At 46.2% G+C, this 71,710-nt stretch overlaps 15 pseudogenes; all 15 read left to right on the forward strand.

Annotated features, from left to right (window-relative positions):
* The first annotated feature begins 8,749 nt into the window (after positions 1-8,749).
* LOC141270210 (5S ribosomal RNA) lies at positions 8,750-8,869 on the forward strand (annotated as a pseudogene).
* A 943-nt stretch (positions 8,870-9,812) lies between these two features.
* LOC141268321 (5S ribosomal RNA) lies at positions 9,813-9,931 on the forward strand (annotated as a pseudogene).
* A 621-nt stretch (positions 9,932-10,552) lies between these two features.
* LOC141268900 (5S ribosomal RNA) lies at positions 10,553-10,672 on the forward strand (annotated as a pseudogene).
* A 949-nt stretch (positions 10,673-11,621) lies between these two features.
* Positions 11,622-11,740, forward strand: LOC141268548 (5S ribosomal RNA; annotated as a pseudogene).
* Positions 11,741-12,361: 621 nt separating this feature from the next.
* On the forward strand, positions 12,362-12,481 carry LOC141267297 (5S ribosomal RNA; annotated as a pseudogene).
* An 8,947-nt stretch (positions 12,482-21,428) lies between these two features.
* LOC141267356 (5S ribosomal RNA) lies at positions 21,429-21,547 on the forward strand (annotated as a pseudogene).
* Positions 21,548-22,550: 1,003 nt separating this feature from the next.
* Positions 22,551-22,670, forward strand: LOC141268657 (5S ribosomal RNA; annotated as a pseudogene).
* A 922-nt stretch (positions 22,671-23,592) lies between these two features.
* Positions 23,593-23,711, forward strand: LOC141267420 (5S ribosomal RNA; annotated as a pseudogene).
* Positions 23,712-29,331: 5,620 nt separating this feature from the next.
* On the forward strand, positions 29,332-29,451 carry LOC141269265 (5S ribosomal RNA; annotated as a pseudogene).
* Positions 29,452-30,383: 932 nt separating this feature from the next.
* LOC141267888 (5S ribosomal RNA) lies at positions 30,384-30,502 on the forward strand (annotated as a pseudogene).
* Positions 30,503-31,123: 621 nt separating this feature from the next.
* Positions 31,124-31,243, forward strand: LOC141267598 (5S ribosomal RNA; annotated as a pseudogene).
* A 1,674-nt stretch (positions 31,244-32,917) lies between these two features.
* LOC141269054 (5S ribosomal RNA) lies at positions 32,918-33,037 on the forward strand (annotated as a pseudogene).
* Positions 33,038-46,081: 13,044 nt separating this feature from the next.
* LOC141268770 (5S ribosomal RNA) lies at positions 46,082-46,201 on the forward strand (annotated as a pseudogene).
* Positions 46,202-47,134: 933 nt separating this feature from the next.
* Positions 47,135-47,253, forward strand: LOC141269178 (5S ribosomal RNA; annotated as a pseudogene).
* A 621-nt stretch (positions 47,254-47,874) lies between these two features.
* Positions 47,875-47,994, forward strand: LOC141267308 (5S ribosomal RNA; annotated as a pseudogene).
* Positions 47,995-71,710: the final 23,716 nt, after the last annotated feature.

Consider the following 71,710-nt stretch of genomic DNA (forward strand, 5'->3'; position numbering starts at 1 on the left):
AAGAATTGTGTGTTTTTTTCAATTAAAGGACTTTTTTCTGGGTGTTGTGTTTTTTTTAAATTCTTTACTAGAAATTCATGGTGGTCATGTCTAATATTGGCGTGACCCCATGAATTTCGGGCTTAGGGCCAGCTGATAATGCCAAGCTGGCCCTAACCCCTTTATTACCCAGTGAGCCACCGCATCAGGGCCCTGGATGAGTTGGGTACAGCGCCAGAAGATGGCGCTTCTATGAACGCGCCATTTTCCGGGGTGGCTGCGGACTGCAATTTGCAGCGGGGGTGGCCCAGAAAGCTTGGGCCTCCCTGCGCTGTGGATTCCAGCCCCCAGCTGCCTAGTTGTACCTGGCTGGACACAAAAACAGCGCGAAGCCCCACGTCAATTTTCTTTAAATTATTTCATGAAATAATTAAGAAAAAAGGGCTTCCCTATATTGTTGTGTCCGGCCAGGTACAAATAGGCAGCTGGTGGTTGGGGGCAGCCCGTTCCTGCCTGCTGTACCTGGCTGGACACAAATATAGTGCGAAGCCCCACGTCAATTTTTTTAAAATTATTTCATGAATTTCCTGAAATAATTTAAAAAAATTTAAGTGGGGCTTCGCACTATATTTGTGTCCAGCCAGGTACAGCAGGCAGGAACGGGCTGCCCCCATCCACCAGCTGCCTATTTGTACCTGGCCGGACACAACAATATAGGGAAGCCCTTTTTTTCTTAATTATTTCATGAATTTCATGAAATAATTAAAAAAAATTGAAGTGGGGCTTCGCACAATATTTGTGTCCAGCCAGGTACAGCAGGCAGGAACGGGCTGCCCCCAACCACCAGCTGCCTATTTGTACCTGGCCGGACACAACAATATAGGGAAGCCCTTTTTTCTTAATTATTTCATGAAATAATTAAAAAAAAAGTACGTGGGGCTTCGCCCTATTTTTGTGTCCAGCCAGGTACAACTAGGCAGCTGGGGGCTGGAATCCGCAGCGCAGGGAGGCCCAAGCTTTCTGGGCCCCCCCCCGCTACAAATTGCAGTCCGCAGCCACCCCGGAAAATGGCGCGTTCATAGAAGCGCCATCTTCTGGCGCTGTACCCAACTCATCCAGGGCCCTGGTGCGGTGGCTCACTGGGTAATAAAGGGGTTAGGGCCAGCTTGGTATTATCAGCTGGCCCCAAGCCCAAAATTCATGGGGTCACGCCAGTATTAGACATGACCGCCATGAATTTCTAGTAAAGTATTTAAAAAAAACACAACACCCAGAATAAAGTCCTTTAATTGAAATAAAGACACAATTCTTTATTGTTCTAAATTAAACCATACTTACCATCACACCCATTCCAGCTGAAGCCAACGATCTCCTGCAATAAAAGAAAAATAATAAACCAACCTCATCCTTACCTTTCCATGGTTCCCACGACAGCTTCAGCTCTGCTACATCGAGATGACTGGCTGGACCGCAGCAGAACGCTGCCATCCAGTCTGTCATCCCGCAGACACTGAGAAGCGCAGGCATGCTTGCGCTCCTCACTGTCTCGCTGTGACGGCATCCAGATGAGCCGAGGTCATCTCCAATGAACTCGGCTCACCTCATGCACGTCACTGACAGCGTGGGAAAATTCTCACGCTGAAGTGCTGAGTGCAGGAGAATTCTCCCACGCTGTCAGTGATGTGCATGAGGTGAGCTCATGTCCAATGAACTCAGCTCACCTCCTGCACGTCACTGACAGCGTGGGAAAATTCTCCTGCAATCAGCGCTTCAGCGTGAGAATTTTCCCACGCTGTCAGTGACGTGAATGAGGTGAGCCGAGTTCATTGGACATGAACTCGGCTCATCTGGATGTCGTCACAGAGAGACGCTGAGCAGCGCAAGCAAGCCTGCGCTTCTCAGTGTCTGCGGGATGACAGGCTGGATGGCAGCGTTCTGCTGCGGTCCAGCCTGTCATCTCGATGTAGCAGAGCTGAAGCTGTCGTGGGAACCATGGAAAGGTAAGGATGAGGTTGCTTTATTATTTTTCTTTTATTGCAGGAGATCGTTGGCTTCAGCTGGAATGGGCGTGACGGTAAGTATGGTTTAATTTAGAACAATAAAGGACTGTGTCTTTATTTCAATTAAAGGACTTTATTCTGGGTGTTTGTGTTTTTTTTAACTTTGACTATGGGGTTAGTAATGGGGGTGTCTTATAGACGCCTCTCCATTACTAACCTGGGCTTGATGTCAGCTGGCATTATAAGCTGACATCAACCCCAACCCTATTACCCCCTGCCACCGCACCAGGGCAGCGTGGAAGAGCGAGGCTAAGTGCCAGAATTGGCGCATCCTATGAATGCGCCATTTCTGGGGCGGCTGACGGCTGGTGTTTCTAGCCTGGGAGGGGGCCAATATTCATGGCTCCCTTCCTGGGCTATTAATATCAGCCCCCAGCTGTCTGCCTAGCCTTTGCTAGCTATTAAATTAGGGGGGACCCCACGTCATTTTTTTGGGGGGTTCCCCATTTTAATAGCTAGTAAAGGCTATGTATTCAGCTGGGGGCTGATATTAGTAGCCTGGGAAGCTCCGTGGGTATTACCCCCTTCCCAGGCTTCAAACATCTGCCCCAGCCGTCTGCTTAACCTCCGCTAGAGCCTAAAATTAAGGGGAACCCCACGCCAATTTTTTTAATAATATATCCTTTATTTTAATACTAAATGACAAGTACAGTAACCAACACTATCACTGTACTTCATATATATGTGACTGACATGTTTCTATCTATCTAATCTATGTGTGATGCTCTATCTTTCTGTTCTAAATTGTCGGGTACCGCTGCTGAATTGCCGGCCGGCTTTTTTAAAGAGACAGTGCATGAAAACACTATTATTTTTTTAAATAAATCCTTTACACTAAATGACAAGTACAGTAAGCAACACTGTCACTGTACTTATTATATATGTGACTGACATGTTTCTATCTATCTAATCTATGTGTGAAGCTCTATTCTTTCTGTTCTAAATTGTCGGGTACAGATGCTGAATTGCCGGCCGGCTTTTTTAAAGAGACGGTGCATGAAAACACTAATATTTTTTTTAATAAATCCTTTACACTAAATGACAAGTGCAGTAACCAACACTGTCACTGTGCTTCTTATATGTGTGACTGACATGTTTCTATCTATCTAATCTATGTGTGATGCTCTATTCCTTCTTGTCTAAATTGTCGGGTACCGGTGTATGCCGCTGCTGAATTTGCCGGCCGGCTTTTTTAAAGAGAGTGTCTTCTGAGCAGTTTGTCAGCTTTTGGACACCTTTGCAGGTGTTTTCTATGTGTTTCTATGTGTTTTTGTTTGCCTGCCATTGGTTTTAACGGTGTTCGACGGTGTTCTAAGGTGTTCGACGAACAGTTCGACGAACAGTTCCTCGAACATCCCGGTGTTCGACGAACCGAACCGAACCCGAACACTACGGGGTGGCTCAACACTAATTGTATGTAATGGACACAGTCTATTATAACACTCAGCATTCACACCTGTTACCTTCTGAGACGTCCAGATATCAGTTGCTTCTTCTTGTAACTTTTGAGAATCTCTTTGATTTATAAAAATTAAAAGTCTTTATTAAGATAGAATTCATAATTGCGATGTCTTGATTGAAGTCTTCATTCCCTAATCTGATGCCAAATCTGGCAGTTTTTCCTAACCTATAATATCACAGCGTACCATAGCAATCAGTAATATCCATCTAATTATTATCAAAATATTAAAATAAATTATGTTTGGAATAATAAACAATAATAGATAATAATTCATTATCAATCAAGTTCTCCATATGATAGAACATTTTTATGTCATAGGTGTAATTACCTTTTTCAACCCATAGGTGTCAGTGTATTTTGAAAAAACAAGTTTTTATATCTTTATTAAACCAATAATATCAAAGAATGTATACTCCTGAACCAAAATGAATAAATATATGAATGTATGAATGAATGAATGAATGAATAAATGAATGAATGAATTGTTGTGTTTACTCAGAAAATGTAAACATTTTTTTTCCTTAGCAATATATATTTAATGAAGCAATACTCTTGTATTAGACATTACTTTATTAAATATTAATGTGTTTTCTCAATTGAGATATTGAACTCAAATAAAATCAAATGAGAATTAAAAAATTAAAAAATAGAAAAATAAGAAGTATAAAGTAAGAATAAAATTTTAAAAATGAAAAATAAAATTAAGAGTAAAAATAAGAATAAAAATAAGGCCTTTAAATTTTAATGACAAATGCAGAGTAATTATATTCTCCATAAAAAATACCCTTATATCTCCATTATCTGGATGATTTCATATTTGTCATAACCTTGTACCACCAAAAAATATTAAATTATGCAACTTTGCATGTAATACCCTTCTTAATTATACCATAGTACCTTATTATTATTTCTTCTTTATTAAAATGTGTGGAAAATAAGTATTGATCAAAAGTGATTATGTAATCAGGATCAAAAACACATTTTCCCCCTTAATACCAAAAATATTATTTTATAAAATTTATGTATATATCAGAACCAAATTAAAAATAATTATTCTTCTAGAAATATTGTGCATAAATTTCATATCGATGAGTAGCATAGATTTGACTAAAGAGAGGTGTGTACCTATTTAGGTAACCATTAAAAATAATATTATAGTTATTCAAGAATATTATCATGTGGAAAATTATTCTAAATATAAATTTGCTTTGTAAACCATTTTGATGTGTGGTTGCCCTTATCCACTATTAGTTAAATCAAGAAATAATAATTATTAAAGAAATATAGAAATATATATATGTAGATAATACCTAATTATGTATTATAATTTCCTCAGAATTAAATATATTTTTGTACCTTCACATAAAGAAACATTTTTATTTTTTCAAACATACAAACATACGAGGCCTCTGTCACATCAATCACACTTAGCAGCTGCTGATTTACTCATCTGTCACCTTCACTCTGACATTCACAGATCTGTTCAACTCAAACATTCCACATATGAAGTTTTAGATATATATATATATATATTTAACCCAAAATTGTTGTATCCCAATTTATTAATGCGCATTGCCATATCAATTGAATATCTTTATATTTCTTTGAATATTCCCCAAGTACATATTATATAATATGAGAGTAAGTCACTGGAATTTCAGACACTTGAAAAAACTCTTGTCTTAGATTCTTTTTTCACTGGCTGTCCGGTCTTAAGTTACATCAGTTGAAAATAGAATGAGTGGGATCCTATACTATTAGCTCAAAGTTCAAAGGTCGCAGCTGTCACACGTCATGCTGTAAAGCTACTTTAATTTGCACGAACACTTCATGCACAGAAAATATTAGCAACACAAAAGAATTAATAAGTATTACATATATATTATAGTTCAACTAGATATATTGTTATTATTTTAAAATGTTATACACATAAAATCATGCAATTTTTTCACTTCCTGTGTGAATAAAGAAATAAATCCATTTTAGAGTTCTTTGATCAAATCGTGCTTTGGAATGAAAACTCTAAGGAAATATAAGAAAATAAAATTAAATATCAAATTCATACAGAAACAGAATTATTTAAATATCTTATACATATATTGGTTGGTTCTAATGTAATTCAAAATATTGCTACTTAAATTTATATATATGAAGTTCTAATTTATTAATTAATATATATATATATATATATTATAAACGTATATATAAATACAATTATACGCAATCTCTACTTAGACAAGTGTATATATATATATATATATATATATATATATATATATACATATATGAACTATTAGAAACTATGTAACTACAATTTTACTGTATAAGATTATAAATAAATATTGAGACATTGTATTACATTTTGATACAACATTGTAATTACAGTTTTTCCTTAGCCACTCCCTAAACCAAATCTTCTGTCTCTCTCAAATATCTCCAGGAACGCCCTATTTAGGAAAGACATTTTTCTATCCTTCAAAACCTCAGAGAACTGCCTGTTCTTCTGTCCACATTCCATGACGTCACTGTGAGTTGGTCGTCTCACCTGTCTCTGTCCATCAGTTTCAGCCATTTTCCTTTTTAGAGAATCACAGTTCTGACTGAGAATTAACTCATTCTGTGGAGAGATGGATCTTTGCACTGGCTGATATGGCTTATAACATATATGAAATCTTCTGCGTATTTGATAGAGTTCACTATGGGGATGACTCAGTCTAGGAGAGTTTGATATTGGCTTTTGGTAAGATTTTACCTTTCCTGGTTTTATAAATTTAGCTTGATTTATTTTCTTTTCACGATTCTCATGTTTTCTAACAAAATCCAGCATCTGCGCACATTCAAATAATGAATTTTTTTGTGATGCCATAACTTGGGAAACTGAATTTAGGAATTTGAATTTTTGTACAAAAGTTGTTATCATATGTTGTACTTTTCCATTTTTGATGAGAGCTTTGTACAACCGTTCAAATATGGACATGAATGTATATGTACATTCCTTCCTACCAATCCTTAGTTTCTGCAGATCTTCTATGTTGGGAAAATCCTTTGTGACACAATAAATCAAATATCTTAATCTGTCCGAATCATTTTCCCATCCATTAGGAGAGTCATTTTCTCAGGGCATTAAATGTAAACGTCTGGACAATGTCACAGGAATCCATATTTTAAATAATTGATTCCTCTCCTCATTGGATAAATCAAACTTATCAGAGAAGCTCTCAAATGTCTCTGAATTACTACAGGCATGGATTTTGACATCATATTTTGGCATGATTTTGTATAATTTCAGCTAATTTTTCATCATTTTAATTTGGAGTTGAGCCTGGGTAATTCCAGAATTCTCTGATATTTTTAGTGGCTCTTGTACGTCCGTTCCTCCTACGTCACTCACGTCTCCTCCCACATCACCTAGTATGTCGGTTTCTCGTATATCAGTCATGTCTCCTCCCATGTCAGGTTTCTGTATGTCCGTCTCTTGGTCAGACCCAAGGTCACCTTCAGTTACAGACACGTGTCTTACTTCTTGTTCATTTTCCACATTACAGTCAGAATCAGTATCACCGTCTGACACTTCTACACTATTTTCCTGCTTAGAAATCTCTAACACAAGACTATGAAAAAAATCTACCAAATGTAGAATATTTCTCAATTTCTGTTTGTCTCTATTTACCAATTTAGAAGTTAACTGTAAATTCTGCAATTCACATTTTTTGTATAAACTGAGCCACAAAACTTCTATGTCATCTCCTACATTAACTTTGAAATTAATATTACTTTGTTTAGCAAAAGAAGAAATTATATCCATATTTTGGTTACCTTAAGATTCCTTGGCTTCTCTTTATCAGCACGTCCTGTCTTCAGTTCGTCTGATTCTTTTCCTGTGTGATTCTGTTCCTTGTTAGTACCTCTGCTTCCTGTCTTTCTTCAGTCTGTAGGTCCTTTCTGCTTCTCGTGACAAACTAGTGAATTTACTGACACGTGAACAACAGCTGTTCAGCTCGTCAGGACTTCCCCCTTGTTCACGGAAGAAATTCACTTACTTAATTTAAAAAACAAAAAAACAGGACTGGCTGGCTCACCATTGTAAAATAATACTCTTCCTGTATTATTTTTTTCTACTGAGGACTTCTCAAAGTATCAATATCACGATATTCTTATAAAGAAATGTATCTATTTACTCTTGGATTGTCCATTAAAAAGAATCAGATTGCAGCAGGTACATACAATAATTAGTTATAAAGTAATTGTCCATTTGTCCATAATTAGCTTAATTGTTGAGATTCACCCATCTTTCCTTGGATCCTGGCTGGTAAATCATGTCTTTGTCCAGCATGTGTCCAGGCCTACATGTCATCTGCTTCTCAGCATGAAGATTCTGTGTCTTGTGGGGTGGGCAGAGCAAGAGAGCTCCCCCTTTCTGTACCATGGTCTTTTATAGCCAGTCGTATGGACACCTGTTCTACATATGGTAGTGAACCAAAAATACACACACAAATAGCGCATGTCAACTAGACACGATGGCTGAGGCATAGAACTCAGAAAAATGATTATCGATTAACATTCCAAATGAATTTCCATAATTAACCATTTAACAGAGACCGCCTGGGAATGCCAGAAGCTGTAGGCTTTTGCTTTTTCCTTCCTTCCACCAGCAGGGGGCACTCTCTTCTATGCCTTTTTTCCATTCCCTTTCACAAGTGCACACATTCATTCTCTTTTCTTTTTTTCATTTGCTTTCTCTCTTGCGCTATTTCATCTCTGCAAAATACCAGCATCCTTCTGATCACCGTGGGCCTCCAGCATTGTTGCTTCTTTACTTTTAATACTAGGCTCCTTTTCACCAGGACCAGCGTCTACCGCGTGGCTGGAGGCAACCACCGGTAACCCCAAGCAGAAGACCTCTGCAGGCAACACGACCCTCCCCCCTGAAGAGCAGCTCAAAGTCACTGGCAACCATCTCACCCTCTTCCTTCATTCACCCCTGGATGTCTCGCTCAGTCCCCAAATTACGGGTCCAGCTTGCTCTTTCTGTCACATTACCGCGATGAAGGGTTTAGCCTGCAGGAGACCCTGCGCCGAGCAATTTTTGAAGACACCTGATGCGGCGGGTGAATCACTGCTAAACAAACCACACCTGTAGGGACGGCACAGCCTTTGCATGGACCCTTCGGAGCCCGCCCCGTCACGGCCAGATTGCTCGCCACCAAGCGATCCTGAGAAAAGCTGGCCGGGCGATGGATCGAGCAACTTCTACTGGCCATACCACCTTGGATACGCCCGATATCATCTGATCTCGGAAACAAAGCAGGGCTGGGCTTGGACAGTACTTGCATGGGAGACCTCCTGGCAACACTGGGTGCTGTAGACCATTTTGATGACATTTTGCCCTACTGCCCAGCTCGGCTAGCATGGAAAGGCGCCTTGCAGGACACCGACCTTAAGTAACTTAGATGCTGGAAGCCCCAAGGTCTCTGAGCCAGTTGGCAGCTAAGTACGCTACCCCGCCGCCCTTCACGCAGGCCTGACACCGAGCTCCTTGCCACGGATAGGAGTGCTTATTGACTCCGCAGCTCGCCGTGTGGAAATGATGGCGTTAAAAGCACCCGGGGCCGTGAAGGGGCCAGGCTTTCAGCAGGTGCCCAGGGAAGGTTTTGGATGCCGGCCGCCTAGCGAGGACCAGCAGAAGTAACATGTTTCTCTGCAAAGAAGCTTGTGTAACCAAGCCAGACGGCTGACAAAGAGCTAACCTCAGTGCAAGGAAGGCAAGGAAGGTGCGGAAGGAATTGGGGAGGGGGGGGGTGATTCCTGCTAGGGCCCTGAAATCATAAAACAGGCAGGAGAGTCTGACGCATGGTGACGGAGAGGTTGTAGGGGCAGATAGGGGGTGTTGTCTCGTGCGAGCACGTGTGCATGCTGGCTTGTGTGTGAGAGTGCACTTCCTAGGTGTGGCGCGCTGCAGACAGTCAAAGGGATTGTTCCCTTTCATTAAAAGTTAATCCCCGGCTGCAGGCTATTAGAAAGCAACTAACCGCGCTCTACTCACCCTACCCGGGTCTACCGGTGAGTCTCGCCTCTGCTCCCGGCCTGTGGCATTGGCCGTGAAGCTGACGTTCCGTCGACAGCGCTGCAGCCGATCAGTGAGCTCAGCGGCTCTGAGTGGGGCCTTCTGTCTACAAGACCTTTTAAGGAAGCCAGCAAAAAAATTGAAGAGAAGGGAAAGCACAAAAGGACCTGGTCTTGCTGAGCACTGGAAAGGGCAGCCGGCAGCCAGACTTCAAAGTAGAAAAGCAGCAAGTGAGAAGCTTGTCTCTGCCTACGGCCACACCACCCTGAACACGCCCAATCTTGTCTTATTTCAGAAGCTAAGCAGGGTTGGGCCTGGTTAGTACTTGGATGGGAGACCGCCTGGGAATACCAGGTGCTGTAGGCTTTTGCTTTTTCCTTCCTTCCACCAGCAGGGGGCACTCTCTTCTATGCCTTTTTTCCATTCCCTTTCACAAGTGCACACATTCATTCTCTTTTCTTTTTTTCATTTGCTTTCTCTCTTGCGCTATTTCATCTCTGCAAAATACCAGCATCCTTCTGATCACCCTGGGCCTCCAGCATTGTTGCTTCTTTACTTTTAATACTAGGCTCCTTTTCACCAGGACCAGAGTCTCCCGCGTGGCTGGAGGCAACCACCGGTAACCCCAAGCAGAAGACCTTTGCAGGCAACACGACCCTCCCCCCTGAAGAACAGCTCAAAGTCACTAGCAACCATCTCACCCTCTTCCTTCATTCACCCCTGGACGTCTCGCTCCGCCCCCAAGTTACGGGTCCAGCTTGCTCTTTCTGTCACATTACCGCCATGAAGGGTTTAGCCTGCAGGAGACCCTGCGCCGAGACATTTTTGAAGACACCTGATGCGGTGGGTGAATCACTGCTAAACAAACCACACCTGTAGGGACGGCACAGCCTTTGCATGCACCCTTCGGAGCCCGCCCCCTCACGGCCAGATTGCTCGCCACCAAGCGATCCTGAGAAAGGATGGGCGGGCGATGGATCGAGCAGCGTTTACTGGCCATACCACCTTGGATACGCCCGATCTCGTCTGATCTCGGAAGCAAAGCAGGGCTTGGCTCGGACAGTACTTGGACAGGAGACCTCCTGGGAACACCAGGTGCTGTAGACCATTTTGATGACATTTTGCCCTACTGCCCAGCTTGGCTAGCATGGAACGGCGCCTTGCCGGACACCGACCTTAAGTAACTTAGATGATGGAAGCCCCAAGGCCTCTGAGCCAGTTGGCAGCTAAGTGCGCTACCCCGCCGCCTTCACGCAGGCCTGACACCGAGCTCCTTGCCACGGCTAGGAGTGCTTATTGACTCCGCGGCTCGCCGTGTGGAAATGATGGCGTTAAAAGCACCCGGGGCCGTGAAGGGGCCAGGCTTTCAGCAGGTGCCCAGGGAAGGTTTTGGATGCCGGCCGCCTAACGAAGGCCAGCTGAAGTAACATGTTTCTCTGCAAAGAAGCTTGTGTAACCAAGCCAGACGGCTGCCAAAGAGCTAACCTCAGTGCAAGGAAGGCAAGGAAGGCAAGGAAGGCAAGGAAGGAATTGGGGAGGGGGGGTTGATTCCTGCTAGGGCCCTGAAATCATAAAACAGGCAGGAGAGTCTGACGCAGGTGACGGAGAGGTTGTAGGGGAAGATAGGGGGTGTTGTCACGTGCGAGCACGTGTGCATGCTGGCTTGTGTGTGAGAGTGCGCTTCCTAGGTGTGGCGTGCTGCAGACAGTCAAAGGGATTGTTCCATTTCATTAAAAGTTAATCCCCGGTTGCAGGCTATTAGAAAGCAACTAAGCGCGCTCTACTCACCCTACCCTGGTCTACCGGTGAGTCTCGCCTCTGCTCCCGGCCTGTGGCATTGGCCGTGAAGCTGACGTTCCGTCGACAGCGCTGCAGCCAATCAGTGAGCTCAGCGGCTCTGAGTGGGGCGTTGAGTCTACAAGACCTTTTAAGGAAGCCAGCAAAAAAATTGAAGAAAAGGGAAAGCACAAAAGGACCTGGTCTTGCTGAGCACTGGAAAGGGCAGCCGGCAGCCAGACGTCAAAGTAGAAAAGCAGCAAGTGAGAGGCTTGTTTCTGCCTACGGCCACACCACCCTGAACACGCCCGATCTTGTCTGATCTTGGAAGCTACGCATGGTTGGGCCTGGTTAGTACTTGGATGGGAGATAACCTGGGAATACCAGGTGCTGTAGGCTTTTGCTTTTTCCTTCCTTCCACCAGCAGGGGGCACTCTCTTCTATGCCTTTTTTCCATTCCCTTTCACAAGTGCACACATTCATTCTCTTTTCTTTTTTTCATTTGCTTTCTCTCTTGTGCTATTTCATCTCTGTAAAATACCAGCATCCTTCTGATCACCGTGGGCCTCCAGCATTGTTGCTTCTTTACTTTTAATAGTAGGCTCCTTTTCACCAGGACAAGCATCTCCCGCGTGGCTGGAGGCAACCACCGGTAACCCCAAGCAGAAGACCTTTGCAGGCAACACGACCCTCCCCCCTGAAGAGCAGCTCAAAGTCACTGGCAACCATCTCACCCTCTTCCTTCATTCACCCATGGACGTCTCGCTCCGCCCCCAAGTTACGGGTCCAGCTTGCTCTTTCTGTCACATTACCGTGATGAAGGGTTTAGCCTGCAGGAGACCCTGCGCCGAGACATTTTTGAAGACACCTGATGCGGCGGGTGAATCACTGCTAAACCAACCACACCTGTAGGGACGGCACAGACTTTGCATGGAGCCTTCGGAGCCCGCCCCGTTACGGCCAGATTGCTCGCCACCAAGCGATCCTGAGAAAGGCTGGCCGGGCGATGGATCGAGCAGCGTCTACTGGCCATACCACCTTGGATACGCCCGATCTCGTCTGATCTCGGGAGCAAAGCAGGGCTGGGCTCAGACAGTACTTGGATGGGAGACCTCCTGGGAACACTGGGTGCTGTAGACCATTTTGATGACGCTTTGCCCTACTGCCCAGCTCGGCTAGCATGGAACGGCGCCTTGCCGGACACCGACCCCAAGTAACTTAGATGATGGAAGCCCCAAGGCCTCTGAGCCAGTTGGCAGCTAAGTACGCTACCCCGCCGCCTTCACGCAGGCTTGACACCGAGCTCCTTGCCACGGCTAGGAGTGCTTATTGACTCCGCAGCTCGCCGTGTGGAAATGATGGCGTTAAAAGCACCCGGGGCCATGAAGGGGCCAGGCTTTCAGCAGGTGCCCAGGGAAGGTTTCGGATGCCGGCCGCCTAGCGAGGGCCAGCAGAAGTAACATGTATCTCTGCAAAGAAGCTTGTGTAACCAAGCCAGACGGCTGCCAAAGAGCTAACCTCAGTGCAAGGAAGGCAAGGAAGGTGCGGAAGGAATTGGGGAGGGGGAGGGGTGATTCCTGATAGGGCCCTGAAATCATAAAACAGGCAGGAGAGTCTGATGCATGTGACTCGCCCCCTGGGCCGTGGGGCACTCGGATCCGGGCAATAGGGAGACGATGGGGGTAGTAGTGGCGACCCGGCTCCGTGGCTCAGGGTGGTCAGGCCAATGGTAGTCTGCTACGTTCTGCTAATAATGTCCGACTACGCCACCCGTGGATTGCGGTTATTAGGTACCGCTCCTGCATGCAGACCGCTGGGGCTGATGAGGTGTGCAGCTAGGGTAGTGTGACTCCCCACGGGAAGAGTGCGGCCCCAGGGCAGTATAATGGATGGTGGGAGTGATGGTAGTGAGAATCCCAGTGCTGATAGTGCGGGAGGAGCAAGGAGCACACAGACAACAAGTTGCAGTCCAGGGTCTTTACTACAACAGGTAAACTGACCCATAAACAGTCCCGGCTAGGAGGGGACCTGGACGTCTGAGACCAACGGGGAAATTGGCCCTAGTCAGGGTGAGGGTGTAGGCCTACCGTGCTTTCTGCGCTCCTTCTGGCTATCTCCTCCTGATAGGGTAGGAGCCCACGTTTCCGAGCTTTCCGTGTATTCTCGCCTGTATGGCCTGCGACGTGGGTTCCTTTCTGCTCCCAGCCTTGTACGGCTTTACTGGTCCCTTCAGTTGTGGCAGGGCCTCCAGGCTTCTTAGGCCAAGGAATGTACAGTCCCTTGCGGACTGGTTCTCTGCTGGGGGATGTGGAATCCTTCCAGCCTCAGACACCAAAGTCTGGTAAAATTAAGTCTTTTCTCTGCCAAGACAGGCTCTCTTCGCCTCTTGTCTCTGGCTTGTGGCTCTCCTCCTGCCACACTTCCTCTTAGGTGCAATCAACTTTCTGTCCCTGCTCCACTCTGGGACACGTCTCAGAGCTGAGACAGGCAATCCAGTTCTCTCTAACCCTGCCCCCAGCACCAGCTTTTATAGGGGCAGCCTGCTCCCCCTACTGGTCTGAGACAGGAGGCATTGCATGCTAATGTTCCCCTGACCAGAGAACCCCCCCCCTTGCTCTCAGACACAGCTTTAATACATTTTGTGGCATCCGGGCCAGGGTGACACATTCCCCCCTAGTGAAATTTAGTACTCCGGGACTAAACAATAAACAAAGACAATATGCATAACAATAAAACATTAATAGACAGACGACGCACAAATTGAGTTCTTAAGGTCAGTGTGGCCTGTGACCGGGTGTCCATATCACCAATACAACGGGAGCCTTAACCAGGTGGGGGTCTGTCCTACCCCAAGTCCTTCACAGTCTTAGTTCATTCCTGGGTTAGGCTCAGAATGCAGTCCATACAAGGTCCCGGTTATAAAAAGTCCATAACCTGTGAGTCCTTACGGTAGCTCCAAGAAACTGAAACACACTATTAATAAACATGCATTTAACTTGGCAAACATTTCAACATTTGGCAACAGGGTTATTTACAATCTTAGTACACTCTATATTCTCCAGCGAGTGGGTATCTGCCCCTTTGTGCTCCTGGTTGACCTCCTTAACCCACTGTCTGGTGGTGGACCAACCTGGCTTTCCCCACTAGCGTTAGGGGTACAGCTACCAGCTGGGTGTACAGGTAGGGCAGGCAGCTGTCTGCGGGTTCTTTGGCTTACCGCAGGCATGGCAGGCTCACTGTCAGCAGAGGGTTGACTCTCCTGGGCTGCTGGTACAGGCTCTTCTGCCTCTGGAACTGCTGGCTCCTCTTCACCTTCCAGCTCTGGTGTTGGTTGTTGCTGGGCCGGTTGCAGGAAATGCAGGACGGGTACCACTATGGCATCATTTATGCGAGTCCAGGACTGAGGGAACTCTCCGAGAATGGTGCTGATCATTTCTTCCTTGTCCTCTGCGGGTTCAAGGTCACTCTGATCCTCTTCTGCACTACGGAGTTGCTCGGGGCACCTTTTGAGGTGGTCTCTGGAGACGACACTAGTGGTTTCTCCTCCGTCCTTGGTGATTACGCACACCTTTGGGTTGTCGTGGTCAGACTGCAGTACGGTGTAGGGTTCCCTTTCCCACTGGTCGTCCAACTTATGTAGCCTTCTTTTTCGCTTTAGGACTTGCTCACCAGGTTCTAGGGGACCAGCAGGGGCGTGTTGATTGAAGAGTCTTTCTTGCTTCTCTCTCACCTGGGCCAGGCTCTTCTCCACACTCTCCTGTACCTTCTTGTACTGCAGTTGCCTTTCCGTATCCCAGTCCGCATCCGGGGAGGTGTCCTCAGGTATTAGGACTCCCATCTCCAGGTCTACGGGCAGCTTACCCAGTCTGGCTCGCATCAGGTAAGCCGGGGTGCAGTTGGTAGCATTCACCGGGATATTGTTGTATAGGTCTATCAGGTCCGGCAGTTTTTCTGGCCACAGGCTGCGTTCCTCCAGGGGCAACGTCTTCAGGAGATCAATGACTATATTGTTCATCTTCTCACACATCCCGTTGGTTTGTGGATGGTAAGGCGTTGTCCGAATTTTCTTACAGCCATAGAGGTTGCAGAACTCCTGGAAGATTTCAGCCTCGAATGCTGGACCCTGGTCAGTCAGGACCTGTTCCGGATACCCGTGTGCACGGCAGAAGTATTGCTGGAAGGCTCTGGCCGCTGTTTGGGCTGTCAAGTCCTTTACCGGGACCACCACTAGAAAACGGGAATAGTGGTCCACGATTGTCAGGGCATAGATGTATCCTGACCGGCTGGGAGCCAATTTGACATGGTCCAGAGCTACCAGCTCAAGAGGCTGCGTGGTGACGATGGGCCTCAAGGGTGTCTTCTGGCTGGTGCGGTCCTTCCTCCTCAGGTGACAAGGGCCACAGTCTCTGCACCATTTTTCTACAGCTCCTCTCATGCCGACCCAAAAGAACCTTCCTCTTAGTAGGAACTCCAGTTTCTTCCAACCGAAGTGTCCCGCTCTGTCATGGAAAGCCCCCATGACCATAGCTGCATCTCGCCTTGGGACCACGACTTGCCAGGTCAGCTCGTGTGTCCGGTGGTTGACAATCCTTTTGCACAACTTGCCTTCGTAGAGGAACAGCTTGCTCTTCTCCTTCCATAGCTGCTTAGCTTCCTCTGGGGCATCTGGATCTAGGCGAGCGTCTTCCCGGGTCAGCAGATCTTTCACCAGGCGGACTGCAGGGTCACTATCTTGGGTCTCGGCCCAGCTGTGGTGAGGTAGGGGATTCATCATCACAGTTGTTAGATCCTCCTCCTTCACGCGGTGAGAGTGTTGAGCGGCTCCATACCGGTGAAACGCGGGGAGTTCTACCTCCTCCAGCTCTTCTGGGTCTTCGTCACCTTCAGGTAAGTGAGGCATTCTTGATAGGGCGTCCGCGTTGGCGTTGGTTTTGCCTGGCCGGTACTTGATCACGAAGTCATAGTTGGAGAGACGGGCCATCCACCGCTGTTCCAGGGCACCCAGTCTTGCATTGTCCAGGTGTGTCAACGGGTTGTTGTCCGTGTACACGGTGAACTTTGCAGAGGCCAGGTAATGCTTGAAGCATTCCGTCATGGCCCACACCACCGCCAAGAATTCTAGCTTGAAGGAGCTGTAATTCTCCGGGTTCCTCTCGGTGGGCCTCAGCTTCCGACTGGCGTATGCGATCACCCGTTCTCTGCCCTGTTGGTTTTGGGACAGTACGGCTCCCAGTCCCACATTACTGGCATCTGTGTGGAGAATGAAAGGCTGGCCGTAATCAGGGTAAGCCAGGATCTCATCCCCCGTGAGGGCCATCTTTAGCTGGCGGAAGGACTCCTCTTCCGGTTTATCCCACTTGAAGGGTGGCTTTTGACTTCGGGACTTAGACTGTCCGATCAGGAGGTCCTGCATAGGAGCTGCCATCTTAGTGAACCCGGGGATGAACCTTCGGTAGTAGCCTACCAACCCGAGAAACTGTCTCACCTCTTTGATGTTCGAGGGGCTTGGCCAGCTCTTGATTGCCGTGACTTTGTCAGGGTCGGGGGCCACTCCTTCCGCTCTTACCACGTGCCCTAGGTACTGGACCTTTGGTTTCAGCAGGTGACACTTCCATGGTTTCACCTTCAGGCCATAGCCTGCCAGGGCTTCGAACACCTCGGCCAGGTGCTTTAGATGGTCCTCGTAGGTCTTCGAATAGACGATCACGTCGTCCAGGTAAAGGAGGACCGTCTCGAAGTTTCGGTGCCCTAGACAGCATTCCATCAGCCGCTGGAAGGTCCCTGGTGCGTTGCAGAGCCCGAAAGGCATACAGTTGAACTCGCTCAGTCCCATCGGGGTGGTGAAGGCGGTCTTCTCCTTGTCAGCCTCTGCCACAGGAACCTGCCAGTACCCGCTAGTAAGGTCCAAAGTAGAAAAGAAGTTAGCAGATTTTAGTGCGGCTAAAGACTCCTCTATTCTAGGCAGCGGGTATGCGTCTTTGTGGGTGATACGGTTGATTTGTCTATAGTCCACGCACATTCTCATGGTGCCGTCTTTCTTTTTCACCAGAACCAAGGGGGCTGCCCAGGGGCTACAGCTATCTCTAATGACCCCAGCTTCCTTCATCTCTCTTAGCATGCCCTTGGCGTTCTGATAATGTGCATGGGGTACAGGCCTGTGTCTCTCTTTTATTGGTGGGTGGCTCCCTGTCGGGATGTGGTGTTCTATCCCCTTTACTCTGCCGAAGTCCAGCGGGTGCTTACTAAAGACTCTCTCGTACTCCTGTACCACCCGGTAGACTCCTTGTTTTTGGTGCAGGGGAGTAGAGCCAGCACCCACATGGAGTTTCTGGCACCAGTCCTCCTTTTGTTTCTGGGAGCCATTACCCTCCGCCTGAGGAGATGGAGGCAAGGGTTCCACGGCCCTGATAGCTTGGTGTTCGACAACAAACAGTTTGGCGAGTGTAGCGTACCTGGGTAAGTGTACTTCCCTCTCCCCAATGTTGAGGATGCGGACGGGCACCCTCCCATGACGGACATCAACCACCCCCCGGGCTGTCAAAATGGTGGGCCTGCTGTCTGAGTACACGGGTTCTACCATGGCTTGGTAGTCTCTACCTCTCAACCCGATTGCAGTCCGACACCAGATCATCATTTCACTTTTGGGAGGCATGGAAATGGGGAATGGGTCACTCAGTCTTACGCTACCGATCTCACCACCAGACAGTTCTACCTGCTGCCGTCTCATCAGGGCTTTTATCTCCTTGTTAAGGACCCTCTGTTGGCTGGAACTAGCATTCACCGCCACCTGTTGTAGAATTACAATTACCTCTGAAAGACAATTTTCAATTATGTTAGTACCCACAGTTATTTTAGGGTGACTTTCATGACGGTCAATGTCCACAATAATCACTCCCTGTGCCGGCAGTTCAACTTTACCAATTTTAATGGTCATCTCCTTGAACCCCATCTGCGGCACGGGTAAGCCATTACTGGCGATGATGCTCAAGTTACTGTCTGGATACCGTGTGATATCAGCATCAGTCCAATACTGCTTAAAAAGTACATAAGGGATTGTGGTTACTTGCGACCCAGTATCCAGCAAGGCGCTCATGGGGATACCGTCCAGCACCACGGGTAAAACCGGGTGCCCCCCAACGTACTTATCACGCCAATTATAAGGGCCTGGTGATCTTATGCCTGGGGGTCGGCCCTCTGCCCCAGGTTGGACCCGTTTAAATTACAGTACCTGGAAATGTGTCCGGGCTGGTTGCATCGACGGCAAATGGGCTGTCCATCCTCTGCGTAGCGGTCTGTGGGCCTCCCTCGGAACGACGGGATCCTCCTCTGTCGACGCCACGGGACATCCTCCGGACTTGAAGCCAGCTCGATGGGTCTTGACGGGTCCACTTGCAACGCCTGGACGGTTCTGGTCAACGCCGCGACGCTCCTGGTTAGATACTGGACTTGGTGGTGCAGGCCTTTCGACGGGGCTTGGTTCAGGGCCTGTGCATCAGCCTCCACGGAGTCCATAGAGGAGGGCGCCGCCTCCTGGTGGTAGGTGATAGCAGGGCGCCGGGGGTTTATAGCGCCACTGGTTGCAGATTCACGGAGCACCCTTATGGCCCTGTCCATAAATTGGGCAAAGGTCAGGTCGGGGTTCTGAAAGAACATGAGGCGCAGTTGGGCCCTGTGGGCGCTAGACAGCAGACCTTCTATGAATTGTTCTGTTAGCAGCTTATCGGTTTCCTGCACACTGCCAGGGTCAGTTTGTTGAATAGCCCTCAAGGCTTCCTGCAGATTTAGGGCATAGTATCTGATGCTGTCCTGTGCCCGCTGCCTACATCCATAGAACCTCATTTTAATCTCAGCGGAGGTACGTGTATCAAAGCTACCCCGCAGCCGGGCCAGGATACCCTTCACAGTCCTTTTCTCCTCAGTGGGCCATGATTTTACCTCCCTTTGGGCTGCGCCTGTTAACTGCCCTGTCAATATGCTGACCTTCTGCTCCTCTGTCAGGGGGTAAACCTGGAACAAACTGTATAGCCTTTCCTTAAAGTCAGTTAGGGCATGGGGCTCCCCTGAGTATTTGAGCAGCCAGGCCGCTCCAGGGATGTAGGGCAGGGAAAAGGGCATCACTGCTGCTTCAGCTGCGTTGGTGGTAGTGGGCGCCTCTGTGTCTGACATCTTCCTCCCCCCTAGTTAAGCGTGGCCTACCTTCCGGCGATCCTCTTCTGTAGGCCGCGGCTCCGCTGCTGCTGCTATGGACGAGGACCTGGCGTCGCGTCCTGATGACGTCAGCGTCGCTCTCTCTCCCTTCCAGGACCTTGCGCAGCGTCGGAGCGTGGGGCGGAGCTTCGGATCTCGCGCGGTTTTGACGTCCACGCCCCTCTTCTTCCCGCGCGGCGTCCTGAAGATGGCGTCCGATGGCGGGAAGCAGCTGCGGATGGCGGGAAGAAGGCAGAAGACGGCGGGAAACGGTCCAAGATGGCGTCCGATGGCGGGAATCGGCTCCGGATGGCGGGAAACTTCGCCACAGGTAAGTTTACAAAAGTCTTTTTCAGGCACGCAGTACCCGGTGGTTGCGGGCACGAAATCCTGCCGACTACGCCAAAGCTGACTCGCCCCCTGGGCCGTGGGGCACTCGGATCCGGGCAATAGGGAGACGATGGGGGTAGTAGTGGCGACCCGGTTCCGTGGCCCAGGGTGGTCAGGCCAATGGTAGTCTGCTACGTTCTGCTGATAATGTCCGACTACGCCACCCGTGGATTGCGGTTATTAGGAACCGCCGCTGCATGCAGACCGCTGGGGCTGATGAGGTGTGCAGCTAGGGTAGTGTGACTCCCCACGGGAAGAGTGCGGCCCCAGGGATGGTGGGAGTGATGGTAGTGAGAATCCCAGTGCTGATAATGCGGGAAGAGCAAGGAGCACACAGACAACAAGTTGCAGTCCAGGGTCTTTACTACAACAGGTAAACTGACCCATAAACAGTCCCGGCTAGGAGGGGACCTGGACGTCTGAGAGCAACGGGGAAATTGGCCCTGGTCAGGGTGAGGGTGCAGGCCTACTGTGCTTTCTGCGCTCCTTCTGGCTATCTCCTCCTGATAGGGTAACAGCCCACGTTTCCAAGCTTTCCGTGTATTCTCGCATGTATGGCCTGCGACGTGGGTTCCTTTCTGCTCCCAGCCTTGTACGGCTTTACTGGTCCCTTCGGTTGTGGCAGGGCCTCCAGGCTTCTTAGGCCAAGGAATGTACAGTCCCTTGCGGACTGGTTCTCTGCTGGGGGATGTGGAATCCTTCCAGCCTCAGACACCAAAGTCTGGTAAAATTAAGTCTTTTCTCTGCCAAGACAGGCTCTCTTCGCCTCTTGTCTCTGGCTTGTGGCTCTCCTCCTGCCACACTTCCTCTTAGGTGCAATCAACTTTCTGTCCCTGCTCCACTCTGGGACACGTCTCAGAGCTGAGACAGGCAATCCAGTTCTCTCTAACCCTGCCCCCAGCACCAACTTTTATAGGGGCAGCCTGCTCCCCCTACTGGCCTGAGACAGGAGGCATTGCATGCTAATGTTCCCCTGACAAGAGAACCTCCCCCTTGCTCTCAGACACAGCTTTAATACATTTTGTGGCATCCAGGCCAGGGTGACACACATGGTGACGGAGAGGTTGTAGGGGCAGATAGGGGGTGTTGTCACGTGCGAGCACGTGTGCATGCTGGCTTGTGTGTGAGAGTGCGCTTCCTGGGTGTGGCGCGCTGCAGACAGTCAAAGGGATTGTTCCCTTTCATTAAAAGTTAATCCCCGGCTGCAGCCTATTAGAAAGCAACTAACCGCGCTCTACTCACCCGACCCGGGTCTACCGGTGAGTCTCACCTCTGCTCCCGGCCTATGGCATTGGCCGTGAAGCTGACGTTCCGTCGACAGCGCTGCAGCCGATCAGTGAGCTCAGCGGCTCTGAGTGGGGCGTTGTGTCTACAAGACCTTTTAAGGAAGCCAGCAAAAAATTTGAAGAGAAGGGAAAGCACAAAAGGACCTGGTCTTGCTGAGAACTGGAAAGGGCAGCCGGCAGCCAGACGTCAAAGTAGAAAAGCAGCAAGTGAGAGGCTAGTCTCTGCCTATGGCCACACCACCCTGAACAAGCTCCATCTCGTCTGATCTCAAAAGCTAAGCAGGGTTGGGCCTGGTTAGTACTTGGATGGGAGACCACCTGGGAATACCAGGTGCTGTAGGCTTTTGCTTTGCTTTTTCCTTCCTTCCACCAGCAGGGGGCACTCTCTTCTATGCCTTTTTTCCATTCCCTTTCACAAGTGCACACATTCATTCTCTTTTCTTTTTTTCATTTGCTTTCACTCTTGCGCTATTTCATCTCTGCAAAATTCTAGCATCCTTCTGATCACCGTGGGCCTCCAGCATTGTTGCTTATTTACTTTTAATACTAGGCTCCTTTTCACCAGGACCAGCGTCTCCCAGGTGGCTGGAGGCAACCACCGGTAACCCCAAGCAGAAGACCTTTGCAGGCAACACGACCCTCCCCTGATCTCTGAAGCTAAGCAGGGTTGGGCCTGGTTAGTACTTGGATGGGAGACTACCTGGGAATACCAGGTGCTGTAGGCTTTTGCTTTTTCCTTCCTTCCACCAGCAGGGGGCACTCTCTTCTATGCCTTTTTTCCATTCCCTTTCACAAGTGCACACATTCATTCTCTTTTCTTTTTTTCATTTGCTTTCTCTCTTACGCTATTTCATCTCTGCAAAATACCAGCATCCTTCTGATCACCGTGGGCCTCCAGCATTGTTGCTTCTTTACTTTTAATACTAGGCTGCTTTTCACAAGGACCAGCGTCTCCCGCGTGGCTGGAGGCAACCACCGGTAACCCCAAGCAGAAGACCTTTGCAGGCAACACGACCCTCCCCCCTGAAGAGCAGCTCAAAGTCACTGGCAACCATCTCACCCTCTTCCTTCATTCACCCCTGGACGACTCGCTCCGCCCCCAAGTTATGGATCCAGCTTGCTCTTTCTGTCACATTACCGCGATGAAGGGTTTAGCCTGCAGGAGACCCTGCGCCGAGACATTTTTGAAGACACCTGATGCGGCGGGTGAATCACTGCTAAACAAACCACACCTGTAGGGACAGCACAGCCTTTGCATGGACCCTTCGGAGCAAGCCCCGTCACGGCCAGATTGCTCGCCACCAAGCGATCCTGAGAAAGGCTGGCAGGGCGATGGATCGAGCAGCGTCTACTGGCCATACCACCTAGGATACGCCCGATCTCGTCTAATCTCGGAAGCAAAGCAGGGCTGGGCTCGGACAGTACTTTGATGGGAGACCTACTGGGAACACCGGGTGCTGTAGACCATTTTGATGACGTTTTGCCCTACTGCCCAGCTCGGCTAGCATGGAACGGCGCCTTGCCGGACACCGACCTTAAGTAACTTAGATGATGGAAGCCCCAAGGCCTCTGAGCCAGTTGGCAGCTAAGTACGCTACCACGCACGCCTGAAACCGAGCTCCTTGCCACGGCTAGGAGTGCCTATTGAATCCGCAGCTCGCCGTGTGGAAATGATGGCTTTAAAAGCACCCGGGGCCGTGAAGGGGCCAGGTTTTCAGCAGGTGCCCAGGGAAGGTTTTGGATGCCGGCCGCCTAGCGAGGGCCAGCAGAAGTAACATGTTTCTCTGCAAAGAAGCTTGTGTAACCATGCCAGACGGCTGACAAAGAGCTAACCTCAGTGCAAGGAAGGCAAGGAAGGAATTGGGGAGGGGGGGGGTGATTCCTGCTAGGGCCCTGAAATCATAAAACAGGCAGGAGAGTCTGACGCATGGTGACGGAGAGGTTGTAGGGGCAGATAGGGGGTGTTGTCACGTGTGAGCACGTGTGCATGCTGGCTTTTGTGTGAGAGTGCGCTTCCTAGGTGTGGCGCGCTGCAGACAGTCAAAGGGATTGTTCCCTTTCATTAAAAGTTAATCCCCGGCTGCAGGCTATTAGAAAGCAACTAACCGCGCTCTACTCACCCTACCCGGGTCTACCGGTGAGTCTCGCCTCTGCTTCCGGCCTGTTGCATTGGCCGTGAAGCTGACGTTCCGTCGACAGCGCTGCAGACGATCAGTGAGCTCAGCGGCTCTGAGTGGGGCGTTGTATCTACAAGACCTTTTAAGGAAGCCAGCAAAAAAATTGAAGAGAAGGGAAAGCACAAAAGGACCTGGTCTTGCTGAGCACTGGAAAGGGCAGCCGGCAGCCAGACTTCAAAGTAGAAAAGCAGCAAGTGAGAGGCTTGTCTCTGCCTACGGCCACACCAACCTGAACAAGCCTGATCTTGTCTGATCTCTGAAGCTAAGCAGGGTTGGGCCTGGTTAGTACTTGGATGGGAGACTACCTGGGAATACCAGGTGCTGTAGGCTTTTGCTTTTTCCTTCCTTCCACCAGCAGGGGGCACTCTCTTCTATGCCTTTTTTCCATTCCCTTTCACAAGTGCACACATTCATTCTCTTTTCTTTTTTTCATTTGCTTTCACTCTTGCGCTATTTCATCTCTGCAAAATACCAGCATCCTTCTGATCACCGTGGGCCTCCAGCATTGTTGCTTCTTTACTTTTAATACTAGGCTCCTTTTCACCAGGACCAGCGTCTTCCGCGTGGCTGGAGGCAACCACCGGTAACCCCAAGCAGAAGACCTTTGCAGGCAACACGACCCTCCCCCCTGAAGAGCAGCTCAAAGTCACTGGAAACCATCTCACCCTCTTCCTTCATTCACCCCTGGAAGTCTCGCTCCGCCCCCAAGTTACGGGTCCAGCTTGCTCTTTCTGTCACATTACCGCAATGAAGGGTTTAGCCTGCAGGAGACCCTGCGCCGAGACATTTTTGAAGACACCTGATGCGGCGGGTGAATCACTGCTAAACAAACCACACCTGTAGGGACGGCACAGCCTTTGCATGGACCCTTCGGAGCCCGCCCCGTCACGGCCAGATTGCTCGCCACCAAGCGTGTTACAACTCTCCTGTTAGGTTTTTTTTAGTTTGCTGGTCACATGACCATTTTGCCTATTTAATCCGGCTCCGCCCTCCTGGCTTTGCTGAACTTCATTTGTATTTACTACTGTTGAGCTAGCTTGTTGCTCTGTTGCCGTTCTCTGTTAGTTTTGCTAGGTCTTCTGACCCCTATGCCTTTTTGTTGTGTGTATGTCTTTGACTGCTAGTATTTCTGCTAGGAGGTGTCCAACTTTTACCAGTCCCTAGATCTTGTAGGGATCCCTCCCTCACATTTATAGGTCTGCGTTCAAACTAGCCGAGGACTTTAGTGGGTCTGATCGCAGGATCAGGTTCCCCGTTACATCGTAGGGATCTAGTTTAGTTCTATTGTAGGGATAGATCTCCTTTCTTTCCTTAGTCTCTGTAGCAGATCATAACAGTAATTCCAGCCATAAAAAAAAAAAAAAAATTCTCTAAGGAAAGACCTCCAGTTTTCCATCATGGTCTCGGTGCAAGATTTGGCTCAACGCTTGCAGGGACTCTCTCTGGAGGTGACCAAGCTCCAACAACACGTGAGTAGCTGTTCTGGACCGCATTTTGTGGAACCTAAGGTACGTCTGCCTGATCTATTTTTTGGCAAACAACAATATTTTTTTTCTTTTAAAAATGCTTGTCTATTATATTTTCGTTTGAGACCCGGATCCTCTGGTGATGAATCACAGCGCATAGGGATCATAATGTCACTTTTGCGCAAAGATCCTCAGGGATGGGCCTTCTCTCTCCAACCTAGTGATCCGTGCTTTAGATCAGTGGATAGTTTTTTTTCTGCTTTGGGTTTGTTGTACGATGATCCTGATCGTGTCTCATCTGCTGAGTCTGAATTAAGACATTTGAGGCAGGGATCAGGTAATGTGGAAAAATATTGTTCTCACTTCCGTCGGTGGTCTGCCCAGGTGGGGTGGAACGATTCTGCTTTGAAAAGCTTGTTTCATGCAGGGCTATGTGAAAGGGTAAAGGATTTACTGATTGCTTATCCCACACCTGGAAACTTGCAGGAGGCAATGCAATTAGCTATACGGGTGGACAGGAGACTGCGTGAAAGGGTTAATGAGAGCAAATCCTCTGCTATGTCAGCTTCGAGTCCTGAGAGGTTCTGTGCTGACAATGGAGAGCCGATGGAGATTGGGGCGATGGCACCCCGCTCTCAGGAAAAAGACCGCCGACTTTCTGAAGGCTTGTGTTTCTATTGCGGAAATTCTGGTCATTTTATTAAGAGCTGTGTGCTTCGTAAGAAGAAAGAAAAAAAAATGGTCAGTCATGCTCATATTGCCTGTTTAAATTCTAAGGGAGTATTCCTATCTGCCACTACTGCTGCTCAGGATGAATTAATTGAATTTCGGGTATTTGTGGATTATGGATCTACTCTGAATGTGATTGATGGGGGATTCTTGGAAAAACTTAGATTAGAACATAAAACTTTGTCATCCCCTATTGCTGTGGTTTCTGTCGATGGCTCTCCCTTGAAGAGTGTTACTCACAAGGTCTGTGAACTTCCCCTCACTATTAATGGTATTCATCAAGAGAATTTGGATTTGGTGGTATTGGATAATTTGCCTTCTCCAGTAATATTGGGGTTACCCTGGTTAAAATTGCACAATCCTGTACTGGATTGGTCTACCAATGAAATTAAGTCCTGGAGCCCTAAGTGTTATGACAAGTGTTGTAACGGGCTCATTGCTGCTGTGGATAGAGGGGAATTGCCTGTACCTATTCAGGATTTTTGGAGAGTTTTTTCTGAGGAGGAGTCGCAGGTTTTGCCTCCCCATAGAGACTATGATTGTACCATTGAATTTGTCCCTGGCGCGACTCTTCCTAAGAGTCGTTTATTTAATCTTACTATTCCTGAAAGAAAGGCTTTGGAAGAATACATACAGACAAGCTTGGCCGCCGGTCACATTAGGCCTTCCAAGTCTCCTGTGGCTGTTGGATTTTTTTTTGTAAAAAAAAAAGATGGCGGTTTACGTCCTTGTCTGGACTTTCGTGAGATTAATAAAATTACTGTACGCAATCCTTACCCACTGCCATTGATTCCTGATTTATTTAACCAGTTAGTGGGGGCCAAGTGGTTCTCTAAAATTGATCTCCGGGGGGCATACAATTTGTTGCGCATGAAGGAGGGTGATGAATGGAAGACTGCTTTTAACACTCCTGTGGGTCATTTTGAGAATCTGGTTATGCCTTTTGGTCTCACCAATGCTCCAGCATTTTTTTAGAATCTTATTAATGATATCCTTAGACCTTTAATCGGCAAAAATGTGGTTGTGTATTTGGATGACATTTTGATTTATTCGCCGGATCTGGAGTCTCATTGGCGGAGCGTACGTGAGGTATTACAGTTATTAATGGACAATTCGCTTTTTGCTAAGCTGGAGAAATGTGAGTTCGCTGTACAGAGAATTCGTTTTTTGGGCTACATTATCTCCAGTGAAGGTTTTGAGATGGACCCGGTTAAAGTTCAAGCTGTGCAGGAATGGCCTAGGCCTATTGGTTTGAAATCGATACAGAGGTTTTTGGGTTTCGCCAATTATTACAGAAAATTCATAAAAAAATTTTCTATTATTGTCAAACCGCTGACTGATCTCACCAGGAAAGGTGCTAATGCGGTTCAGTGGACTTCTGAGGCCATTGAAGCTTTTGTGTTTCTAAAGGAGAGGTTCACCTCTGCTCCCATCCTTATGCAGCCTGATGTGACTAAGCCGTTTTTGGTTGAGGTTGATGCTTCTTCGGTGGGGGTTGGTGCGGTGTTGTCTCAGGAAAACAAGGATGGAGTACATCCCTGTGCCTTTTTTTCAAAAAAATTTTCCGAGACTGAACTTAATTACGATATTGGTAATCGGGAATTGCTGGCGATTAAACTCGCATTTGAACACTGGCGTCATCTCTTGGAAGGTGCTGAATTTCCCATTCAGGTTTTCACTGATCATAAAAATCTGATCTATCTTGATGCTGCCAAGCGCTTGAATGCCCGTCAGGCTAGGTGGGCACTTTTTTTCTCGCGGTTTAATTTTTCCTTTACTTACATCCTGGGTACCAAGAATGTTAAAGCGGATGCTTTGTCTCGCAGCTTTTCTCCCATGGTCGGTGTTGAGGAGGAAGAGGAGACCATTTTACAAGAAGGTGTTGTGATTGCTGCTTTGGACTCCGTTTTGGAGGATGAGATTCTTAAAGCACAGGAGAATGCCCCATCTAACACTCCCCATGGGAGGTTGTTTGTGCCTAGGACCTTTAGGAGAGATTTGGTTGTTGAGTGTCATGAGTCTCGGTTGGCAGGTCATCCAGGAATTTCTGAGACCAAGAGACTTGTGGGTCGCAGTTTTTGGTGGCCTGGATGGCAGAAGGAAGTCATTAAGTGGGTGCGCCAATGTACTGTGTGTGCAAGATCCAAGTCTTCGCATGCTCCTGCTGCGGGGTTGCTTTGCCCTCTGGAGGTTCCTAGTGCACCTTGGACACATCTGGCTATGGACTTTATTACTGACCTTCCTCCCTCTGAAGGTTTCACGGTCATCTGGGTGGTCGTGGACCGTTTTAGCAAGATGTGTCACTTGGTTCCCTTCATCAAACTGCCTTGCGCTAAGACACTCGCTAAGGCCTTTGTCAAGGAGATTGTCAGACTACATGGTGTTCCTACTGACATTGTTTCTGATAGGGGACCTCAGTTTGTGGCTTGTTTTTGGCGTGCCTTTTGTGACAGGTTGGGAGTTCATTTGTCGTTTTCATCCGGATATCATCCTGAGTCTAATGGCCAGACAGAAAGGAAGAACCAGGATGTTGAGCAGTTCTTGCGTTGTTTTGTGGCAGACAATCAAGAGGGGTGGTCTGAGTTTCTGCCACTTGCTGAATTTGCTCTTAACAACCATACATCCTCTTCTGCTGGGTGTTCGCCTTTTTTTTGTTGTTCTGGGAGACATCCGTCTTTTGGGTCATTTTCCAAATTGGTTTCGGCTGTGCCTGAGGAGGAGAGTTTTTCCGGTGATTTGGAGAGAGTTTGGACGGATGTGCGTGGTAATCTTCAGGAGGCTAACAAAAAATCTAAGAGGTACTTTGATAGGAAACGGCAAGAGGTTTTGTTTGCGGTTGGTGACATGGTTTGGTTGTCCTCTAAGAATCTGCGATTGAGGATTCCTTCTAAAAAATTGGGTCCCAAGTTCGTAGGGCCCTTTAAGGTACTTCAGATAGTTAACCAATCTGCTGTTAGGCTGGAGGTTCCTACGTCCTGGAGGATTAATCCGGTGTTTCATGTTTCTCTGTTGAAAAAAGCTGATGTGTCGGATGGTGACGCCTCTGCCACTGTTCCTCCGGTGGTGGAGGACGGGGAATATGAAATTTCCCGCATCCTAAATTCTAGACGGTATAGAGGGAGTTTGCAGTATCTCGTCGCTTGGAAGGGTTTCGGACCTGAGGATAACTCATGGGTGAGAGCGGATTATGTTTCTGCCCCCAGACTTGTCCGAGCGTTTCACAGGAGGTTTGCTGGTAAGCCTGGGCCTAGTGGATTTGGAGGATCCTCTTAGAAGAGGGGGTACTGTTACAACTCTCCTGTTAGTTTTTTTTTAGTTTGCTGGTCACATGACCATTTTGCCTATTTAATCCGGCTCCGCCCTCCTGGCTTTGCTGGACTTCATTTGTATTTACTACTGTTGAGCTAGCTTGTTGCTCTGTTGCCGTTCTCTGTTAGTTTTGCTAGGTCTTCTGACCCCTATGCCTTTTTGTTGTGTGTTTGTCTTTGACTGCTACTATTTCTGCTAGGAGGTGTCCAACTTTTCCCAGTCCCTAGATCTTGTAGGGATCCCTCCCTCACATCTATAGGTCTGCGTTCAGAGTAGCCGAGGACTTTAGCGGGTCTGATCGCAGGATCAGGTTCCCCGTTACATCGTAGGGATCTAGTTTAGTTCTATTGTAGGGATAGATCTCCTTTCTTTCCATACTCTCTGTAGCAGATCATAACAAAGTGATCCTGAGAAAGGCTGGCCGGGCGGGCGATGGATCAAGCAGCGTCTACTGGCCATACCACCTTGGATATGCCCGATCTCGTCTGATCTCAAAAGCAAAGCAGGGCTGGGCTCAGACAGTACTTGTATGGGAGACCTCCTGGGAACACCAGGTGCTGTAGACCATTTTGATGACATTTTGCCCTACTGCCCAGCTCGGCTAGCATGGAACGGCGCCTTGCCGGACACCGACCTTAAGTAACTTAGATGATGGAAGCCCCAAGGCCTCTGAGCCAGTTGGCAGCTAAGTACGCTGCCCCGTCGCCTTCACGCAGGCCTGACACCGAGCTCCTTGCCACGGCTAGGAGTGCTTATTGACTCCGCAGCTCGCCGTGTGGAAATGATGGCGTTAAAAGCACCCGGGGCCGTGAAGGGGCCAGGCTTTCAGCAGGTGCCCAGGGAAGGTTTTGGATGCCGGCCGCCTAGCGAGGGCCAGCAGAGGTAACATGTTTCTCTGCAAAGAAGCTTGTGTAACCAAGCCAGACGGCTGACAAAGAGCTAAACTCAGTGCAAGGAAGGCAAGGAAGGAATTGGGGAGGGGGGGGGTGATTCCTGCTAGGGCCCTGAAATCATAAAACAGGCAGGAGAGTCTGACGCATGGTGACGGAGAGGTTGTAGGGGCAGATAGGGGTTGTTGTCACGTGCAAGCACGTGTCCATGCTGGCTTGTGTGTGAGAGTGCGCTTCCTAGGTGTGGCGCGCTGCAGACAGTCAAAGGGATTGTTCCCTTTCATTAAAAGTTAATCCCCGGCTGCAGGCTATTAGAAAGCAACTAACCGCGCTCTGCTCACCCTACCCGGGTCTACCGGTGAGTCTCGCCTCTGCTCCCGGCCTGTGGTATTGGCCGTGAAGCTGACGTTCCGTCGACAGCGCTGCAGCCGATCAGTGAGCTCAGCGGCTCTGAGTGGGACGTTGTGTCTACAAGACCTTTTAAGGAAGCCAGCAAAAAATTGAAGAGAAGGGAAAACACAAAAGGACCTGGTCTTGCTGAGCACTGGAAAGGGCAGCCGGCAGCCAGACGTCACAGTAGAAAAGCAGCAAGTGAGAGGCTTGTCTCTGCTTACGGCTACACCACCCTGAACACGCCTGATCTCCTCTGATCTTGGAAGATAAGCAGGGTCATGCCTGGTTAGTACTTGGATGGGAGACCGCCTGGGAATACCAGGTGCTGTAAGCTTTTGCTTTTTATTTCCTTCCACCAGCAGGGGGTACTCTCTTCTATGCCTTTTTTCCATTCCCTTTCACAAGTGCACACATTCATTCTCTTTTCTTTTTTTCATTTGCTTTATCTCTTGCGCTATTTCATCTCTGCAAAATACCAGCATCCTTCTGATCACCGTGGGCCTCCAGCATTGTTGCTTCCTTACTTTTAATACTTGGCTCCTTTTCACCAGGACCAGCGTCTCCCGCGTGGCTGGAGGCAACCACCTTTAACCCCAAGCAGAAGACCTTTGCAGGCTACACGACCCTCCCCCCTGAAGAGCAGCTCAAAGTCACTGGCAACCATCTCACCCTCTTCCTTCATTCACCCCTGGACGTTTCACTCCGCCCCCAAGTTACGGGTCCAGCTTGCTCTTTCTGTCACATTACCGCGATGAAGGGTTTAGCCTGCAGGAGACCCTGAGCTGAGACATTTTTGAAGACACCTGATGCGGCGGGTGAATCACTGCTAAACAAACCACACCTGTAGGGACGGCACAGCCTTTGCATGGACCCTTCGGAGCCCGCCCCGTCACGGCCAGATTGCTCGCCACCAAGCGATCCTGAGAAAGGCTGGCCGGGCGATGGATCGAGCAGCGTCTACTGGCCATACCACCTTGGATACGCCCGATCTCGTCTGATCTCGGAAGCAAAGCAGGGCTGGGCTTGGACAGTACTTGGATGCGAGACCTCCTGGGAACACCGGGTGCTGTAGACCATTTTGATGACGTTTTGCCCTACTGCCCAGCTCAGCTAGCATGGAACGGCGCCTTGCCGGACACCGACCTTAAGTAACTTAGATGATGGAAGCCCCAAGGCCTCTGAGCCAGTTGGCAGCTAAGTACGCTACTCCGCCGCCTTCACGCAGGCCTGACACCGAGCTCCTTGCCACGGCTAGGAGTGCTTATTGACTCCGCAGCTCGCCGTGTGGAAATGATGGCGTTAAAAGCACCCAGGGCCGTGAAGGGGCCAGGCTTTCAGTAGGTGCCCAGGGAAGGTTTTGGATGCCCGCCGCCTAGCGAGGGCCAGCAGAAGTAACATGTTTCTCTGCAAAGAAGCTTGTGTAACCAAGCCAGATGGCTGAAAAAGAGCTAACCTCAGTGCAAGGAAGGCAAGGAAGGAATTGGGGAGGGTGAGGGGGTGATTCCTGATAGGGCCCTGAAATCATAAAACAGGCAGGAGAGTCTGACGCATGGTTACGGAGAGGTTGTAGGGGCAGATAGGGGGTGTTGTCACGTGCGAGCACGTGTGTATGCTGGCTTGTGTGTGAGAGTGCGCTTCCTAGGTGTGGAGCGCTGCAGACAGTCAAAGGGATTGTTCCCTTTCATTAAAAGTTAATCCCCGGCTGCAGGCTATTAGAAAGCAACTAACCGCGCTCTACTCACCCTACCCGGGTCTACCGGTGAGTCTCGCCTCTGCTCCCGGCCTGTGGCATTGGCCGTGAAGCTGACGTTCCGTCGACAGCGCTGCAGCCGATCAGTGAGGTCAGCGGCTCTGAGTAGGGTGTTGTGTCTACAAGACCTTTTAAGGAAGCGAGCAAAAAAATTGAAGAGAACGGAAAGCACAAAAGGACCTGGTCTTGCTGAGCACTGGAAAGGGCAGCCGGCAGCCAGCCTTCAAAGTAGAAAAGCAGCAAGTGAGAGACTTGTCTCTGCATACGGCCACACAACCCTGAACACGCCCGATCTCGTCTGATCTCGGAAGCTAAGCAGTGTCAGGCCTGGTTAGTTCTTGGATAAAAGACCGCCTGGCACTACCAGGTGCTGTAGGCTTTTGCTTTTTCTTTCCTTCCCCCAGCAGGGGGCACTCTCTTCTATGCCTTTTTTCATTCCCTTTCACAAGTGCACACATTCATTCTCTTTTCTTTTTTTCATTTGCTTTCTCTCTTGCGCTATTTCATCTCTGCAAAATACCAGCATCCTTCTGATCACCGTGGGTCTCCAGCATTGTTGCTTATTTACTTTTAATACTAGGCTCCTTTTCACCAGGACCAGCGTCTCCCGGGTGGCTGGAGGCAACAACCGGTAACCCCAAGCAGAAGACCTTTGCAGGCAACACGACCCTCCCCCCTGAAGAGCAGCTCAAAGTCACTGGCAAACATCTCACCCTCTTCCTTCATTCACCCCTGGACGTCTCGCTCCGCCCTCAAGTTACGGGTCCAGCTTGCTCTTTCTGTCACATTACCGCGATGAAGGGTTTAGCCTGCAGGAGACCCTGCGCCGAGCCATTTTTGAAGACACCTGATGCGGCGGGTGAATCACTGCTAAACAAACCACACCTGTAGGGATGGCACAGCCTTTGCATGGACCCTTCGGAGCCCGCCCCGTCACGGCCAGATTGCTCGCCACCAAGCGATCCTGAGAAAGGCTGGCCGGGCGATGGATCGAGCAGCGTCTACTGGCCATACCACCTTGGATGTGCCTGATCTCGTCTGATCTCGGAAGCAAAGCAGGGCTGGGCTCGGACCGTACTTGGATGGGATACCTCCTGGGAACACGGGGTGCTGTAGACCATTTTGATGACGTTTTGCCCTACTGCCCAGCTCGGCTAGCATGGAACGGCGCCTTGCCGGACACCGACCTTAAGTAACTTAGATGATGGAAGGCCCAAGGCCTCTGAGCCAGTTGGCAGCTAAGCACGCTACCCCGCCGCCTTCACGCAGGCCTGACACCGAGCTCCTTGCTACGGTTAGGAGTGCTTATTGACTCCGCAGCTCGCCGTGTGGAAATGATGGCGTTAAAAGCACCCGGGGCCGTGAAGGGGCCAGGCTTTCAGCAGGTGCCCAGGGAAGGCTTTGGATGCCGGCCGCCTAGCGAGGGCCAGCAGAAGTAACATGTTTCTCTGCAAAGAAGCTTGTGTGACCAAGCCAGACGGCTGACAAAGAGCTAACCTCAGTGCAAGGAAGGCATGGAAGGTGCGGAAGGAATTGGGGAGGGGGGGGTGATTCCTGCTAGGGCCCTGAAATCATAAAACAGGCAGGAGAGTATGACGCATGGTGACGTAGAGGTTGTAGGGGCAGATAGGGGGTGTTGTCACGTGCGAGCACGTGTGCATGCTGGCTTGTGTGTGAGAGTGCGCTTCCTAGGTGTGGAGCGCTGCAGACAGTCAAAGATATTGTTCCCTTTCATTAAAAGTTAATCCCTGGCTGCAGCCTATTAGAAAGCAACTAACCGCGCTCTACTCACCCTACCCGGGTCTACCGGTGAGTCTCGCCTCTGCTCCCGGCCTGTGGCATTGGCCGTGAAGCTGACGTTCCGTCTACAGCGCTGCAGCCGATCAGTGAGCTCAGCGGCTCTGAGTGGGGCGTTGTGTCTACAAGACCTTTTAAGGAAGCCAGCAAAAAAATTGAAGAGAAGGGAAAGCACAAAAGGACCTGGTCTTGCTGAGCACTGGAAAGGGCAGCCGGCAGCCAGACATCAAAGTAGAAAAGCAGCAAGTGAGAGACTTGTCTCTGCCTACGGCCACACCACCCTGAACACGCCCGATCTCATCTTATCTCAGAAGCTAAGCATGGTCTGGCATGGTTAGTACTAGGATGGGAGACTGTAAAATAATACTCTTCCTGTATTGTTTTTTTCTACTGAGGACTTCTCAAAGTATCAATATCACGATATTCTTATAAAAAAATGTATCTATTTATTCTTGGATTGTCCATTAAAAAGAATCAGATTGCAGCAGGTACATACAATAATTAGTTATAAAGTAATTGTCCATTTGTCCATAATTAGCTTAATTGTTGAGATTCACCCATGTTTCCTTGGATCCTGGCTTTTAAATCATATCTTTGTCCAGCATGTGTCCAGGCCTACATGTCATCTGCTCCTCAGCATGAAGATTCTGTGTCTTGTGGGGTGGGCACAGCAAGAGAGCCCCCACTTTCTGTACCATGGGCTTTTATAGCCAGTCGTATGGACACCTGTTCTACATATGGTAGTGAACCAAAAATACACAAACAAATAGCGCATGTCAACTAGACACGATGGCTGAGGCATAGAACTCAGAAAAATGATTATCGATTAACATTCCAAATGAATTTCCATAATTAACCATTTAACATTTCCCCCTTTTTTGAGAATAAAAGGACTTTAACTGAAAATTATCAAAAGAAGATACATTCATCAATCATTCTTTCTTTCCTTCTTCCTTGGCAATATCATTAAATTTCCATAATAATAATAATAGTAATAATAGTATCAATATCGGTTTATTGTTATATAATGATGTGAATTCATGTTATGGTAAGCCGTGACTAATATTCATTTAATATGTATAATTATACTTCCCTATATCTAAATTGAAGCAATCGTGGGTTCAATCGTTATCATCTGATGTCATCGGGTCGTCGTCTCGTCTTCTTCTTAGTTCTTTTATAACACAGTCTTTGGATGAAAACTCCTTTGAAATAAATTACAGCATGTAGATATTGTACAGTCCATAATTGTGTTCATTATTGTTCAGTCCATAAACTGTACTCTTTATTAGAAAGATCATGTGTGTCAGTTGATAAGGAAACAAAGTCCATGGATGAAATGTAGCTTTAATATCTGTGCAGTGTCACCTGGACTTACGTTGGATCGTCTTTGGAATCTTCCGTGTGTCCGCACTGGTCTCGTGTCACTTTTGGAACAGATGTGACGTCTTTGGTCAGTAAAGCAAGGGTTAACTTGACACTTTCCTGCTTTATATAGCACCATAACCAGTACTCAGTCCTTTATATACAGGACACATATGCCAGGTATTACCTGTTCACCAGCTTTCATTGAAGCGTTGCAGGTGATAAGAAACCACTGGAACGTGATGAAACTTGAACACAACACAGTACATATAGGATCATCGTCCTCTGCCGTCCTGGTGATCAGTGGTGTGAATTGTATTGTATGTAATGGACACAGTCTATTATAACACTCAGTATTCACACCTGTTACCTTCTGAGACGTCCGGATATCAGTTGCTTCTTCTTGTAACTTTTGAGAATCTCTTTGATTTATAAAAATTAAAAGTCTTTAGTAAGATAGAATTCATAATTGCGATGTCTTGATTGAAGTCTTCATTCCCTAATCTGATACCAAATCTGGCAGTTTTTCCTAACCTATAATATCACAGCGTACCATAGCAATCAGTAATATCCATCTAATTATTATCAAAATATTAAAATAAATTATGTTTGGAATAATAAACAATAATAGATAATAATTCATTGTCAATCAAGTTCTCCATATGATAGAACATTTTTATGTCATAGGTGTAATTACCTTTTCCAACCCATAGGTGTCAGTGTATTTTGAAAAAACAAGTTTTTATATCTTTATTAAACCAATAATATCAAAGAATGTATACTCCTGAACCAAAATGAATAAATATATGAATGTATGAATGAATGAATGAATGAATAAATGAATGAGTGAATTGTTGTGTTTACTCAGAAAATGTAAACATTTTTTTCCTTAGCAATATATATTTAATGAAGCAATACTCTTGTATTAGACATTACTTTATTAAATATTAATGTGTTTTCTCAATTGAGATATTGAACTCAAATAAAATCAAATGAGAATTAAAAAATGAAAAAATAGAAAAATAAGAAGTATAAAGTAAGAATAAAATTTTAAAAATGAAAAATAAAATTAAGAGTAAAAATAAGAATAAAAATAAAAATAAGGCCTTTAAATTTTAATGACAAATGCAGAGTAATTATATTCTCCACAAAAAATACCCTTATATCTCCATTATCTGGATGATTTCATATTTGTCATAACCTTGTACCACCAAAAAATATTAAATTATGCAACTTTGCCTGTAATATCCTTCTTAATTATACCATAGTACCTTATTATTATTTCTTCTTTATTAAAATGTGTGGAAAATAAGTATTGATCAAAAGTGATTACGTAATCAGGATCAAAAACACATTTTCCCCCTTAATACCAAAAATATTATTTTATAAAATTTATGTATATATCTGAACCAAATTATAAATTTCATATCGATGAGTAGCATAGATTTGACTAAAGAGAGGTGTGTACCTATTTAGGTAACCATTAAAAATAATATTATAGTTATTCAAGAATATTATCATGTGGAAAATTATTCTAAATATAAATTTGCTTTGTAAACCATTTTGATGTGTGGTTGCCCTTATCCACTATTAGTTAAATCAAGAAATAATAATTATTAAAGAAATATAGAAATATATATATGTAGATAATACCTAATTATGTATTATAATTTCCTCAGAATTAAATATATTTTTGTACCTTCACATAAAGAAACATTTTTATTTTTTCAAACATACAAACATACGAGGCCTCTGTCACATCAATCACACTTAGCAGCTGCTGATTTACTCATCTGTCACCTTCACTCTGACATTCACAGATCTGTTCAACTCAAACATTCCACATATGAAGTTTTAGATATATATATATATATTTAACCCAAAATTGTTGTATCCCAATTTATTAATGCGCATTGCCATATCAATTGAATATCTTTATATTTCTTTGAATATTCCCCAAGTACATATTATATAATATGAGAGTAAGTCACTGGAATTTCAGACACTTGAAAAAACTCTTGTCTTAGATTCTTTTTTCACTGGCTGTCCGGTCTTAAGTTACATCAGTTGAAAATAGAATGAATGGGATCCTATACTATTAGCTCAAAGTTCAAAGGCCGCAGCTGTCACACGTCATGCTGTAAAGCTACTTTAATTTGCACGAACACTTCATGCACAGAAAATATTAGCAACACAAAAGAATTAATAAGTATTACATATATATTATAGTTCAACTAGATATATTGTTATTATTTTAAAATGTTATACACATAAAATCATGCAATTTTTTCACTTCCTGTGTGAATAAAGAAATAAATCCATTTTAGAGTTCTTTGATCAAATCCTGCTTTGGAATGAAAACTCTAAGGAAATATAAGAAAATAAAATTAAATATCAAATTCATACAGAAACAGAATTATTTAAATATCTTATACATATATTGGTTGGTTCTAATGTAATTCAAAATATTGCTACTTAAATTTATATATATGCAGTTCTAATTTATTAATTAATATATATATATTTTATAACCGTATATATAAATACAATTATACGCAATCTCTACTTAGACAAGTGTATATATATATATATATATATATATATATATATATATATGAACTATTAGAAACTATGTAACTACAATTTTACTGTATAAGATTATAAATAAATATTGAGACATTGTATTACATTTTGATACAACATTGTAATTACAGTTTTTCCTTAGCCACTCCCTAAACCAAATCTTCTGTCTCTCTCAAATATCTCCAGGAACGCCCTATTTAGGAAAGACATTTTTCTATCCTTCAAAACCTCAGAGAACTGCCTGTTCTTCTGTCCACATTCCATGACGTCACTGTGAGTTGGTCGTCTCACCTGTCTCTGTCCATCAGTTTCAGCAATTTTCCCTTTTAGAGAATCACAGTTCTGACTGAGAATTAACTCATTCTGTGGAGAGATGGATCTTTGCACTGGCTGATATGGCTTATAACATATATGAAATCTTCTGCGTATTTGATAGAGTTCACTATGGGGATGACTCAGTCTAGGAGAGTTTGATATTGGCTTTTGGTAAGATTTTACCTTTCCTGGTTTTATAAATTTAGCTTGATTTATTTTCTTTTCACGATTCTCATGTTTTCTAACAAAATCCAGCATCTGCGCACATTCAAATAATGAATTTTTTTGTGATGCCATAACTTGGGAAACTGAATTTAGGAATTTGAATTTTTGTACAAAAGTTGTTATCATATTTTGTACTTTTCCATTTTTGATGAGAGCTTTGTACAACCGTTCAAATATGGACATGAATGTATATGTACATTCCTTCCTACCAATCCTTAGTTTCTGCAGATCTTCTATGTTGGGAAAATCCTTTGTGACACAATAAATCAAATATCTTAATCTGTCCGAATCATTTTCCCATCCATTAGGAGAGTCATTTTCACAGGGCATTAAATGTAAACGTCTGGACAATGTCACAGGAATCCATATTTTAAATAATTGATTCCTCTCCTCATTGGATAAATCAAACTTATCAGAGAAGCTCTCAAATGTCTCTGAATTTCTACAGGCATGGATTTTGACATCATATTTTGGCATGATTTTGTATAATTTCAGCAAATTTTTCCTCATTTTAATTTGAAGTTGAGCCTGGGTAATTCCAGAATTCTCTGATATTTTTAGTGGCTCTTGTACGTCCGTTCCTCCTACGTCACTCACGTCTCCTCCCACATCACCTAGTATATCGGTTTCTCGTATGTCAGTCATGTCTCCTCCCATGTCAGGTTTCTGTATGTCCGTCTCTTGGTCAGACCCAAGGTCACCTTCAGTTACAGACACGTGTCTTACTTCTTGTTCATTTTCCACATTACAGTCAGAATCAGTATCACCGTCTGACACTTCTACATTATTTTCCTGCTTAGAAATCTCTAACACAAGACTATGAAAAAAATCTACCAAATGTAGAATATTTCTCAATTTCTGTTTGTCTCTATTTACCAATTTAAAAGTTAACTGTAAATTCTGCAATTCACATTCTTTGTATTAACTGAGCCACAAAACTTCTATGTCATCTCCTACATTAACTTTGAAATTAATATTACTTTGTTTAGCAAAAGAAGAAATTATATCCATATTTTGCTTACCTTAAGATTCCTTGGCTTCTCTTTATCAGCACGTCCTGTCTTCAGTTCGTCTGATTCTTTTCCTGTGTGATTCTGTTCCTTGTTAGTACCTCTGCTTCCTGTCTTTCCTCAGTCTGTAGGTCCTTTCTGCTTCTCGGGACAAACTAGTGAATTTACTGACACGTGAACAACAGCTGTTCAGCTCGTCAGGACTTCCCCCTTGTTCACGGAAGAAATTCACTTACTTAATTTAAAAAACAAAAAAACAGGACTGGCTGGCTCACCATTGTAAAATAATACTCTTCCTGTATTATTTTTTTCTACTGAGGACTTCTCAAAGTATCAATATCACGATATTCTTATAAAAAAATGTATCTATTTATTCTTGGATTGTCCATTAAAAAGAATCAGATTGCAGCAGGTATATACAATAATTAGTTATAAAGTAATTGTCCATTTGTCCATAATTAGCTTAATTGTTGAGATTCACCCATCTTTCCTTGGATCCTGGCTGGTAAATCATGTCTTTGTCCAGCATGTGTCCAGGCCTACATGTCATCTGCTTCTCAGCATGAAGATTCTGTGTCTTGTGGGGTGGGCACAGCAAGAGAGCCCCCACTTTCTGTACCATGGGCTTTTATAGCCAGTCGTATGGACACCTGTTCTACATATGGTAGTGAACCAAAAATACACAAACAAATAGCGCATGTCAACTAGACACGATGGCTGAGGCATAGAACTCAGAAAAATGATTATCGATTAACATTCCAAATGAATTTCCATAATTAACCATTTAACATTTCCCCCTTTTTTGAGAATAAAAGGACTTTAACTGAAAATTATCAAAAGAAGATACATTCATCAATCATTCTTTCTTTCCTTCTTCCTTGGCAATATCATTAAATTTCCATAATAATAATAATAGTAATAATAGTATCAATATCGGTTTATTGTTATATAATGATGTGAATTCATGTTATGGTAAGCCGTGACTAATATTCATTTAATATGTATAATTATACTTCCCTATATCTAAATTGAAGCAATCGCGGGTTCAATCGTCATCATCTGATGTCATCGGGTCGTCGTCTCGTCTTCTTCTTAGTTCTTTTATAACACAGTCTTTGGATGAAAACTCCTTTGAAATAAATTACAGCATGTAGATATTGTACAGTCCATAATTGTGTTCATTATTGTTCAGTCCATAAACTGTACTCTTTATTAGAAAGATCATGTGTGTCAGTTGATAAGGAAACAAAGTCCATGGATGAAATGTAGCTTTAATATCTGTGCAGTGTCACCTGGACTTACGTTGGATCGTCTTTGGAATCTTCCGTGTGTCCGCACTGGTCTCGTGTCACTTTTGGAACAGATGTGACGTCTTTGGTCAGTAAAGCAAGGGTTAACTTGACACTTTCCTGCTTTATATAGCACCATAACCAGTACTCAGTCCTTTATATACAGGACACATATGCCAGGTATTACCTGTTCACCAGCTTTCATTGAAGCGTTGCAGGTGATAAGAACCCACTGGAACGTGATGAAACTTGAACACAACACAGTACATATAGGATCATCGTCCTCTGCCGTCCTGGTGATCAGTGGTGTGAATTGTATTGTATGTAATGGACACAGTCTATTATAACACTCAGCATTCACACCTGTTACCTTCTGAGACGTCCGGATATCAGTTGCTTCTTCTTGTAACTTTTGAGAATCTCTTTGATTTATAAAAATTAAAAGTCTTTAGTAAGATAGAATTCATAATTGCGATGTCTTGATTGAAGTCTTCATTCCCTAATCTGATACCAAATCTGGCAGTTTTTCCTAACCTATAATATCACAGCGTACCATAGCAATCAGTAATATCCATCTAATTATTATCAAAATATTAAAATAAATTATGTTTGGAATAATAAACAATAATAGATAATAATTCATTGTCAATCAAGTTCTCCATATGATAGAACATTTTTATGTCATAGGTGTAATTACCTTTTCCAACCCATAGGTGTCAGTGTATTTTGAAAAAACAAGTTTTTATATCTTTATTAAACCAATAATATCAAAGAATGTATACTCCTGAACCAAAATGAATAAATATATGAATGTATGAATGAATGAATGAATGAATAAATGAATGAGTGAATTGTTGTGTTTACTCAGAAAATGTAAACATTTTTTTCCTTAGCAATATATATTTAATGAAGCAATACTCTTGTATTAGACATTACTTTATTAAATATTAATGTGTTTTCTCAATTGAGATATTGAACTCAAATAAAATCAAATGAGAATTAAAAAATGAAAAAATAGAAAAATAAGAAGTATAAAGTAAGAATAAAATTTTAAAAATGAAAAATAAAATTAAGAGTAAAAATAAGAATAAAAATAAAAATAAGGCCTTTAAATTTTAATGACAAATGCAGAGTAATTATATTCTCCACAAAAAATACCCTTATATCTCCATTATCTGGATGATTTCATATTTGTCATAACCTTGTACCACCAAAAAATATTAAATTATGCAACTTTGCCTGTAATATCCTTCTTAATTATACCATAGTACCTTATTATTATTTCTTCTTTATTAAAATGTGTGGAAAATAAGTATTGATCAAAAGTGATTACGTAATCAGGATCAAAAACACATTTTCCCCCTTAATACCAAAAATATTATTTTATAAAATTTATGTATATATCTGAACCAAATTATAAATTTCATATCGATGAGTAGCATAGATTTGACTAAAGAGAGGTGTGTACCTATTTAGGTAACCATTAAAAATAATATTATAGTTATTCAAGAATATTATCATGTGGAAAATTATTCTAAATATAAATTTGCTTTGTAAACCATTTTGATGTGTGGTTGCCCTTATCCACTATTAGTTAAATCAAGAAATAATAATTATTAAAGAAATATAGAAATATATATATGTAGATAATACCTAATTATGTATTATAATTTCCTCAGAATTAAATATATTTTTGTACCTTCACATAAAGAAACATTTTTATTTTTTCAAACATACAAACATACGAGGCCTCTGTCACATCAATCACACTTAGCAGCTGCTGATTTACTCATCTGTCACCTTCACTCTGACATTCACAGATCTGTTCAACTCAAACATTCCACATATGAAGTTTTAGATATATATATATATATATTTAACCCAAAATTGTTGTATCCCAATTTATTAATGCGCATTGCCATATCAATTGAATATCTTTATATTTCTTTGAATATTCCCCAAGTACATATTATATAATATGAGAGTAAGTCACTGGAATTTCAGACACTTGAAAAAACTCTTGTCTTAGATTCTTTTTTCACTGGCTGTCCGGTCTTAAGTTACATCAGTTGAAAATAGAATGAATGGGATCCTATACTATTAGCTCAAAGTTCAAAGGCCGCAGCTGTCACACGTCATGCTGTAAAGCTACTTTAATTTGCACGAACACTTCATGCACAGAAAATATTAGCAACACAAAAGAATTAATAAGTATTACATATATATTATAGTTCAACTAGATATATTGTTATTATTTTAAAATGTTATACACATAAAATCATGCAATTTTTTCACTTCCTGTGTGAATAAAGAAATAAATCCATTTTAGAGTTCTTTGATCAAATCCTGCTTTGGAATGAAAACTCTAAGGAAATATAAGAAAATAAAATTAAATATCAAATTCATACAGAAACAGAATTATTTAAATATCTTATACATATATTGGTTGGTTCTAATGTAATTCAAAATATTGCTACTTAAATTTATATATATGCAGTTCTAATTTATTAATTAATATGTATATATTTTATAACCGTATATATAAATACAATTATACGCAATCTCTACTTAGACAAGTGTATATATATATATATATATATATATATATATATATATATGAACTATTAGAAACTATGTAACTACAATTTTACTGTATAAGATTATAAATAAATATTGAGACATTGTATTACATTTTGATACAACATTGTAATTACAGTTTTTCCTTAGCCACTCCCTAAACCAAATCTTCTGTCTCTCTCAAATATCTCCAGGAACGCCCTATTTAGGAAAGACATTTTTCTATCCTTCAAAACCTCAGAGAACTGCCTGTTCTTCTGTCCACATTCCATGACGTCACTGTGAGTTGGTCGTCTCACCTGTCTCTGTCCATCAGTTTCAGCAATTTTCCCTTTTAGAGAATCACAGTTCTGACTGAGAATTAACTCATTCTGTGGAGAGATGGATCTTTGCACTGGCTGATATGGCTTATAACATATATGAAATCTTCTGCGTATTTGATAGAGTTCACTATGGGGATGACTCAGTCTAGGAGAGTTTGATATTGGCTTTTGGTAAGATTTTACCTTTCCTGGTTTTATAAATTTAGCTTGATTTATTTTCTTTTCACGATTCTCATGTTTTCTAACAAAATCCAGCATCTGCGCACATTCAAATAATGAATTTTTTTGTGATGCCATAACTTGGGAAACTGAATTTAGGAATTTGAATTTTTGTACAAAAGTTGTTATCATATTTTGTACTTTTCCATTTTTGATGAGAGCTTTGTACAACCGTGCAAATATGGACATGAATGTATATGTACATTCCTTCCTACCAATCCTTAGTTTCTGCAGATCTTCTATGTTGGGAAAATCCTTTGTGACACAATAAATCAAATATCTTAATCTGTCCGAATCATTTTCCCATCCATTAGGAGAGTCATTTTCACAGGGCATTAAATGTAAACGTCTGGACAATGTCACAGGAATCCATATTTTAAATAATTGATTCCTCTCCTCATTGGATAAATCAAACTTATCAGAGAAGCTCTCAAATGTCTCTGAATTTCTACAGGCATGGATTTTGACATCATATTTTGGCATGATTTTGTATAATTTCAGCAAATTTTTCCTCATTTTAATTTGAAGTTGAGCCTGGGTAATTCCAGAATTCTCTGATATTTTTAGTGGCTCTTGTACGTCCGTTCCTCCTACGTCACTCACGTCTCCTCCCACATCACCTAGTATATCGGTTTCTCGTATGTCAGTCATGTCTCCTCCCATGTCAGGTTTCTGTATGTCCGTCTCTTGGTCAGACCCAAGGTCACCTTCAGTTACAGACACGTGTCTTACTTCTTGTTCATTTTCCACATTACAGTCAGAATCAGTATCACCGTCTGACACTTCTACATTATTTTCCTGCTTAGAAATCTCTAACACAAGACTATGATAAAAATCTACCAAATGTAGAATATTTCTCAATTTCTGTTTGTCTCTATTTACCAATTTAAAAGTTAACTGTAAATTCTGCAATTCACATTCTTTGTATAAACTGAGCCACAAAACTTCTATGTCATCTCCTACATTAACTTTGAAATTAATATTACTTTGTTTAGCAAAAGAAGAAATTATATCCATATTTTGCTTACCTTAAGATTCCTTGGCTTCTCTTTATCAGCACGTCCTGTCTTCAGTTCGTCTGATTCTTTTCCTGTGTGATTCTGTTCCTTGTTAGTACCTCTGCTTCCTGTCTTTCCTCAGTCTGTAGGTCCTTTCTGCTTCTCGGGACAAACTAGTGAATTTACTGACACGTGAACAACAGCTGTTCAGCTCGTCAGGACTTCCCCCTTGTTCACGGAAGAAATTCACTTACTTAATTTAAAAAACAAAAAAACAGGACTGGCTGGCTCACCATTGTAAAATAATACTCTTCCTGTATTATTTTTTTCTACTGAGGACTTCTCAAAGTATCAATATCACGATATTCTTATAAAAAAATGTATCTATTTATTCTTGGATTGTCCATTAAAAAGAATCAGATTGCAGCAGGTATATACAATAATTAGTTATAAAGTAATTGTCCATTTGTCCATAATTAGCTTAATTGTTGAGATTCACCCATCTTTCCTTGGATCCTGGCTGGTAAATCATGTCTTTGTCCAGCATGTGTCCAGGCCTACATGTCATCTGCTTCTCAGCATGAAGATTCTGTGTCTTGTGGAGTGGGCAGAGCAAGTGAGCCCCCCCTTTCTGTACCATGGGCTTTTATAGCCAGTCGTATGGACACCTGTTCTACATATGGTAGTGAACCAAAAATACACACACAAATAGCGCATGTCAACTAGACACGATGGCTGAGGCATAGAACTCAGAAAAATGATTATCGATTAACATTTCAAATGAATTTCCATAATTAACCATTTAACAGAGACCACCTGGGAATGCCAGGTGCTGTAGGCTTTTGCTTTTTCCTTCCTTCCACCAGCAGGGGGCACTCTCTTCTATGCCTTTTTTCCATTCCCTTTCAGAAGTGCACACATTCATTCTCTTTTCTTTTTTTCATTTGCTTTCTCTCTTGCACTATTTCATCTCTGCAAAATGCCAGCATCCTTCTGATCACCATGGGCCTCCAGCATTGTTGCTTATTTACTTTTAATACTAGGCTCCTTTTCACCAGGACCAGCGTCTCCCGGGTGGCTGGAAGCAACCATCGGTAACCCCAAGCAGAAGACCTTTGCAGGCAACACGACCCTCCCCCCTGAAGAGCAGCTCAAAGTCACTGGCAACCATCTCACCCTCTTCCTTCATTCACCCCTGGACGTCTCGCTCCGTCCCCAAGTTACGGGTCCAGCTTGCTCTTTCTGTCACATTACCGCGATGAAGGGTTTAGCCTGCAGGAGACCCTGCGCCGAGACATATTTGAAGACACCTGATGCGGCGGGTGAATCACTGCTAAACAAACCACACCTGTAGGGACGGCAAAGCCTTTGCATGGACCCTTCGGAGCCCGCCCCGTCACGGCCAGATTGCTCGCCACCAAGCGATCCTGAGAAAGTCTGGCCGGGCGATGGATCGAACAGCGTCTACTGGCCATACCACCTTGGATACGCCTGATCTCGTCTGATCTCGGAAGCAAAGCAGAGCTGGGCTCGGACAGTGCTTGGATGGGAGACCTCCTGGGAACATCGGGTGCTGTAGACCATTTTGATGACGTTTTGCCCTACTGCCCAGCTCGGCTAGTATGGATCGGCGCCTTGCCGGACACCGACCTTAAGTAACTTAGATGATGGAAGCCCCAAGGCCTCTGAGCCAGTTGGCAGCTAAATACGCTACCCCGCCGCCTTCATGCAGGCCTGACACCGAGCTCCTTGCCACGGCTAGGAGTGCTTATTGACTCCGCAGCTCGCCATGTGGAAATGATGGCGTTAAAAGCACCCGGGGCCGTGAAGGGGCCAGGCTTTCAGCAGGTGCCCAGGGAAGGTTTTGGATGCCGGCCGCCTAGCGAGGGCCAGCAGAAGTAACATGGTTCTCTGCAAAGAAGATTGTGTAACCAAGCCAGACGGCTGACAAAGAGCTAACCTCAGTGCAAGGAAGGTGCGGAAGGAATTGGGGAGGGGGGGGGTGATTCCTGCTAGTGCCCTGAAATCATAAAACAGGCAGGAGAGTCTGACGCATGGTGACGGAGAGATTGTAGGGGCAGATAGGGGGTGTTGTCACGTGTGAGCACGTGTGCATGCTGACTTGTGTGTGAGAGTGCGCTTCCTAGGTGTGGCGCGTTGCAGACAGTCAAAGGGATTGTTCCCTTTCATTAAAAGTTAATTCCTGGCTGCAGCCTATTAGAAAGCAACTAACCGCGCTCTACTCACCCTACCCGGGTCTAGCGGTGAGTCTCGCCTCTGCTCCCGGCCTGTGGCATTGGCCGTGAAGCTGACATTCCGTCGACAGCGCTGCAGCCTATCAGTGAGCTCAGCGGCTCTGAGTGGGGCGTTGTGTCTACACGACCTTTTAAGGAAGCCAGCAAAAAAATTGAAGAGAAGGGAAAGCACAAAAGGACCTGGTCTTGCTGAGCACTGGAAAGGGCAGCCGGCAGACAGACGTCAAAGTAGAAAAGCAGCAAGTGAGAGGCTTGTCTCTGCCTACGGCCACACGACCATGAACACGCCTGATCTCGTCTGGTATTGGAAGCTAAGCAGGGTCAGGCCTGGTTAGTACTTGGATGGGAGAGCACCTGGGAATACCAGGTGCTGTAGGCTTTTGCTTTTTCCTTCCTTCCACCAGCAGGGGGCACTCTCTTCTATGCCTTTTTTCCATTCCCTTTCACAAGTGCACACATTCATTCTCTTTTCTTTTTTTCATTTGCTTTCTCTCTTGCGCTATTTCATCTCTGGAAAATATCAGCATCCTTCTGATCACCGTGGGCCTCCAGCATTGTTGCTTCTTTACTTTTAATACTAGGCTCCTTTTCACCAGGACCAGCGTCTCCCGCGTGGCTGGAGGCAACCACCGGTAACCCCAAGCAGAAGACCTTTGCAGGCAACATGACCCTCCCCCCTGAAGAGCAGCTCAAAGTCACTGGCAACCATCTCACCCTCTTCCTTCATTCACCCCTGGACGTCTCGCTCCGCCCCCAAGTTACGGGTCCAGCTTGCTCTTTCTGTCACATTACCGCGATGAAGGGTTTAGCCTGCTGGAGACCCTGCGCCGAGACAGTTTTGAAGACACCTGATGCGGCGGGTGAATCACTGCTAAAGAAACAACACCTGTAGGGACGGCACAGCCTTTGCATGGACCCTTTGGAGCCCTCCCCGTCACGGCCAGATTGCTCGCCACCAAGCGATCCTGAGAAAGGCTGGCCGGGCGATGGATCGAGCAGCTTCTACTGGCCATACCACCTTGGATACGCCTGATCTCATCTGATCTCGGAAGCAAAGCAGGGCTGGGCTCGGACAGTACTTGGATGGGAGACCTCCTGGGAACACCGGGTGCTGTAGACCATTTTGATTACGTTTTTACCTACTGCCCAGCTCGGCTAGCATGAAACAGCGCCTTGCCGGACACCGACCTTAAGTAACTTAGATGATGGAAGCCCCAAGGCCTCTGAGCCAGTTGGCAGCTAAGTACGCTACCCCGCCGCCTTCACGCAGGCCTGACACCGAGCTCCTTGCCACGGCTAGGAGTGCTTATTGACTCCGCAGCTCGCCGTGTGGAAATGATGGCGTTAAAAGCACCCGGGGCCGTGAAGGGGCCAGGCTTTCAGCAGGTGCCCAGTATTGTTGAGCCACCCCCGTAGTGTTCGAGTTCGGTTCGGTTCGTCGAACACCCGTGTGTTCGCCGAACTGTTCGTCGAACACCTTCGAACACCGTTAAAACCAATGGCAGGCAAACAAAAACACATAGAAACACATAGAAAACACCTTCAAAGGTGTCCAAAAGCTGACAAACTGCTCAGAAGACACAACTAACACATGGAAAAGTGACAAGTACATATAGTCATGCGAAAAGAAAAGAGGTGGAGGAGTAAAAGGAGGGGGAGACACAGATATAGGCATGTCATGCCCTTCTAAAATCCAAAAGTGAGAAGCCGACACGTTCCGTCCGCTCCTGCCCGTGCCACCTCCGTGTCGCCGGGTTTGTGCCAGAGCCGCGGTGAACCCTGACAGCCAGCCCCCCTCTCCCAATACTGGTGCCTGTCCGCTGGTGGGTCGAGCGAGCCCCCCTGTGGTGGAGGCAGCTCTAAGCTTTTTAATTTAAATTGTCTCTCTAATTTGAATAAATACACTTTAAATCCATTTACAAGGATCTATTGGAGGGCAAGTCTCATGCCAGCAGCCGCGTAATTCCAGCTCCAGTAGCGTCCACTAAAGCTGCTGCAGTTAAAAAGCTTTTATAAGGATCGAGCTCGGCTGTCCACCGCAAGGCATCCTACTGCCAGTCCGAGCCCCTATGCCTTGGGGTGCCTCCTGATGCTCTTCACTGAGTATCCCGTGGTCCCGAAGCATTTCCTTTGAAAAAATGAAGTGTCCAAACTACAGGTGGTGTAGCTTGCTTAACAGCCGGGATAATCCACTGACTAGCAGACCCTGCTACTAGGCACAAAGTATTTCCTGGGCTAGATGCAGTTAAAAATTTGTAATTAGATACTCTCGTTGGATGCTGAGAAAGCATTCCATAGAGTCTCCTGGCACGCCATATATGATTCTCTTAAAAAGCTTGGGGTAGGGGTCTAGGGGACCCTTTTATAGCCAAAATCACGGCCCTGTATCGCAATACGTCACCTAGGCTGAAGATAAATGGAACTGTAGCACCCTGAGGGCTCGGTTGCTACAGAGGTATTGCACCTCACCCAGAGGTGTGATATCTCACTCTCAGGTAAGGATGTAGTGTGGATCAGGACCCGACACCTGCATGCATTACACCACATTGCCGTGGGGCAGGGCGACCAATATGCCCCTGAGATGGGCACGACAGTCCCTGTCCCTGGCTGGAGAGGGGGGAGGGAACACTGAGGAAGGGGAACCCTGTAGTGCAGGAGCAGGGAAGAAGCAGTTCCTGGGTGCATTGAGAAGGGAGTATAAAAGGTGGGCACCATCTTAGTTCAGTGCAGAGAAGTCTGAGCAGAAGTGGCAGGGAGCAGGGGCTCTGCATGAGCTCTGCTCCGGAGGCGAGCCTAGTAACAGAGGCCCAGGCCTGGAAGAGGGAGAAGGAAGGAAGAGGAGCGGAGAAGGCTCCATGAACGAGGAATGAAGGGATCTCAGGGGTGCGGACGGGCGAGTCGCCACCGCACGCCCAAATCCACCTGCGTGGAGGGGTCAGGCCAAAGGGGGAGACCGGTCCCCGAAACTAGTGGAGGCAGGAAACGACCCTCAGCTAGAAACAGGAGGCTGTGACATTTTATGTGGCGCAGCCCCTCGCTACACCCGCTAGGAAGGCACCACATAGGGTCAGGGAAACTGGCGCCAAGTTTACCAAGAGGAGGCCCGAGGCAGCCGGACAGAAGGGTTGGTAAGAAAGGCCAGACAAAGGACACACTAAGGGGGTCCTGTGAAGCACTCCAAAGTTATCTGGGAGTTGTCTGAGCCCCTCACCTGGTGAGCACAGTACGACGTGGGCAGCCGTTACCTGCAGACGTGGTCTGGATAATAAGAACTGTGAGTAAAGGCCCTGGACTGCATCACTGACTCCGTGTCATTACTGCTGCTGCCCTGCACCATCACCCCCATCCTCCGCATACACTGCCCTGAGGCTATACTCCTCCCGTGGGGAGTTATGCTACGCTCTGCTGCACCCACAACACCAGCCTCAGCGGTCTGCCCTGGAGCGGCGGTTCACTCTGACCGCAATCCACGGGTGGCGTAGTCGGACATTTAAACATCAAAACCACATAAATAGTTCCGCCACTGGTTTGACCGCCCTGAGCCACGGAACCGAGTTGCCGCCACGGAGACTACAACCACCAGCATCCACCAAAAAGGGTCCGGCTCCAGGTGTCCCAAGGCCCAGGGGGCGCGTCAGAACATTTTCATCACCTTTCACAATCACCAATGTGACAAGGCAGGGATTTTCTCTGTCCCCTCTCTTATACATCCTAGTGACGGAGCACCTGCTCTCATCAATTCGCCATAACCCCAATATTAGGTGGATTGAGGTGGGAGGCACCGAGTACAAGTGCTCTCTATTTGCTGATGATGTCCTAGTATATATCACTCAATCACATATATCCATCCATGCTGTTATGGCTGAAATAGATCACTTTGTTACATGGTCAAATTTTAAAATCAATGCAGTGAAGTCTGAGGCCCTCGATGTCTCCCTCCCCAAATCCATATAGGATTCCATCCAGTCCAACTTTCCCTTTGCCTGGCCCTCACAGGGTATCAAATACTTAGGAATTCCTATTCATAGAGACCTCTCCCATCTATGTTATCTTAATTTTGGGCCCTTTATTGAACAACTCCATACAGACCACGGTTGGCAAGTTAGAACTGTAAGATTCACTACGTGAACCACTGGTGTTTTGTGGAAAAGCACATGAACACTGTGTTCCAAATTATTATGCAAAAAGTGTTTAGGATTGGTAAGGGAAGAATTTGTTTGTTTGTCAGTTAAACTCATTGATGGTGATGTGTGTCAGGGCTCTTTATATCACTGTAAGCAATTGCAGACACCTGTGCTAATTAGTTTGGCAGGTGTGTCCAATGAAAGGCAAGACTACTTAAGAAGGCTGTCTCACATTATTAAGCAGCCTACATTTTCTGCCAAAATGGGAAAGAAAAAGGATGTGTCGGCTGCTGAGAAGCAACAAATTGTGGAGTGTTTAGGTCAAGGCATGACTACAATCAACATTGTGCGATGATCAGGATGAAGTGTCTTGGCAATCAAGAAGTATGTAGCTGATTCACAGTACACACGTGTGCGTGCTGATAAGGGCAAATTGAGGACTCTTTCCTACAGGCAATTACGTCAGGTTGAAAGAGCAGCGGCAAAAAAGCCTTGTCATAGCAGCAGACAAGTTTTTGAAGCTGCTTGTGCCTCCAACGTCCCCCGAACAACAAGATGCAGGGTCCTTCAGAGGTTTGCAGCTGTGCATATGCCATCCTGTCGACCTCCTCTATCCACTTCACACAAGCAGAAACGGCTCCAGTGGGCCAAACATTACATGAAGACTGATTTCAAAACTGTTTTGTTTACGGATGAGTGCCGTGCAGCGCTCAATGGTCCAGATGGATGGAGTGGAGGATGGCTGGTTGATGGACACCCCACGCAAACACGGCTAAAGCGCCAACAAGGAGGAGGTGGAGTAATGTTTTGGGCTGGAATCATGGGGAGAGAGATTGTCGGCCCCTTTAGGATCCCTGAAGGCGCTAAAGATGAATTCCATAATGTATGTGGATTTTCTCAAACAGCACTTCCTGCCATGGTTCAAGAAGAAGAACCGTGTATTTCACAGCAAGATCATTTTTCTGCATGATAATGCACCATCTCATGCTGCACATAAAACATCTGCATCTCTGGCTGATATGGGCATAAAAGGGGACAAACTTATGGTGTGACCCCCATGCTCCCCTGACCTGTACCCCATTCAGAACCTTTGGAGCATCATTAAAAGGAGTGTCTATGATGGCGGGAGGCAGTTCACATCTAAGCAACAGCTCTGGGAGGGTATTCTGTCCTCATGCAAAACAATTGAAGCAGAAACCATCCAAAACCTGACAAATTCAATGGACGAGAGAGTTCAGAAGCTCCTTTCGAACAAGGGGTCCTATGTGAAAATGTAACATCACCTAGAATAAAGTTTTGAGTTGAAAACTGTTTGATTTCAGTTTCTAACAACCTGCTAATGCTTATAATTTCAAAAATGACCATTTTTTTGGTCTTTATTAAAATGAAAAGGTTGATCGAAAAGTTTGGGGGATCTAAGAGTGTGGCAACCCAGTAGTCATGATTAGTGTTGAGCCACCCCCGTAGTGTTCGAGTTCGGTTCGGTTCGTCGAACACCCGTGTGTTCGCCGAACTGTTCGTCGAACTGTTCGTCGAACACCTTCGAACACCGTTAAAACCAATGGCAGGCAAACAAAAACACATAGAAACACATAGAAAACACCTTCAAAGGTGTCCAAAAGCTGACAAACTGCTCAGAAGACACAACTAACACATGGAAAAGTGACAAGTACATATAGTCATGCGAAAAGAAAAGAGGTGGAGGAGTAAAAGGAGGGGGAGACACAGATATAGGCATGTCATGCCCTTCTAAAATCCAAAAAGTGAGAAGCCGAGACGGCCAGTCCGCTCCTGCCCGTGCCACCTCCGTGTCGCCGGGTTTGTGCCAGAGCCGCGGTGAACCCTGACGGCCAGCCCCCCTCTCCCAATACTGGTGCCTGTCCGCTGGTGGGTCGAGAGAGCCCCCCTGTGGTGGAGGCAGCTCTAAGCTTTTTAATTTAAATTGTCCCTCTAATTTGAATGAATACACTTTAAATCCATTTACAAGGATCTATTGGAGGGCAAGTCTCATGCCAGCAGCCGCGTAATTCCAGCTTCAGTAGCGTCCACTAAAGCTGCTGCAGTTAAAAAGCTTTTATAAGGATCGAGCTCGGCTGTCCACCGCAAGGCATCCTAGTGCCAGTCCCAGCCCCTATTCCTTGGGGTGCCTCCTGATGCTCTTCACTAAGTATCCCGTGGTCCCGAAGCATTTCCTTTGAAAAAATTAAGTGTCCAAACTACAGGTGGTGTAGCTTGCTTAACAGCCGGGATAATCCGCTGACTAGCAGACACTGCTACTAGGCACAAAGTATTTCCTGGGCTAGATGCAGTTAAAAATTTGTAAGTAGATACTCTCGTTGGATGCTGAGAAAGCATTCCATAGAGTCTCCTGGCACGCCATATATGATTCTCTTAAAAAGCTTGGGGTAGGGGTCTAGGGGACCCTTTTATAGCCAAAATCACGGCCCTGTATCACAATACGTCACCTAGGCTGAAGATAAATGAAACTGTAGCACCGAGGGCTCGGTTGCTACAGACGTATTGCACCTCACCCAGAGGTGTGATATCTCACTCTCAGATAAGGATGGAGTGTGGATCAGGACCCGACACCTGCATGCATTACACCACATTGCCGTGGGGCAGGGCGACCAATATGCCCCTGAGATGGGCACGACAGTCCCTGTCCCTGGCTGGAGTGGGGGGAGGGAACACTGAGGAAGGGGAACCCTGCAGTGCAGGAGCAGGGAGGAAGCAGTTCCTGGGTGCATTGAGAAGGGAGTATAAAAGGTGGGCACCATCTTAGTTCAGTGCAGAGAAGTCTGAGCAGAAGTGGCAGGGAGCAGGGGCTCTGCATGAGCTCTGCTCTGGAGGCGGGCCTAGTAACAGAGGCCCAGGCCTGCAAGAGGGAGAAGGAAGGAAGAGGAGCGGAGAAGGCTCCAGGAACGAGGAATGAAGGGATCCCAGGGGTGCGGACGGGCGAGTCGCCACCGCACGCCCGAATCCACCTGCGTGGAGGGGTCAGGCCAAAGGGGGAGACCGGTCCCCGAACTATTGGAGGCAAGAAACGACCCTCAGCTAGAAACCGGAGGCTCTGACATTTTATGTGGCGCAGCCCCTTGCTCCACCCGCTAGGAAGGCACCACATAGGGTCAGGGAAACTGGCACCAAGTTTACCAAGAGGAGGCCCGAGGCAGCCGGACAGAAGTGTTGGTAAGAAAGGCCAGACAAAGGACACACAAAGGGGGTCCTGTGAAGCGCTCCAAAGTTATCTGGGAGTTGTCTGAGCCCCTCACCTGGTGAGCACAGTACGACGTGGGCAGCCGTTACCTGCAGACGTGGTCTGGATAATAAGAACTGTGAGTAAAGGCCCTGGACTGCATCACTGACTCCGGGTCGTTACTGCTGCTGCCCTGCACCATCACCCCCATCCTCAGCATACACTGCCCTGAGGCTATACTCCTTCCGTGGGGAGTTATGCTACGCTCTGCTGCACCCACAACACCAGCCTTAGCGGTCTGCCCTGTAGCGGCGGTTCACTCTGACCGCAATCCACGGGTGGCGTAGTCGGACATTTAAACATCAAAACCACATAAATAGTTCCGCCACTGGTTTGACCGCCCTGAGCCACGGAACCGGATCGCCGCCACGAAGACTACAACCACCAGCATCCACCAAAAAGGGTCCGGCTCCGGGTGTCCCAAGGCCCAGGGGGTGCGTCAGAACATTTTCATCACCTTTCACAATCACCAATGGGACAAGGCAGGGATGTCCTCTGTCCCCTCTCTTATACATCCTAGTGACGGAGCACCTGCTCTCATCAATTCGCCATAACCCCAATATTAGGTGGATTGAGGTGGGAGGCACCGAGTACAAGTGCTCTCTATTTGCTGATGATGTCCTAGTATATATCACTCAATCACATATATCCATCCCTGCTGTTATGGCTGAAATAGATCACTTTGTTACATGGTAAAATTTTAAAATCAATGCAGCGAAGTCTGAGGCCCTCGATGTCTCGATCCCCAAATCCATATAGGATTCCATCCAGTCCAACTTTCCCTTTGCCTGGCCCTCACAGGGTATCAAATACTTAGGAATTCCTATTCATAGAGACCTCTCCCATCTATGTTATCTTAATTTTGGGCCCTTTATTGAACAATTCCATACAGACCACGGTTGGCAAGTTAGAACTGTAAGATTCACTACGTGAACCACTGGTGTTTTGTGGAAAAGCACATGTACACCGCGTTCCAAATTATTATGCAAAAAGTGTTTAGGAGTGATAAGGGAAGAATTTGTTTGTTTGTCAGTTAAACTCATTGATGGTGATGTGTGTCAGGGCTCTTTATATCACTGTAAGCAATTGCAGACACCTGTGCTAATTAGTTTGGCAGGTGTGTCCAATGAAAGGCAAGACTACTTAAGAAGGCTCTCTCACATTATTAAGCAGCCTACATTTTCTGCCAAAATGGGAAAGAAAAAGGATGTGTCGGCTGCTGAGAAGCAACAAATTGTGGAGTGTTTAGGTCAAGGCATGACTACAATCAACATTGTGCGATGATCAGGATGAAGTGTCTTGGCAATCAAGAAGTATGTAGCTGATTCACAGTACACACGTGTGCGTGCTGATAAGGGCAAATTGAGGACTCTTTCCTACAGGCAATTACGTCAGGTTGAAACAGCAGCGGCAAAAAAGCCTTGTCATAGCAGCAGACAAGTTTTTGAAGCTGCTTGTGCCTCCAACGTCCCCCGAACAACAAGATGCAGGGTCCTTCAGAGGTTTGCAGCTGTGCATATGCCATCCTGTCGACCTCCTCTATCCACTTCACACAAGCAGAAACGGCTCCAGTGGGCCAAACATTACATGAAGACTGATTTCAAAACTGTTTTGTTCACGGATGAGTGCCGTGCAGTGCTCGATGGTCCAGATGAATGGAGTGGAGGATGGCTGGTTGATGGACACCCCACGCAAACACGGCTACAGCGCCAACAAGGAGGAGGTGGAGTAATGTTTTGGGCTGGAATCATGGGGAGAGAGATTGTCGGCCCCTTTAGGATCCCTGAAGGCGCTAAAGATGAACTCCATAATGTATGTGTATTTTCTCAAACAGCACTTCCTGCCATGGTTCAAGAAGAAGAACCGTGTATTTCACAGCAAGATCATTTTTCTGCATGATAATGCACCATCTCATGCTGCACATAAAACATCTGCATCTCTGGCTGATATGGGCATAAAAGGGGACAAACTTATGGTGTGACCCCCATGCTCCCCTGACCTGTACCCCATTCAGAACCTTTGGAGCATCATTAAAAGGAGTGTCTATGATGGCGGGAGGCAGTTCACATCTAAGCAACAGCTCTGGGAGGGTATTCTGTCCTCATGCAAAACAATTGAAGCAGAAACCATCCAAAACCTGACAAATTCAATGGACGAGAGAGTTCAGAAGCTCCTTTCGAACAAGGGGTCCTATGTGAAAATGTAACATCACCTAGAATAAAGTTTTGAGTTGAAAACTGTTTGATTTCAGTTTCTAACAACCTGCTAATGCTTATAATTTCAAAAATGACCATTTTTTTGGTCTTTATTAAAATGAAAAGGTTGATCGAAAAGTTTGGGGGATCTAAGAGTGTGGCAACCCAGTAGTCATGATTACTTCGAATTCTGACAATATGAGGGTCATGCTGCAGGTAGTGCAGCAAGAAGGCACTTATGTGTCTTGCGCATCTCGGAGCCCCAAAATTATTTTCCGGGCTAGATGCAGCTAAAAATTATTTTTAATTTTAAATCTGGTGAAGCTTATTATAGATGGCCTAATAGGATCAGTGCTGCACACTGCTACAAAGCCCAAATTATTTTCCAGTCAAGATACAGATAAACATGATTAGTAATTTGAAAGCTTAAAACGGTTGGTAGGGTGATTTTAACCAATCATCAAGCTTTTACTCTCCCCAGGATGACACAGGGGTAGAAAAGTCGTTTCGGATCCATGATTTGTTCATCTTTATGAACGTGAGTCTGTCTACATTATCAGTGGAGAGCCGCGTGCGCTTATCTGTCAGCACACCACCAGCAGCGCTGAACACACGTTCAGACAGAACGCTGGCTGCGGGGCATGACAAGATCTCCAAGGCGTAAGTGGCTAGCTCCGGCCATTTATCCAGATTGGAAGCCCAAAAAGAGCAAGGGTCCAGTAACACAGTCGTGGCTTCAATGTTTACTTGGAGATACTCCTGTACCATCGTCTCTAGGCGTTGACTATGTGTCAGACTTCTTGTCTCCTGTGGCCTTGCAAAGGATGGGCTAAAAAAGTGGTGAAATGATTCCGCAAAATTGATGTTACCAGCAGATACTGTGGTTCTGTTACGGTTTGAGTGCTGAACACTTGACGGTCCCACGGTTGGCAAGTTGGAACTGTGAGATTCACTACGTGCACCACTGGTATTTTGTGGAAAAGCACATGTAAGATTCTGCAACAGTCTCTGCTGATACTCCTGCATGCGTGCATCCCTTTCTATGGCAGGAATAATTTCTGCAAATTTACTTTTGTACCGGGGATCTAACAGTGTGGCAACCCAGTAGTCAGGATTATTTCTAATTCTCACAATTCGAGGGTCATGTTGCAGGTAGTGCAGCAAGAAGGCACTCATGTGTGTTGCGCATCCAGGAGCACCAAGTCCCTGTTGTGTTGGTGGCGAGGTAGCAATCATGCTTCCTTCCTCTGTCCTCTCCCCCCAACCTCGCACAACAGAAATGTGATCAAGGTCTCCCTCATCTGATGAGTCTTCCATCAGTTCGTCCTCCACTTCTTCCTGGGCTCCTGCACCTTCCTCACTAGTTTGGCTGCTACCATGCGCCCTGGTAAAATCATCTCCCCCACCCTCACATGCCTGCCGCCTTGGTGCTGCCGACCGTCTGGACCTTGCAGATGTTAGCCCTTCCGCATACAACTCCTCCTCCTCTACTTCCTCCACCTCCTCTTGTGCCACCACCTGACTCCGAATTCTGTTTAACATGTGCTCCAGCATGTAAATCACCGGAATAGTCATGCTGATAATGGCATCGTCAGCACTAAACATCTTCGTCGCCATTTCAAAACTGTGCAGAAGGGTGCATAGGTCCCTGATCTGAGACCACTCCTCCAGCGTGATTTGCCCCACCTCTGAATCTCGTTGGCCCAGGCTATACGTCAGAACGTATTGCACCAGGGCTTGTCGGTGCTGCCACAGTCGCTGCAACATGTGCAGAGTTGAATTCCACCGGGTAGGCACATCGCATTTTAGCCGGTGAAGTGGCAGGCCCAACGACTTCTGTAGAGATGTAAGTCGCTGAGCTGCGGGATGCGAACGGCGAAAGTGAGCACACAGCGACCGTGCCCTCTGCAGAAGGCCATCTACTCTGGGATAGTGGGCTAAAAATTGCTGGACAACCAGGTTCAACACGTGAGCCATACAAGGCACGTGTGTGACATTTCCCCGGCGAAGGGCTGCACCCAGGTTTGCAGCATTGTCGCACACGGCCTTCCCTGGTTTCAGGTCCAGTGGAGACAACCATTCATGAAATTGGTTCTCCAGAGCTGACCACAACTCCTCAGCTGTGTGACTCACATTTCCCAGACATTTCAATGTAAAAACCGCCTGATGACGTTGAGCCCTACTGCCAGCATAGTAAGGAGGTGTGCAGGATCCCTTCTGCGCAGTTAGAAAGCTTGTGGCATGACCAGACAGGCTTTGGGTGCAGGTGGAAGACCGAGAGGAGGTTGAGGAGGCAGAAGCAGTGGAGGAAAAATGACATAAAGAGGATTGACGCACAACTCGTGGGGACGGCAAGACTTGGACAGCAGCCCCTTGTCCTGCTGTCACCATAGTTACCCAGTGCCCAGTCAGCGACATGTAACGCCCCTGTCCATGCCTACTCGTCCAAGTGTCTGTGGTGAAATGCACCCTGTCACACACAGAGTTTCTCAAAGAAGCGGTGATGTTGTGTGCGACATGCTGGTGGAGCGCAGGCACACCTTTCTTTGAGAAGTAGTGCCGACTGGGCATCTGGTAATGGGGCACTGCGACGGACATAAGGTCTCGAAAATCCTCTGTGTCCACGAGGCGGAAAGGCAGCATTTCTGTAGCCAAGAGCTTGCAGATGGTGAAATTCAACCTCTTAGCTTTCTCATGGCTAGGAGGAAATGGTCTTTTACTTGTCCACATCTGAGGGACCGAGGGCTGGCTATTGTGCTTAGACGGGGTTGATAAGGGTGTCCCCGGCAAACTGCCGGTCTGTGAGGAAGATGCAGGCGGACATGTTAGGTTGCCTTGATCCAAAGGTGGTGCTATCGATATCGGACAGCGCTCAAGACCAGCTGGTGTTACCACCTCCAAAGAAAATGATGACCTGCCAATCACGCTGGCTGTTGCGGGTAAAGAGGTGGCAGGTCTGCGCCCCAAAACAGGTGTGACTGCTGTCCCCCCAGTCACAGAGGATGAAGAGGCCGCGGATGCACAAGATATGGCAGACGGTGGTTGGCCCGGCCGGCTAGACCGCATTGTAGCACACTGAGCTTCCCACTGCAACTTATGCTTCATGTCCATGTGCCGGTTCATGCATGAAGTACTCAAACTATGTATTTTTTGGCCTCTACTTAGCTTTTGCTGACAAATGTTACAGATAACACGAGTTGGGTCATCTTTATCGATCTGAAAAAATGCCCAGGCTATGCAAGGCTTAGCACCCATGCGACCTGAAGAGCCACCACGACTTGTGGTGAGAGGCAGAGTTGTGTTTGAGGATGCAGTTGTTGACGTGCTTCCAGTACTACGTCTCTGTCCAGGAAGGCGCAACCTGACCTCGTCGTCACTAGCATCTTCCTCCACCTCCTCTGCTGACCTCATCTCTTGGCTGACTGTGGGTTGACAGTAAGTGGGATCTCCGACCTCATCATCATCACCCTGTGCGTTATCACACCCGTCGTCCTCAGAGCCAACCTGTTCCTGCCCTGACAAAAAACTAAAGTTGTCGCTCCAATCAGGTATTTGAGTCTTATCATCGTCTTCCTCATTGTCTCCACCAACAGGAGTTACAGTTTGGGAATGAGGGTCTACATTATGGTCAGAACCTTCTGCGTCTGGTCCTGGATCCGACTCATAAAGATTCTGGGCATCAGTGCAGATCATTTCCTCGTCTGGATTCACAGAAGCGCTGGAGTCGACCTCTGATTCCCAGGCTATAGTATGAGTAAACAGCTCTGCAGACTCAACCATCTGTTCTACCTCATACTCAGACGGGCAGCTGGAGATTTGGGAGCTGTGAGGAAGCAAGTGCGATTTGGGTGACACCTTTGAGGACTGGAGTATTTGTGATGTTGAAGTTGATGTGGAGGAGAGCCCACTTAAAGGAGCACTTGATATCCGTTGAAGCACCTGCTGTTTTTGTGCCTCATCTGGAATTTGTAGCGATTGGCGTGGCCGTAAGAAAGGGATCTTATCACATTGTCCGCTAAAAGAAGTAGACATTTTAGTTTGGCTGGAAGATGGTCTTTCTTCTGCACCTACCACACGGACACAACCTTTTTTCCCCTTCCCAACACGCCTATTCCCCTTTCCACCAGCAGCAGGCCTTTTTCCACTCATTTTGGTGGTTAACTAATTCACAACTCTGGAGTTGTTTGCACAAAAAAACAATGGATGGTAACCGAGCAGAGCTGAGTGGCCAAACTGTGGTATTAGGCCAAAACTATTGGCTGGGTTAGATGCAGAAAAAAATTATTTTTAATTTGCAACCTGATGGAGGTCAGTATAGATGGACTAATAGACCAAGTCCCACACACCGCTAGAAGCCCAAATATTTTTTCAGAGCTAGATGCAGAAAATTTTTTTATTCAATTTGCAACCTGATGGAGGTCAGTATAGATGGACTAATAGACCAAGTCCCACACACTGCTAGAAGCCCAAATATTTTTTCAGAGCTAGATGCAGAAAAAAAATATTTTTAATTTGCAACCTGATGGAGGTCAGTATAGATGGACTAATAGACCAAGTCCCACACACTGCTAGAAGCCCAAATATTTTTTCAGAGCTAGATGCAGAAAAAAATTATTTTTAATTTGCAACCTGATGGAGGTCAGTATAGATGGACTAATAGACCAAGTCCCACACACCGCTAGAAGCCCAAATATTTTTTCAGAGGTAGATGCAGAAAAAAATTATTTTTAATTTGCAACCTGATGGAGGTCAGTATAGATAGACTAATAGAACAAGTCCCACACGCTGCTAGTAGCCCAAATATTTTTTCAGAGATAAATGAAGAAAAAAATTATTTTTAATTTGCAACCTGATGGAGGTCAGTATAGATGGACTAATAGACCAAGTCCCACACACTGCTAGAAGCCCAAATATTTTTTCAGAGCTAGATGCAGAAAAAAATTATTTTTAATTTGCAACCTGATGGAGGTCAGTATAGATGGACTAATAGACCAAGTCCCACACACCGCTAGAAGCCCAAATATTTTTTCAGAGCTAGATGCAGAAAAAAATTATATTCAATTTGCAACCTGCTGGAGGTCAGTATAGAAGGACTAATAGAACAAGTCCCACACACTGCTAGAAGCCCAAATATTTTTTCAGAGCTAAATGAAGAAAAAAATTATTTTTAATTTGCAACCTGATGGAGGTCAGTATAGATGGACTAATAGACCAAGTCCCACACACTGCTAGAAGCCCAAATATTTTTTCAGATCTAGATGCAGAAAAAAATTATATTCAGTTTGCAACCTGATGGAGGTCAGTATAGATGGACTAATAGAATGATGCTATGCCCAAAAGATTTTACTTCACTAGGTGCAGTAAAAAAATTGGTATTCTATACACAGGTGGTATATCTTGCAACACAGATAGGCTACTCCACTGACTAACACACTCTGCAATAGGCCAAAAAGGATTAGCTTTGCTAGATTCAGCCAAAAGCTGTGAAAAAAACTTGCACAGCACTGGCACAGACCTGCCTGGCAAAAACTGATAGGAACTGATGTAACCTAGTCCTGAAAAGGACTCCAATTACAATTAGTCTTTACTCCCACAATCTATCTATTTAAGAGCACAGGCCTGCCTGATAAAAGTCGTAGGAAATGCTGTAACCTAGTCCTTAAAAGGACTGCAATCACAACTATTCCCTACTCCCAAGCTATCTGTATATTTGTGCGAAAATTGGCTTGAAGTTAACAAGGTATAGCGCACACAGCAACAGCGGTGCCGTCTAACACGCAGCTGCAGCAGTGAGAAAATGGTGGCGACGGGGAAAATGGCTTGGTCTTATAGGGCAAGGACATGTGACATACACTGCCAATCACACATGCCCTTGCTTGTGTGAAAAAAAGCACTTCGCTCCGTGTGTGCGCTGCTGATAGGCTGACAGATTTCACCTCCCCACTGAAAATGCGGGAAAGAGAAAAAAAAATGGAGATCTTCATTGTTCCTGCAGAGATCCATCCCCTGCCCCTCCCCCCGCCCCGCTGTACACTCAAACTGCGTATTAACATTAATTTTCATCATTACTGAGAAAAAATCCAGTTATGATTTTGGTGCACGAACAGTTATCGAACATAACCTCGAACAGCCGAATTTTTCTCAAATTGTTCGTGTTCGCCGACCGGCTCGAACACCGCCCAAAACAGCTCGAATTTGAGATTGGCGAACAGTTCGAGTAGAACAACGCTCATCTCTAGTCATGATTACTTCGAATTCTGACAATATGAGGGTCATGCTGCAGGTAGTGCAGCAAGAAGGCACTTATGTGTCTTGCGCATCTCGGAGCCCAAAATTATTTTCCGGGCTAGATGCAGTTAAAAATTATTATTAATTTTAAATCTGGTGAAGCTTTAGTATAGATGGCCTAATAGGATCAGTGCTGCACACTGCTACAAAGCCCAAATTATTTTCCAGTCAAGATACAGATATACATGATTAGTAATTTTAAATCTGGTGGAGCTTATTATAGATGGCCTAATAGAATCAGTGCTGCACACTGCTACAAAGCCCAAAATATTTTCCAGCCAAGATACAGATAAACATGATTAGTAATTTGAAAGCTTAAAACGGTTGGTAGGGTGATTTTAACCAATCATCAAGCTTTTACTCTCCCCAGGATGACACAGGGGTAGAAAAGTCGTTTCGGATCCATGATTTGTTCATCTTTATGAACGTGAGTCTGTCTACATTATCAGTGGAGAGCCGCGTGCGCTTATCTGTCAGCACACCACCAGCAGCGCTGAACACACGTTCAGACAGAACGCTGGCTGCGGGGCATGACAAGATCTCCAAGGCGTAAGTGGCTAGCTCCGGCCATTTATCCAGATTGGAAGCCCAAAAAGAGCAAGGGTCCAGTGACACAGTCGTGGCTTCAATGTTTACTTGGAGATACTCCTGTACCATCGTCTCTAAGCGTCGACTATGTGTCAGACTTCTTGTCTCCTGTGGTCTTGCAAAGGATGGGCTAAAAAAGTGGTGAAATGATTCCGCAAAATTGATGTTACCAGCAGATACTGTGGTTCTGTTACGGTTTGAGTGCTGAACACTTGACGGTCCCACGGTTGGCAAGTTGGAACTGTGAGATTCACTACGTGCACCACTGGTATTTTGTGGAAAAGCACATGTAAGATTCTGCAACAGTCTCTGCTGATACTCCTGCATGCGTGCATCCCTTTCTATGGCAGGAATAATTTCTGCAAATTTACTTTTGTACCGGGGATCTAACAGTGTGGCAACCCAGTAGTCAGGATTATTTCTAATTCTCACAATTCGAGGATCATGTTGCAGGTAGTGCAGCAAGAAGGCACTCATGTGTGTTGCGCATCCAGGAGCACCAAGTCCCTGTTGTGTTGGTGGCGAGGTAACAATCATGCTTCCTTCCTCTGTCCTCTCCCCCCAACCTCGCACAACAGAAATGTGATCAAGGTCTCCCTCATCTGATGAGTCTTCCATCAGTTCGTCCTCCACTTCTTCCTGGGCTCCTGCACCTTCCTCACTAGTTTGGCTGCTACCATGCGCCCTGGTAAAACCATCTCCCCCACCCTCACATGCCTGCCGCCTTGGTGCTGCCGACCGTCTGGACCTTGCAGATGTTAGCCCTTCCGCATACAACTCCTCCTCTACTTCCTCCACCTCCTCTTGTGCCACCACCTGACTCCGAATTCTGTTTAACATGTGCTCCAGCATGTAAATCACCGGAATAGTCATGCTGATAATGGCATCGTCAGCACTAAACATCTTCGTCGCCATTTCAAAACTGTGCAGAAGGGTGCATAGGTCCCTGATCTGAGACCACTCCTCCAGCGTGATTTGCCCCACCTCTGGATCTCGTTGGCCCAGGCTATACGTCAGAACGTATTGCACCAGGGCTTGTTGGTGCTATCACAGTCGCTGCAACATGTGCAGAGTTGAATTCCACCGTGTAGGCACATCGCATTTTAGCCGGTGAAGTGGCAGGCCCAACAACTTCTGTAGAGATGTAAGTCGCTGAGCTGCGGGATGCGAATGGCGAAAGTGAGCACACAGCGACCGTGCCCTCTGCAGAAGGCCATCTAGTCTGGGATAGTGGGCTAAAAATTGCTGGACAACCAGGTTCAACACGTGAGCCATACAAGGCACGTGTGTGACATTGCCCCGGCGAAGGGCCGCACCCAGGTTTGCAGCATTGTCGAACACGGTCTTCCCTGGTTTCAGGTCCAGTGGAGACAACCATTCATGAAATTGGTTCTCCAGAGCTGACCACAACTCCTCAGCTGTGTGACTCACATTTCCCAGACATTTCAATGTAAAAACCGCCTGATGACGTTGAGCCCTACTGCCAGCATAGTAAGGAGGTGTGCAGGATCCCTTCTGCGCAGTTAGAAAGCTTGTGGCATGACCAGACAGGCTTTGGGTGCAGGGGGAAGACCGAGAATAGGTTGAGGAGGCAGAAGCAGTGGAGGAACTTTGACATAAAGAGGATTGACGCACAACTCGTGGGGACGGCAAGACTTGGACAGCAGCCCCTTGTCCTGCTGTCACCATAGTTACCCAGTGCCCAGTCAGCGACATGTAACGCCCCTGTCCATGCCTACTCGTCCAAGTGTCTGTGGTGAAATGCACCCTGTCACACACAGAGTTTCTCAAAGAAGAGGTGATGTTGTGTGCGACATGCTGGTGGAGCGCAGGCACACCTTTCTTTGAGAAGTAGTGCCGACTGGGCATCTGGTACTGGGGCACTGCGACGGACATAAGGTCTCGAAAATCCTCTGTGTCCACCAGGCGGAAAGGCAGCATTTCTGTAGCCAAGAACTTGCAGATGGTGAAATTCAACCTCTTAGCTTTCTCATGGCTAGGAGGAAATGGTCTTTTACTTGTCCACATCTGAGGCACCGAGGGCTGGCTATTGTGCTTAGACGGGGTTGATAAGGGTGTCCCCGGCAAACTGCTGGTCTGTGAGGAAGATGCAGGCGGACATGTTAGGTTGCCTTGATCCAAAGGTGGTGCTATCGATGTCGGACAGCGCTCAACACCAGCTGGTGTTACCACCTCCAAAGAAAATGATGACCTGCCAATCACGCTGGCTGTTGCGGGTAAAGAGGTGGCAGGTCTGCGCCCCAAAACAGGTGTGACTGCTGTCCCCCCAGTCACAGAGGATGAAGTGGCCGCGGATGCACAAGATATGGCAGACGGTGGTTGGCCCGGCCGGCTGGGCCGCATTGTAGCACACTGAGCTTCCCACTGCAACTTATGCTTCATGTCCATGTGCCGGTTCATGCATGAGGTACTTAAACTATGTATTTTTTGGCCTCTACTTAGCTTTTGCTGACAAATGTTACAGATAACACGAGTTGAGTCATCTTTATCGATCTGAAAAAATGCCCAGGCTATGCAAGGCTTAGCACCCATGCGACCTGAAGAGCCACCACGACTTGTGGTGAGAGGCAGAGTTGTGTTTGAGGATGCAGTTGTTGACGTGCTTCCAGTACTACGTCTCTGTCCAGGAAGGCGCAACCTGACCTCGTCGTCACTAGCATCTTCCTCCACCTCCTCTGCTGACCTCATCTCTTGGCTGACTGTGGGTTGACAGTAAGTGGGATCTCCAACCTCATCATCGTCACCCTGTGCGTTATCACACCCATCGTCCTCAGAGCCAACCTGTTCCTGCCCTGACAAAAAACTAAAGTTGTCGCTCCAATCAGGTATTTGAGTCTTATCATCGTCTTCCTCATTGTCTCCACCAACAGGAGTTACAGTTTGGGAATGAGGGTCTACATTATGGTCAGAACCTTCTGCGTCTGGTCCTGGATCCGACTCAAAGATTCTGGGCATCAGTGCAGATCATTTCCTCGTCTGGATTCACAGAAGCGCTGGAGTCGACCTCTGATTCCCAGGCTATAGTATGAGTAAACAGCTCTGCAGACTCAACCATCTGTTCTACCTCATACTCAGACGGGCAGCTGGAGATTTGGGAGCTGTGAGGAAGCAAGTGCGATTGGGGTGACACCTTTGAGGACAGGAGTATTTGTGATGTTGAAGTTGATGTGGAGGAGAGCCCACTTAAAGGAGCACTTGATATCCGTTGAAGCACCTGCTGTTTTTGTGCCTCATCTGGAATTTGTAGCGATTGGCATGGCCGTAAGAAAGGGATCTTATCACATTGTCCGCTAAAAGAAGTAGACATTTTAGTTTGGCTGGAAGATGGTCTTTCTTCTGCAGATGTTACTGTTGCTTTAACACCTACCCCACGGACACAACCGTTTTCCCCTTCCCAACACGCCTATTCCCCTTTCCACCACCAGCAAGCCTTTTTCCACTCATTTTGGTGGTTAACTAATTAACAACTCTGGAGTTGTTTGCATAAAAAAACAATGGATAGCAACCGAGCAGAGCTGAGTGGCCAAACTGTGGTATTAGGCCAAAACTATTGGCTGGGTTAGATGCAGAAAAAAATTATATTCAATTTGCAACCTGATGGAGGTCAGTATAGATGGACTAATAGAGAAAGTCCCACACACTGCTAGAAGGCCAAATATTTTTTCAGAGCTAGAAGCAGATGAAAATTATTTTTAATTTGCAACCTGATGGAGGTCAGTATAGATGGACTAATAGAGAAAGTCCCACACACAGCTAGAAGCCCAATATTTTTTCAGAGGTAGATGCAGAAAAAAATATATTCAGTTTGCAACCTGATGGAGGTCAGTATAGATGGACTAATACAACAAGTCCCACACACAGCAAGAAGCCCAATATTTTTTCAGAGGTAGATGCAGAAAAAAATATATTCAGTTTGCAACCTGATGGAGGTCTGTATAGATGGATTAATAGAACAAGTCCCACACACAGCTAGAAGCCCAATATTTTTTCAGAGGTAGATGCAGAAAAAAATATATTCAGTTTGCAACCTGATGGAGGTCAGTATAGATGGACTAATACAACAAGTCCCACACACAGCTAGAAGCCCAATATTTTTTCAGAGGTAGATGCAGAAAAAAATATATTCAGTTTGCAACCTGATGGAGGTCTGTATAGATGGATTAATAGAACAAGTCCCACACACAGCTAGAAGCCCAATATTTTTTCAGGGGTAGATGCAGAAAAAAATATATTCAGTTTGCAACCTGATGGAGGTCAGTATAGATGGACTAATACAACAAGTCCGACACACAGCTAGAAGCCCAATATTTTTTCAGAGGTAGATGCAGAAAAAAATATATTCAGTTTGCAACCTGATGGAGGTCTGTATAGATGGATTAATAGAACAAGTCCCACACACAGCTAGAAGCCCAATATTTTTTCAGAGGTAGATGCAGAAAAAAATATATTCAGTTTGCAATCTGATGGAGGTCAGTATAGATGGACTAATACAACAAGTCCCACACACAGCTAGAAGCCCAATATTTTTTCAGAGGTAGATGCAGAAAAAAATATATTCAGTTTGCAACCTGATGGAGGTCTGTATAGATGGACTAATACAACAAGTCCCACACACAGCTAGAAGCCCAATATTTTTTCAGAGGTAGATGCAGAAAAAAATATATTCAGTTTGCAACCTGATGGAGGTCAGTGTAGATGGACTAATACAACAAGTCCCACACACAGCTAGAAGCCCAATATTTTTTCAGAGGTAGATGCAGAAAAAAATATATTCAGTTTGCAACCTGATGGAGGTCTGTATAGATGGATTAATAGAACAAGTCCCACACACAGCTAGAAGCCCAATATTTTTTCAGAGGTAGATGAAGAAAAAAATATATGCAGTTTGCAACCTGATGGAGGTCAGTATAGATGGACTAATACAACAAGTCCCACACACAGCTAGAAGCCCAATATTTTTTCAGAGCTAGATGCAGAAAAAAATTATATTCAATTTGCAACCTGATGGAGGTCAGTATAGATGGACTAATAGAATGATGCTATGCCCAAAAGATTTTACTTCACTAGGTGCAGTAAAAAAATTGGTATTCTATACACAGGTGGTATATCTTGCAACACAGATAGGCTACTCCACTGACTAACACACTCTGCAGTAGGCCAAAAAGGATTAGCTTTGCTAGATTCAGCCAAATGCTGTGAAAAAAACTTGCACAGCACTGGCACAGACCTGCCTGGCAAAAACTGATAGGAACTGATGTAACCTAGTCCTGAAAAGGACTCCAATTACAATTAGTCTTTACTCCCACAATCTATCTATTTAAGAGCACAGACCTGCCTGATAAAAGTCGTAGGAAATGCTGTAACCTAGTCCTTAAAAGGACTGCAATCACAACTATTCCCTACTCCCAAGCTATCTGTAGATTTGTGCGAAAATTGGCTTGAAATTAACAAGGTATAGCGCACACAGCAACAGCGGTGCCGTCTAACACGCAGCTGCAGCAGTGAGAAAATGGTGGTGACGGGGAAAATGGCTTGGTCTTATAGGGCAAGGACATGTGACATACACTGCCAATGACACATGCCCTTGCTTGTGTGAAAAAAAGCACTTCGCTCCGTGTGTGCGCTGCTGATAGGCTGACAGATTGCAACTCTCCACTGTAAATGCGGGAAAGAGAAAAAAAAAATGGAGATCTTCATTGTTCCTGCAGAGATCCATCCCCTGCCCCTCCCCCCACCCCGCTGTACACTCAAACTGCGTATTAACATTAATTTTCATCATTACTGAGAAAAAATCCAGTTATGATTTTGGTGCACGAACAGTTATCGAACATAACCTCGAACAGCCAAATTTTTCTCAAATTGTTCGTGTTCGCCGAACGGCTCGAACACCGCCCAAAACAGCTTGAATTTGAGATTGGCGAACAGTTCGATTAGAACAACGCTCATCTCTAGTGCCCAGGGAAGGTTTTGGATGCCGGCCGTCTAGCGAGGGCCAGCAGAAGTGACATGTTTCTCTGCAAAGAAGCTTGTGTAACCAAGCCAGACGGCTGACAAAGAGCTAACCTCAGTGCAAGGAAGGTGCGGAAGGAATTGGGGAGGGGGGGGTGATTCCTGCTAGGGCCCTGAAATCATAAAACAGGCAGGAGAGTCTGACGCATGGTGACGGAGAGGTTGTAGGGGCAGATAGGGGGTGTTGTCACGTGCGAACACGTGTGCATGCTGGCTTGTGTGTGAGAGTGCGCTTCCTAGGTGTGGCGCGCTGCAGACAGTCAAAGGGATTGTTCCCTTTCATTAAAAGTTAATCCCCGGCTGCAGCCTATTAGATACTGTGGGTATCTGGTTCTGCCTTTCCTTCTAGTCTGTTCCGTGTGAACAGAGCCCTGTTCCAACCGCGTCTGCGGTTTTCGCTTTGCTCAGCTCTGTCCGCCGCGTCTGCGGTTTTCGCTTTGCTCAGCTCTGTCCGCCGCGTCTGCGGTTTTCGCTTTGCTCAGCTCTGTCCGCCGTGTCTGCGGTTTTCGCTTTGCTCAGCTCTGTCCGCCGCGTCTGCGGTTTTCGCTTTGCTCAGCTCTGTCCGCCGCGTCTGCGGTTTTCGCTTTGCTCAGCTCTGTCCGCCGCGTCTGCGGTTTTCGCTTTGCTCAGCTCTGTCCGCCGCGTCTGCGGTTTTCGCTTTGCTCAGCTCTGTCCGCTGCGTCTGCGGTTTTCGCTTTGCTCTGCTCTGTCCGCCGCGTCTGCGGTTTTTGCTTTGCTCTGCTCTGTCCGCCCCGCGTCTGCGGTTTTCGCTTTGCTCAGCTCTGTCCGCCGCGTCTGCGGTTTTCGCTTTGCTCAGCTCTGTCCGCCGTGTCTGCGGTTTTCGCTTTGCTCAGCTCTGTCCGCCGCGTCTGCGGTTTTCGCTTTGCTCAGCTCTGTCCGCCGCGTCTGCGCTTTTCGCTTTGCTCTGCTCTGTCTGCCCCGCGTCTGCGGTTTTCGCTTTGCTCAGCTCTGTCCGCCGCGTCTGCGGTTTTCGCTTTGCTCAGCTCTGTCCGCCGCGTCTGCGGTTTTCGCTTTGCTCAGCTCTGTCTACCGCGTCTGCGGTTTCGAATTTGTCTCCCAGTCTGTACTAGACCCTACCCAGCCTGTGCTCTAGTCTGCCTGTTCCTGTATTCCCCGGTGTGGGTCAACAGCCGTGTCCGGAGTCTGACCTGGAGTAGACCCTGGTTCCTCTGCTCGGTTCCTCCCTGGTGCACTGGCGTCGTATGCCGTCGTGCGACCTTGGTCGGATCGGGCAGATATTTAGTTACGCCCCTCCAGGCACTCTCCGGTTCATGGCACAGTGGAATCACTACATAAACACGCACACGCCAGTCAGTCCGGGCGTGTGCATTACAGCATGCTCAGGCCATGGTTCCCGTTGAGTCCCACGGCCTTCGCTCTCTGAGAAGTTTTCCAGCGAATACATGCATTAAAATAAATAATTTTTTTTTTTTTTTTCCCTTTAGCTGAGTTCTAGGCGATTTACGCACCCGTCCAGATGGATCTATCTGCTCTCGTTCCTGTGGATCCGCTACGTTATTATGGGGATCCAAGACAAAGTCGTGCATTTGTGGAGCAATGCATGCTACACTTCAAGTTCTACCCTCTATGTTTTCCCACCGATCGGGTTAAGGTGGCATTCATTATGTCTTACCTGGCGGGTGATGCCTTGGAATGGATAAACCCCCTATATGAAACACAGGATTCGATCCTCCTGGACCTAATGGCCTTCCTGGTGGCCTTTCTAATGGTCTTCGATGATCCTAACCCGGAGGCTCCTGCTGAAGCTTCACTTCCCAATATCCCGGAGCAGCCCCAATGGGTAATGTGTGTGGGTAGCGCAATAGTCCTCCAGCCCAATGAGACTACTGCCCACCCAGAATCCTCACAGGGTGACTACGCTTTCTGGAATACTTCTCCCAACCTCAAGAGGCAGTCCAGACGTGCTAGACGTAGAGCAAGCCGTCACGCCAGGGTCTGTCCTCCCTGAGACCTCCTGACCCCAACCTTGAAGTCCCTACTGAAGCTTCATCTCCCTGTATCCCGGAGAAGCCCCAACGGGTAATGTGCGTGGGTAGTGCACCAGTTCTCCTGCCCGAAGAGACTTCTGCCCATCCAGACTCCACACAGGAGAACTTCCTGCACCCGGCATCAGATGCTTCACCCACTTTAACCGGTGTGCATGTCCAAGGATGCTCCAAAGCTGTGGTTACCTCAGAGTCTGTGCACCTCTACTACCTGGCGGAGGATCCCCTGTTGCCTCCTGAATCCTCCGGGATACCACTCAATGACAAATGGAGAGAGACTTCTCTACACCCAGTACTCGATACTTTGTCCGCTTCGTCCTGTGAGCCT

Source organism: Phyllobates terribilis, unplaced genomic scaffold, assembly GCF_046119375.1.
Source record: "Phyllobates terribilis strain yellow unplaced genomic scaffold, ASM4611937v1 Scaffold_4__5_contigs__length_816908805, whole genome shotgun sequence".
Classification (NCBI taxonomy): Eukaryota; Metazoa; Chordata; class Amphibia; order Anura; family Dendrobatidae; genus Phyllobates; species Phyllobates terribilis.